Below are 55,741 nucleotides of genomic sequence, written 5' to 3' on the forward strand. Positions count from 1 at the left end.
GCAATTATTTGCTTTTTCCCAAAGAAAAGTAATAATTCTTATATATTGAACACTACATTCACGAAAAATATTGAAAAAGAATACAAAAAAATAAAACCCTTGACCGGTATCGCAGTTTTAAAAATTAATCTTCTGCCAGTATCGATCCCCAGACCCTATGCTTACTACCCCGTCGCGCTTCCAACCACGCTATGCCTAACAAACTGCTGCCGCGAATATCAAGCTTAAAGAACTTTAAATCGGGTACCTAATGGAACATATTATGGGCCATTGTATGCCCCCTGATATGTCTGTAAAAATTCTCTTTAGTACGATTGTTTAGTATATTAAACTCCAAACTCTTGCCGAGTTTGAGAATTATAAGTTAATATTAAAGGAAGATACTGGGCGATTCGTATGCGTGTCTGCGGAGCCGAAATTTACCCGTTTTTTAGCAATTATTTGCTTTTTCCCAAAGAAAAATAATAATTCTTATATATTGAACACTTCATTCACATAAAAATATTGAAAAAGATATCAAAAAAATAATATGGAATAAATAAATAAAATTTAACCCTTGACCGGTATCGCAGTTTTAGAAATTAATCTTCAGCCAGTATCGATCCCCAGACCCTTTGCTTACTACCCCGTCGCGCTTCCAACCACGCTATGCCTCACTCTCTGCTGCCGCGAATATCAAGCTTAAAGCCATTTGGCATCATTGTGTTTTGAGATTTTTGCAAACAATGCAATTTTTGCAAACTTATTACTTATGTTTACAATGCTAACAATACTTGTGTTTACAATACTAAAAGTGTTAACACTAACGTAAGATGGTGCACAGCTTGCAACAGGAACAAACAGTAATAAACAAATGGAAAGATGTCAAATCAAGACTGCCAAAAAAGCGAGTTATTCAAAATCTAGCAACCATGTCACCTTTTTTAATAATANCTCGTAAAAATATGGAAAAAGATATCTAAAAAATATTATAGAATAAATAAATAAAAATTAACCCTTGACCGGTATTGTAATATCTTATGAAAGATGGCAGATTTGAGCTCAGAAATTATCTAATCTATTTCTTTTATTGAAAACAAAATTATCCGTTTGAAAACATCGCCAATCAGAATAACATGTAGTAAGAAGCTGCAAACTTTTTAACCGGAACTAGAGTAGGTCCCGAGCTCGAGATTGTTATTGTTTACATTTCTATTGAAATCACCATCCATTGTAACATTTGGAAAAAATTGCATAAAAATTATTTTGCATTACAATCCTAAAAAGGACGGCTGTAAAATTAAGATTATAAAGTAAAATTACAGGACCACACAGCTAATTTCGTGAAACTAAATATGATTAAACATTTTGTATGAGGGCATTTAAAGAGGATTTAAAAAGCTGTTGAGATAGTTGTTGTTGTAGTTCATTTGCGACGCACTAGAGCTGCACAATGGGCTATTGGCGACGGTCTGGGAAACATCCTTAAAGATGATCCGAAGACATGCCATCACAATTTTTGATCCTCTGCCGAGGGGATGGAGCTTCGGTAGTTCGGCGACCAGCGCGCGAAGTCGAGCACTTTACGGTAGAACAGTTTAACGAGGATCAATACCACACACCGTTGGTCCCTACACAAACTGATCCAAGTGGGCTCCCACCAGCACACTGACCGCAGCCAGTAATGCTTGACTTCAGTGAGCTGCTGGGACCCATCGTAAATCACATTCAGTGAGTATTTTTTTTAATGACGCATTTTCACTGCATGTGGTTTGCGTTCTTTCGATCACCGTCAAAAGAAGATTGGTCAAAATTACTTTCCCTCGAAAAACTCGCAATTAGGGCCTCCATTTTTCTCGATGTTGATCGGAAATAAATCGTTAATTGTATTCCCTGCTCGCGCTTACGTAATTGCTTCGTTAATTGAACTGCTCGTTCGAACATGATGTGCATTTAAGTTCGATTGCACATGCAAATTATATGCAGTGAGAATGCTCCATAAAGTGGCTCTTGAAGTTAAACGTTGACAACAATTTTGTATAATTTTATGGACCTTGATCTGAACTGAAATAGGTATTTTTTTAATGTGTTTTTCGATAATTTAAGAGGTTCTATATAGAAAAAAAAATTTCCTTCGAGAAATAGCGAATAATGGGTGAAAAACGGAAAAATAAGGGATATTTTATTTAGTTTATTTTATGTTAGGAAATGATCTGTCGACAAAATGACCTAGTCTATGAAACGACGGTCTGTAGATGAAGTGATTGCCGATGAAATGAACCTTACCCCCAAACTCCAATCCCTCTGACCATTTACTGTATTTTTCTGCTAGCTACCAGATCGTCGGGTTACCAAAGCATGGGAGCCATCCCCTTTGCAGAGGATCAAACTTGCGATGGCAAATCTTCGGATCATCCTTAGGGATGTTTGACAGGCTGTCGCCAATAGCTCATTGTGCAGCTCTAGTACGACGTAAATAAAGTACCTACCTATCTGCTAGCTATCAAGCCTTAATCATAAGTTTCATTAATAGAAGCACAAAGCTATAAGCTAACGCAACGAGTTCGTTGCACTTTTCTATAATCCACATTCTAACCAACAGAAGAAAAAAATCTCTTCTAAGAAAAACCTGCGATTTTTTTTCTTCTATATTTGCGAAACAGTTGTGTAATAAGATGGATCAGAAACATCAGTTCATCGGTATTTGTCAATCCCCATCCTAAATTTCCTTTCATATTAATTTATTGTAATTTTTTTTTTGTATTTTATTTTGCCTGATCTAGAATTGTCAACTCAAATTTTATTCATTCATTGAAATGAATTATGTCAGTCCTTCGATTGGTTCTTCTGTTATGCATTGGCTTTTCAAAGAAGATGTCTTTTTAGCATAAAGTTATGTTTTGAAAAATGTTAAAAATAGACTTATAAATGCTGACGCATAACTTATGTCATATTCTGAGTTCAATTTATTGCTGCTAACCAAATAGATAATCGGATAAATTTCCGTATTGAGGGCCAACTGCAATCGCTAATTGAATTTTTTGAAAAAATTGTAGAGGTTTCTCTTTGGATGTGTACGAGTTATATCCTTCTGTTATTTGTAATTAGGATAAAACTGTAATAAGAGTTATTAAGTTTTATTAAAAGAGATAATAAAATAAAGTGTTTACTAACTCTAATTAATCCCTCTTCCTCTTTGAATTATTTCAGTTATCAGCTGTTTTTAATGTTCTGTTATTATCATGCTTTTGATATCAATCATTCAAAATTAAATGCTTAAAACTGAAAGTGTTGTTCCTTCATTATTCTCCATAAGTGTTTTTAGAGGGGTGGTCAGTTTGCTTGCTGTTTTACAGAGGTAAATGCACCCTCCTTGCCCTTTTTGTAAAAATGTTGTTCTCGTTTTATTTATTTTTATTTTTTTTAGAAATTCTTTTAAAATTTATTTTCTTTTTATTTTAAAGAAAGAGAGTGTAGTAGCAGGAACCAGAAGCTTCAAATTATCATAACTACTGAAAATTGTTTTTCTTCTAAATTAATGTGTATAAAATATTATTTGAATTCCGTTTTTAAGACCTCTTAAATTACCTAAATATAGTTGATATAATTTGGAAGATTAGTACCCTTCAAAACGGAAGATGCCTTTGTTTTTTGAAAAAGCACCCTGCCTTTTTTTATTTTTGGGAAATTTCTGGTTATTCTATTATGTCATGAACTAATAAAATAAAAAACAGCTTTAAAAATAAATTATGAGATGTTAAATGCAAGTTGTCTCATTACCTTTTTATTATATTCTGAACTTTTAAATCCCTAATTTGTTCTTAATACTGGGCTTTCTATTCTAAAAATATGTAGAGTATTTTTATTTTTTTGAAAAGCACATGTTATAGATGATATTATAGGTCTTGGGCATGATGGAATTATTTCCAAATCCCTGTTATGGTCAGTTGAAACTGTCAAAAATTCTTAGTTTGTGAGGTTAAATTTTATGTTTATTGAGAACATTAAAAACAAGTGCATTTGAATTTTAAATCGATTCTAAAAAAATTATTTTTTGAAAATTCTAACTAGATTTACTGTTTTTAGAGCACAAGATCAAAACTCTAAATTTAGCCTCTTCTGCTGCAAGTTCTATGGCCTATGACAGTATTGGTAAGTGTAGTATGTCTGTTATATGTAATATTTAAAAATATGTAATATGTTACTGTAATATGTAAAAAATTATGTCTGTTGTTATTTTATAATAAAATGATTCATTTTAACTTAATTAAATGACTTGTCACCATTAAAAATTTTAACATCAAATTAAATATGATCAACATTTTATTTGCTGAAAAGTCAAAAATGAAAATTCAATTTTATTTCTAGCAAAGAGGGAAATATTCAGCATTAATGAATTAAAGGTGGTTAATGGCTGTTTGCAAAAAAAGACCAACTATTGCACGTTAGACAATTTAATGCTAAAAGATATTTTAGCGTTAAGTATTGGATCTACAGTTGCATTTATTGTATTTGCAAGTTTTAGTAGCATTTCTTTGCAACCAAGATTAGTAGTTAATTACAATTTAGAGAGACAGCAAGGTTCGTGAACTTTTTGATTTTTTTTAAAAAATAAAAAAAAATCAGATTTTTTTGATTTAAATCAGATTTTGATTTTTATTCAAATACACTATAAGAAATTTTATTTATGACTAAAAAAACTTTATAAATGTTCCATCAAAATTAAATTAATATTAAAACTATATTATAAGAATATTTTAGAAGCTCTAACTACCTAAAGCAATTTTTTCATTATAATACTTAGCTTTGAATGCATAGCTACCATTTTGAAGCAAATGCATGATTGAAATTTAAAGACTAGATGAAATAGAGAATTTAAAGAATACTTTAACTATTAGAACAAAGTTTCAATTACCAAACCATAATTTTAATTTAAAATTGTGATTTCTTTTTTCTTCTCTTGGTTTTTAAAATGACAAAATAAATGTAACAGATTGTGTTTATAAATGTAGTCATTCATCAAAAAATAAATCAATGTTTAATCTATATATTTTTATATTAAAATATTCATTTTTAATCCTATATCAAAATAGATAAGTTAAGCTAAGAAAAAATATTTAAGAAAAATCTATGTATGAAATTTTTTTTCTCACAAAATTTCTTTTTGGAAAATCGGATATTGTCAAAGGTACTGTAAACATAATATGAGAAAAAATACTTAAATGTTTACTTTAATCTGTGCTTTCAATCTCAAGAATCAAAAGATTTTTGAAAATGTAATTTCAAATGTGTTGGAATTTAACACATACCGAGAAAATTGTAGAAAGTAGTAAAAAGAGAAAGTAATTTCATTAGCTGAAATTAATTAATGCAACAATAATAAATTTTAAAATTAATGCAGAAATTTATTTAAAATAAATTTTAAAACTAAGAAAAGAAATAAAAGTATCAATAATTTAAAACACTGTTTTTTAACTTTTTAAATCAATGGGGTGACACGGGGTAATTCACAATCACTCTGTTTCTGGGGTAAATAATGATCACTTAAGTTTTATTTAATTTTTTTTTTTTAAATTTGAGACATTGACAAGAATGCTTATACATTTTACTAAAGTATAACTACATTTACTTAATAATAGTTTTTTGTTTAATCTAGCAAAATAAGTATCTTTTAACCCCTTAACTGCCGAGTAAAATTAACGTGATTCACTCCCCAGTGCCACCGTTTTTCGCTCAAGTGCACTTTCTTACACGGTGTTTTGGTGGGGAAAAATGATGCACTCTGCAATTTAAAAACAGTTTAATTTAACAAGACAAGAAAAAGGAACAAAATTTAAATTAAATAATGAAAATACAATATAAAAGTTGTTAAAACTTAGCTGTTGTATGATAATTCCTGAAACATGATTGGACACATAAACCATCATCACATTCATCGCACTGATAGCGGGATTCACGCCTAATTTTTTTTCTTGAACAAACAGCACATTTTTGCGATGCATTTTTCTTTGAAAACGTTAATGGAAAGAATAAAAAGCACCAAATACATTCGGGAAACAAAAGCGAAAAAAGAATAAACCCGACCTTACTCAAATAAATACACACAAGCGATTAATACGATATCACTTTTCCATAACATCCTTTTCCCATTCCCCCTCCTCCGAAATTAGTAATACATTCGCAAAGCAAACACTTTCAAGGCCATTTTACTGCATTCTGAAGTAGGGGGTGTAGTTCTATTTATAGCAGCGCAATGCAAAGCATCGTACTTCGGGAAAGCGTATATATGCGCCTGCGGCAGTTAACGCATCGTCTGGCTGAGACGTATATATACGCCCGCGGCAGTTAAGGGGTTAAACTGCTTTCTGTATTTTCCATATCAAAGATGGGTTTTAAAATGTTAGATCCTCCTCCTTCTCTTAATAATAAATATTTTGAGTTACGTTCTTTTTCTTTGATATAAAAATAGTGTAAGCATTGTTTAACTGTTTCACATCTACTGTAAACTTTATGATTAATTATAGGAAACTATATCAAATGTTGCCCCCTACACATGGGGTAATTATTGATCACTGGGGTAATTCCTGATCATTGTAATTTTTTCCTATAAATAGTATAAAAAGTAGCTAATTGTCTTTTCTTAATTAACAGTTCATATTCATTAAGTGGAACAACTATAAAATATATTTTAACTGTAATCACAAAATTTGTTTTTAACTGTATACAAGACAAATGTGTTCTGATTTGCACCATTTCTGGTTTGTCTTACCTTGCTTCTATCTTAATTTTATGTGTGTACATTGTTAGAATAATTTTTAAGTTTATAAATTAGCCTAATATAAATATGGTGAGAAATTATAATCCTAAAAAGGATACTAAGTTTCCAGAAAGCAAAATTAGTGAATTTCTTTTAATGATTGAAAATGAAAATTTCAGTGTGAGAACTGCTGTCAGAGCTGTTGACATACCTTACTTAACTTACTTACCACTCTCACTTAATGAAGTTAAAAAATCCAGCAAAAGTAACCTATGTGGGAACTCTTTCTTATATTTCAGCAGAACATGAGAATGAGTTGGTTGCTTGCCTAAAACGTATGGCACTGTGCAAAGATTTTTGGAAAATTTAAAGTGTTAATCTTTATTCTTGCTCTTAAATAAGTCGTTTTATTAGCTGCTTAAACATATCTCTTTGGTTTATTTGTTTGATCTTGATGTCTTATTTGTTAATTAACTTTGTATAATTATTTTTAAACAGTCCCTTTACTATAAAAACTGGTGATCAGGAATTACCCCAGAAATGATCAGGAGAAGGGCAATTCCTGATCACTAAAAATTTAAAATCTTTTAAATTCTAATTAGATTTTCAAACAAAAGAAGGTAGCATAAGACTCATCTCATATAGCCTCAAACTTCCAGTAAATATTAAAATTCTATCTTGAATAGTTTTTTCACGAAATAGATATTTACATTTTTTGATCAGGAATTACCCCAGGTCTCCCTATATATATATTTAAAAAAATCATTTGATTTAAATCAATGATTTTTTTTAAAAAAATCATTTGATTTAAATCAATGATTTTTTTTAAAAAAATCATTTGATTTAAATCATGATTTAAATCAAGCTGATTTAAATCAACAAATAATAAAATTTACTCTTATTTAGGAAATACTATATATATAAGTTCAAAACGTAGAGAAAACATGGAAAAATTACAGAACAATGAAAAAAAGGAAAAGGAAAAATAATAATAAAAAAAATCTAAAAAAGAAAGAAAAGAAAAGAAAAATCAAGAAAATAAAAGATATAATCTTTTTATCAGCTCACACGATTATATGCGGAAAAATATTTATTTCTTTTTTCGCATCTTTTATTTTCTGGATTTTTATTAATTTACTTCCTTTTTTCTGGATTTTTTTTATTATTTTTCTTTTTCTCTTTTTTCATTGTTCTGTAATTTTTCCATGTTTTCTCTACATTTTGAACTTATTTTATGAGTTCTATTTACTTCCAGCTTGTGCGCAGTGAATAAAACTGATTGTTTTTCTTAATTTTCTCCATTTTTTTATCTTTTTGTATTTATCTATTATGCTATACATATATATATTATCGAACATAACATAACATATTGAAAAGATAATTTAGCGAATATTATATATAAGGATAGTTATATTAAATACAATATTACTCTGAGTGTTAATAATTTTATGTAGTTAACAAAAATATTGACCACTTTGAAAATGCTATAAATGAACTGAATTTAGAAGCATCACAGTGTATCGATATTTTTGACAATACAGAGTGATATTAAAATTCGTTCTTATTGATTATAGAGATCAATGTTTGTGCTGGCAATAACTAAGAAAAGCAATTGCCAGCTCATGCAATTGCTCTATTAGCAATTACTGTTCTAAAGATCAAATAGTACTTGAAAATAAATATTGAAAAAGAAATGCAAGTAAATATTTACGAGCTTTATTTTTTGATTTGAAAAGTTATGTATAATGAGAAACAAGCTTACCCATCCTACTAAATGAATTCGATATTCCCTCTTTCTCTTTACTTATATTATCTTCATATCTTCTTTTTGATAATAATTACAATGTATATGAGTAGGTTTTTAGTTTGAGTTTTAAAACCTGCGTTTAAATTCTCACCACTTATTTTTATACCTCTAGTTTCATGGTCTTAAATTAATGAAACATAAATTATGTGTAAATATTATATGATAACAGTGTTGTGAGACAATTTTAAATTTCATAAGAGTATTTATTGTGACTTGGAAAAGTGCTTTTCCTTGTAAGGTTATTACCAGAGATGATTGTGCTCCGGAAAACACCAGGATTTTTGGATTTTCAGCTAATTACGATCCAGAAATCCAAGGTCCAGAAATTTCAAGAAATCATTGATTGCATCAGTATAAAAATTCTTGTCTATTTTATTTGAAAATATTAGAACAAGAATTTATACTTGGCATCTCTTTCATTTGTGAATATTTTTTCTGATAGAATGATAAATGTAATTAAACATAAAACTAAACTTATACATAATTATCCATTTCAATTACGCTGCATGTAATATATTTGGAATTTAATTTTTTGAAAATATCAATGATTTCAATTTTAAAAAAACGTTAATTTTTTTAAATGCATCATTAATGATTTTTCTTAAGAAATTTTCTGGATTTTTGAGTTGGTCTCACAATCACCCTTGTTATTACTAACATAAAATATTTTCCCTTAATTTAATATTTATATATTTCTGCTTTTTTTTTTAGTTTCAGTTAGTAATTCAGCAGAGTATTATTACTCACTGCTTAGTTCTGCTCCAAGAGACAAAGAAGTTCAAAAACAATTGCAGCAGCAAAGATTGGTAACTATTATCTACCATATTTTCTACATCTGTTATCCACAAATATTTCATATTAGTTTTTTCGGAAATTAAATTTGCATTTTGATACGCACCGTTACAATAAACCTTTTTTCCTTCTTATTTTGAAGGAAGTTAACTCTTCACTCTATTTTATGCTAATGAGTTTTCTAAATATGCTCACAAATTAAATTTCTATCTCAATTTGTCTAGTGCAGTAGTGACTGCTAAATAGTGATTTAAAAATAAGTAGTTTGATCAATTATAATTTCAAATTCATTGGATAAAAATTATTTTTGTGCAATAAATATTTTCCCCTTCTTATCCTAAAGGGATCTTTGCTACATTTTATATTAATGAGTTTTATACCAATGAGTTTTTTAAAATATGCTCACAAATTAAACTATTGTCTCAATTGTATTTTAATTAATATAATTTAAAGTTATTATAATGTTTAGTCATCTAAATCTACCATCCGGCCTGTGTAGAGATCAGGGAACTGGCCTCACATCAGAAAGGTTCTGGGTTTGAATCCTGGGCAAGGCGGGGATGTTCTTTCATTCTCTGTACTATCTGTTTTTAATGGGGGAGCAACATTGGCCCACCTAATATGGTGCCCCTAAAAAAGTGGCTAACAAATATGCCCTTCAGATGCCTGTATAACAACAGGTCATCTCCCAGACGGGCATTGGGGAAAAAAAATCATTTAAATTGACTTCATAATTTGAAGGGCGAGACAGGATGCATAGCGTTTTTAAAAGTGCTTAAAGGTGCTTATTTTTGATTTCCGTTTTTTAAAAGCCCTTAAATGTGCTTTTTTTATTTGGGTTTGCCAAGAGTGTTTATTTTTATATCTTTTAAAAAGATTTTTTTTTTTTTGCTGTGTCAATTGTCGTTCTAAATTACAAAAAATTCATGATTTTCACAATTTTCTGTGCAATATTTATCATAAACTAGTTACTTTATTATGATTATGTAAAGTTTTTGAAAATGTTTTGAATTCTATTGTTTTTATGCTTTATAAGTTAAGAACTTTGAACTATAGAAAAAATTTTTTATTGGTGCACAGTTCTCAATTATGATTTTTTTTCGAAAGTGATTTCAAATATTTTTTTGAGTGCTTAAAAGGTGGATATTTTTTGTTGAAAAATCTGACTATGTGCCCTGAGATAATTTTTACTTAATTTTTTTTTTCAGTCGTTATAAAAAATAATTTTAAAATTGTGAACCATTGATGATCATATATTTTTGAAAAGTAAAGTTTTATTTTATTTTAGAAATTTGTACTGGATGAATTACAAAGAGAAAGAGAAGATTCTTCATTTTCCAGAAACTGCTTATTTTGCTCTAAACATTTTACAGGAAACAAGTTAGTTCTTTTAAAAATTTATTATGCATTTTTTTTCTCTCATAACTTGAAATTAACTAATAAAATAAATAAATAAGGAAGTAAACAGTGAAAAATATTGTGGGGGTTAGAGTAGTTATCAACAATGTCAACCTTCATCTATGTAAAGGTACCCCGCTATAGAATCGAGTTAACATGTGCTAGTGGACATGTACATGTATACTAGTGATTTGGTATTTTGTAAAGGGGTAGATACACTACAAATATGTCAACCAAAGCTGACGTCGTCACGGGTTACCAGCCCTGGAAGTCAAATGCAAAACCTTTTCTATTGAGAGAGCACCACAAATGTCTAAATTGCTCTCTCTGTACCCCAAAGGTTTTGCCAAATGTCCAGGTAGAGAGAAGATAATATACAAATTACAGAAACCAATTGCATAAGTATAATACTTAAACTAATGCAAAAGAAAACAATGTTCAAAAACTTACTTCAAAATAATAAATCCTAAAACCAAAGAACACAACTCACTACACATTTTCAAATAAAATTAAGTTAATGAAAAAACAATGCCCACTAATTTAATGCGCAGAAGGAAGAAAAGAAAAAGAGCATTTTTAAAAAGTGCTTAAAAGTGCCTGTTTTCGATTTTCATTTTTTAAAATCCTTTAAAGGAGCTTTTTTTCATTGGGTGTTTTTAAAAAGTGCTTAATTTTCCCTTTTCGAAAATGATATTTTTTTTCTTTGCCATGTCAATTTTCCCCTCGTATTATGAGCTGGATGCGATTATTAAGTTTGGTGAGATTATTGCACTCTCATGTGTAACTCTACTGCATTCTGCAAGTAGATATTCTCAATGTCAGGCTTCATTTTCCACCCTCTGATATCGAACTGAGAAATCTCTTGATCATTTTATAATGGCTAATTTAATCAAGAAAAGAGTTCTTTGTCAGAAACTAGTTATTTTATCATGATCATGTAAAGTGTTTGAAAATTATTTTGCATTTTGTTAATGTATATAGTGCTTGAAAATGTTTTTTTAGTGCTTAAAAAGTACTTAAAATGTGCTTATTTTTTGTTGAGAGATTTGGCTATGCACCCTGTATAACTTACTAGTACTCTACATATAAAGTAAAAATTCCATACTCCACATGTAAAATAAAATTTGAGGAACAATGTCAAAATAATTGGCAAAAGTCTTTCAAAAAAATATCAATCAGAGATTTATTGAACTAATTTTATAATTTTGTAGAGAATATAATGTGCTGTAATATAAATTTGTGTTACATTATATTTGCGAAATTTTCTATGCGTGTTCCTTTTTTTTTTCTTTTTTTGACACATACTAGCATTTTTCTCTTACAGGACTGTTATTCTTGACCATCTCAGGGATCAGCATAATTTTGTTATTGGAGCTCCAGATAATATTGGTTTGTGAATTCATTTACCTTCCTTTAAATTAAATTAATCACATTTTGTTTAGACAAACAGTTTCTCTCTCTTTTATAATGCTAAAAACAGAGAAAAACTTATTTGTCGTGAAGAAAAACAACCAGATTTTTTATTTTGAACAAGGTTTGAGATTAAAGAGTGAATAGTTTTTTTTATTTAGAGTATCTGCCCACCTGGAAAGTCATGAGAAATCATGGAAAGTCATGGATTTTGATATTGAACAAAATTTGTCATGAAATGTCATGATTTTAACAATTTTTTAAAAAACAATTTGTAAAAAAATCATGGAAAGTCATGTATTTAGGTCGCCCGAAAATCTAATTTTTAAAATGAAATTTACCCCTCCCACCCACCCAATTTCATGGTGTTTCGAATATCTGAATTTGTAACAAAATCCCCACTCACGGTCATATTTTATTAAAATGTAAAATCTTTTNCCCTGGTCATGTATTTAGGTCGCCCAAAAATCTAATTTTTAAAATGGAATTTACCCCTCCCACCCACCCAATTTCATGGTGTTTCGAATATCTGAATTTGTAACGAAATCCCCACTCACGGTCATATTTTATTAAAATGTAAAATCTTTTTATCTTGTTCTTTAAAATATATGGTGTTCTTTCAAAAAAATGAAAGAAAAAGCATTATTTCTAGAGCAAATTATCTTTTAAACTTCTGTGATTTCAGAATTTTCTTATTATTTATTTTTGTATTTTATAAATTTAAAATTCCAACTGAAGCAAGCCAGTCATTCGCGTATTCGAAATGAGAAACAGAAAAATCAGTTGTATTTCTTTCCTTTCCGATGAACAAGAAAAGTATCTTTAGAATATAATTTTGCAGGAAAATTTTTTTTCTGCTTTTGTATTTTTTTAATTTTAAAATCTATAAATATGAAGATACAGAGTATAAGTTTTGGTTATACCTTTGGTTATATACATTTCAATGAATACCTATCATTTCAATGTTATTGTTCTTTTTTTGTTGGAGAAAATAGTAAGTCGTGAAAAATTCTTGGGATTAGTCATGGAAAGTCATGGATTTTAAAATCTAAAATGTAGCTGATATCCTGTTTATTACTTTCATTTAAAATGTCTTCAATAAAATTTACCTTGTTTTTCTTTTCTTCTTTTAGTGTTCATAAAAGAGTACTTGGACCACTTAGAGACATTATTAAAAAGGTTTATATCTATTTTCTTATTAAAATGAACTTTTTTGTTACTGTCCTGCTTATTATATATTTTATATGATTGTATATCATTACATTATATATTTCATAATCATTTATTCATGTAATTATTTCATTATTATATTATTCATATGATATTATATATTTCATGTGATTGTATAAGATTTAAGAACTATATATTCTTATTATACTCTCGCACTAGTAGAAAAACATTGAATTTGCAACTGTATGATCAAAACAAAATCAATGTAGTTGCCCTCCTTTAAAAAAAATGGTTTTTAGAATTGTAGCCACATTTTTGGCAAAGCTATTACAAGATTAGGCTTAAAATATATAGAAGAGTGTAAAAAAGAATTTTCTGATAGGTTTTATTATTTTTGAACATTTCTATTAATACGTTTCTGTTTGTGCGTATCAGTCAAATTTCAAACACTTCAATTTCCAATTTACAACTCAAATCTCTACTGAACCAAATGCCTGATGATAATGCAAGTTTTAATTATTTCCTGTCTATTTAAGCAAGCAAAATTTATCACAAAATTATTGCAAAAGGAAATTTATTGTTGATAAAAACTTGTATGACTTCCTTGTGGGCTAGAGCACCCAAAGTTTAGTTGGAGTTCTTGACCAAATAGCAATAGAAGTTTTTTTTTATTTTCTTATTATTTCCATTACAAATGGAATTTATTATGATATTATACCCTAAGGGAATTTATCATCAATTAAAGTTCTGGCCACTTTCTGATAATCTAAGGGGCTCAAATCTGAAATGAAACTCAATATTTGATCACAATACAAATTTCAATTGATCCCTGACTAATTACTGACAGAAAATTATTGCCAAATTTATCATCACTCAAAATTTTAAACACTTTCCAGCCAGCTAGAGTGCATAAATTTCTGCTAGTGTTCTATGTCTGTTGGTAATAGAAGTTTTGATCTTTTTTCTTAATCTAATCTATCAAAATTTATTTCAATTTTATTCTTCATCAAAATTTTTACCTCATTTCTGTTAATAACTTATTCAGCAAGAAAATTCAATTCTTTCTTCAGACCATGTACAATTATTTTTATATTGATAGGAATCTCTGAGACAGAATTTGTTTCATAATTGAATCTGATTCATTTATTATAAAGGTTATAATAAATTTTTATTGTGTTAAAGCTTATATAAACACACAATATACCTATAAAATACCTTTTAATCATTTACAGTATTATTATAGAATATTTAAAACACACTGTAAAATACCTTTTAACCTTTTGCAATTATTGCTTGCAAAACATTTAAAATTATCTGTAAAATTTGGTTAAAAAAATTCAGATTTTAATGATTAGAATTGTTTAACTTAAGACAGAAGAATTGTTTAACGTAAAATCATGAAATTTACATTCTAGCAATGTTCAAAATTTTGCACCCTACAGATCAGCAATGTCTAAATTTTACAACCTACTGATCTGAGGAATTAATTACTTAATTAATAATCTTTAAAACTGTTTGATGTCTTTTAATCTATATGTAGTAAAAAAAAATTGTTTTAAATTTGAAATTGTTTAAATTTATCTGTAGTTTATATTATTATTAACACTTTTTGTGAAGTGCCTTAGCATAATTTTAATTAAGATTTCTGTTCTAAGTGTTATTTTAATTTTTGTAGTTTGCAATGCTTTTACTGTGAAAAAGTCTTTAAGGATCTTATGACCTTGAAGGAGCATATGAGAAAGAAACAACACAAGAGAGTCAATCCCCAAAATCAGTTTTATGACAAATTTTATGTTATTAACTATTTGGTAATTTGTTATTCTTTTTTTTTCTTGACCTATAATAACTGTTCATTATCATAATTAATTCTAGCTTTGATTTTTAAAGGAACTGGGAAAAACGTGGGTTGACATACAAGAAGAAGACGATAGATTTTATCAAGATGGAAATGAAAAGTAGGCTTGATAATTTTTGATGTTTTTATTATTTGTTAAATTTTTATACTTCTTAGAATTTGCAGGCTCAACATACCAAATGAATTTTATGTTATAACTACTGAATTAATTGAAATCAAGTTTGTGGTGATTTAGTCATATTGAAATAAGTCTTTTTAGTTTCACTAAAGAAATTTTTAAACATGTTTATTTTTTCCCATAACTGTTTTATTTTTTCCCTTTCATGTGAATAGTACAGTACTTTTTTTTTTGGATTTTAAAATGTGTACTTCTAAAATTTCTGTTATTAAGAATTAATTTTTTTTCAGGATAAGTGTATCTTTCATTTTATGTTATGATGAAACAAATAGAAATAGAATTACACTAAATATGTAAATTAGACATTGTGATGATGACATGTCAGTTTTATTGCAGTTGTGGTTTATAATTACCTAGAATCATGATAACTTGCAAAAATGATTATTTAAAATTGTAGATTATAAGTTTGTAAGCAATATTTCATGGTATCATGATTACAGCCATAATTACAGCTGTATAATTAGTAGTATTCATAATTAAAGTTGTATGATTACTAGTAATCCTAATTGCAGTTGTATAAGTACTTTTTCGTGATTATAGTTGTTTAACTACTTTTGTCAATAATTACAGTTGTATAATAATTTGTAATTATGATTAGCTTTATTCATAAATTTTGTTTACTTATAACTTTTGATAACTTATACCTATATATTGATTACTTATTTTTATTGTAATTGCATATTATTTTTACTTTACAATTGCATTCTAACACTTTGTATTGTCTTGAAGTTTAGGCACAAAAGAAATTTTTTGTTTGGTTTTAAACTAATGTAATTTTTTCAATTTTTCAAAAAAAGTGTATGCTTTCGTTTTTCATTTACTTAATACATTGCATATAGGTCATGTACTTAAATATAATTTCTGATCTGAGACTTCAGTGCTGGTCATCTAAAATAGTAGGGGTTTTTTTTGGTGATAAATTTGAATTGATAAATAAGCATAGATGATTGTAATTGAATATCTCTCAATTATACCCGTTGGAATTTTTACTTCACACTTGTATATCAAAAATCAGCTTTCAAATATACTTTCTGTTGGGAGAATTCTGACCTCTAGTCATTGTAGCGAATTCTGATTCTTTAAATAATCATCTGTATAAAAATTGATGTATCTCGTATTGATGTATCTAGTCATCTGTATAAAATAGCTAAAAATGCTCTGTTCATGAAAATGATAGTGTATAAAATGGTAGTTTTAAAATCTCTTCACTATGATAAAATTGATAAGAAAAAGGTAGTAACCTTTTACCCTTACCTTTTTAAGGCGATGAGCTCGATGGCTGAAAATGAATTCTTTGATATTGATTAATCTGTGAATGAGTTAAACTAGCATCATTAACAAAACATCCTTTTAAGAAATGCAGAAATTTAATGATGCATATTGACAGAACATTTTTACAAGCTGTGAGGAAGGATAAAACTTCTTCCTCAGTTGAAGATATGCAAAGTGTAATCTTAAAAACGTAGTGTAATAAAACATAAAGTATAACTTTAATATTCAATTAATGTTTACACCTTGAAAAGATAGTCTTATGACATGAGAGTTTCAGCTCTCATAAACTTCTTGGTTATAAAAAGAAATATCAGAGATCATTTTATCCTACAAATATTGGATCCCTATCAAGAAAAAATTGCTGAAGTTTCAGATTTCTATTCTATTAATTATCATTTTTAAACAAATGAAGAAAAAAAGCATTTGCATTTAAACTCCAAAAAAAGGCATTTCTGTTAATTTTATGAAAATGTTTGAAAACTAAAAAATTATTATCATTGAAAAGCAAAAGAACTTGGATTCATATTTTAAACTCAAAGCATTTATACTCTACTTAATACAAAAACATGCACTCAGATATATACATTACTTTTGCCCATGTAGAGATAAGAGTAATTCAAAAGCTTTTATCAGGAAATAATTTTGTATAATTATTATTAAATATTATCTATAGATCACTTACTATTCTGTTTGTTTTAGTTTCACTGTTGAATATCACATTGAATCAAATGAATGCATCTAGTAATTTTGTTACAATTGATTAATATATTAAATTTAAAGTTATATACAAAGATAAATTTAGTTTATAACAAAAATAGTTTTTTATTTACAAAAAAATTTTTTTTATATAAATTTTTTTTATTTTATATATACACAAGTAATTTTTTTTATAACGAAAAAAGTTTTTTATAACAAAAATGATTTTTTATATACAAAAATATTTTTTTTATAACAAAAATAATTTTTTATGTAAAAAAATAATTTTTATATACAAAAATTTTTTTTTTGTAACAAAAATAAAAAAATTTATGTATAAAAATTTTTTTTAAAATTTATTTTAATTTCTAATCAGCAGATTTGTTATTTTCAGAGAGATTATGGATTGGGAAGATGACAGAAATTTAATTACTTGCCTTTTCTGTGAGAATAAGTTGGAAGATTTTGATGAAACTCTGCAACACATGAAAGTAATAAATGGGTTTGATTAAATTTTGTATCAGGGTTACCAAATGATATTATAGTTTTTTTTTCATGGTTTAATTACATTTTCTTTTATTTAACACTCTATTCAGGGATATACAACTCATGACCTTGTGGTCAAAAGCGCTTTTCAAAGTCTTTTGATTTGACTCCTGAATAGATTGAAATAGAAATTTTATAAAAAGTATTCGATAATTGTTTTTTAATCTAAAAATAATGTTTATAAGGCAGCTTAAAATTTTATATTCTGCTTTTGAAAAAATAAATGCATAAATAAAATACCACTAATTTTTTGGAATTGTATTATTTTTTAATGGTCATCTTGCTTTTTGTCTGGTTGCAAGCATGAACATGATTGTAGCTGTACTCTGTTATAGTAAATGATTTATCTAGTTCATCCTTTTTCAGAATATTCGATTGTAACCCTGTTGTCGATAACAATAAATTTAGTGTTTCCCATAAAATGTAATTCTTCAGAAATTATTGTAAATAATATAGAAATAAGGAAACAAATTTCACAAGTTTAATCACATTAATCTGATATTGTCTTAGTAACAAATTTTGTGTTCTGAACAATTACAGAAGTTTACTTTATATCCTAATAAACTGCTTTAACATTGTAAACTATGTTTCTTTAGATTTATATGAACTGTTTTGTTGTGTATATAAAAAAAAAAATTACGTACCACTTTTGGCACATTTTCATTGGTGCAACTTTCATCACATGTCAAAAACTCAAATATTCAAAGATTATTGTGCTCCGGAAAAAATCCGGATTTTTCTTTAACACCGCGATCCGGAGTTCCAAGGTTCTGAAGTTTCAAGCTATGTTTCATTGCAAGTTATATTAAGAAATTATATTGGCTAACAATATTTTTTATTTAAATTTAATTCCATTTTTTTTATTATTTATTTTTGATATTTTTTCCGAAAGACTTTCTCATTCTTTGTTGGCAGGCTGCCAGCTGTATCGACAGATCCGTCTTCAATTATTTTTTTTTAGTCGATAGAATATCGCTTAGCATTAACTTTCTCGTTTTCATTAGAATTTGCTTCCGCAGTCGATTTTTTTTATTAATTTGTTTATTTATACTATTACTAGTGGGTGCAAAGTTATGACTGCACCTCATAAATATTGAATCAAACATGGAATTTATTTGTTGATTAAGCTTACTTTATTCAGTTAAATAATAATTTTTTATTATTATTATTGAATTATTATTATTCTAGTTATGTGTTAAATAATAATAAGTGAAATTAGTGATAAAAGTAAACTTATACATAATTATTCATTCGTTTTATGTTTTGAAAATAGCAATGATTTAAATTTTTGCAAAGACATTAACTTTTTGTAATGCGCAATTAATGATTTTACTCAAGAAATTTTCAGGATTTTTTAGTTGGGCTCACAATCACCTCTGAATATTACAAAATAAATGTAAATCTGTAAATATAAAACAATTTATACCAACCTGTTATTTTACAAAGCTAAACACGACTTGTTATTTCTCTACTGCAAGTTTCATAAAAATATGGAATATATGAACAATTATTAACTACGGTAAACAGTTTTATGAAAAAATGCTATGTACATGGAATTTACTTTCTTATGATGCCTGTATCTTTTTTTTTTTTTTCAAAATACTTTGAAATTATATTCTTTAATCGTCGTTTTAGCAAATGAACTATAACAAAAAATTAACCCAAAATTAATTTAATTAATTATATTAAACCTTTTCTCATACAAGAAATTTACTTTATTAAATGCTCCAACAAAATACCTTTAAATGAAGTAAAACGCTTGATTCAAAACAAAACGCCTTTCATTAAAATTAAATTTTCACACTCAGACATGTTGTAAAAATTTCACATTTTGGTCAAACTTGCAAGTTTTTATCCTTATTCAATGATATTTTTTTTTTGCTCGGAAAATCTAGTATTTGACACTACAAATAAAATAAAAAATTTCTGAGGAAAAATTGCATGGTATCGATAAAAAATGGTCTGATTTTTCACTAAAATTTTCCTGACATACCTGGAAAAGTCAGGGATTTTTTTTCTGAAAATGCGTGCAAACCCTAATGTTTCCAAAAAAAAATTATTGTGTATTCCTATCTAATAATTAATAATTAGACTTTGAATTCAATTTTTTTTAACACTAATTCTCTGAATAACTACTTCCTTTTAACTAATCTTTCAATATTATTTTTTTAAAACCGAACAGCATGGAAAATCTCTTTATCAAATTTTATCACAAGTAGTGAGGGTTTAGTGTATTTAAATGTAAAATTTAGCTTATTTATCCTTAACATATTCTGCTGGTGTAAAGAACAAAAAAATAAATTTTTAGTTTATTTACAAAATTTTTCAGTTTCCATAAGTTCCGCTAGTTTATTTACAAAATTCTTCAGAGTTCCATAATTATTCATTAAATTCAAATTGTTGAATAATCATTACATCATTTCGAATTTTAAATCATTTTTATTGTTTTCAGTGAGTAGAATATAATCATGTTGATCAAAAGAATAGTGCAATGCGCGGATGATTAAAAAATGTATGTAAAAATTCTATGAAGAAAGAATATTTCTTGATATCATAAAACAAAGTTTCAAACGATTAAAACAATTTACAGACAAAATGAAAATATATTACTTGATACAGATAAAAACTTTCCCTAAAGAGTGCAAGAATGTTCCTCAAAACTTTCATTAAAATATATATGGGAATACCGCTTGCATTACTTAGTTTTACATTTAGGAAATTGTCTTTTAAGTTTTTTAAACACACTAACTAAACAAAAGGTTACCATTAAATATTGTACAATGCAGTATTGTACAGCATTTTACAATGCCATTGATCTGGTGGAAAATTAGATACTATGTAAGGAGCTAAAAGTGGAAAAAGTTAAGAATTTGCTTATTTTTACCAGGATTAAATTCAGGTGTATGTAATTAAATAAATAATCCCAAAAAACTGGAGAGGAAAGATATTACTTGTTTAAAAATTTCATTCACTTCGAAAATATAACCTGAATAATAGTCAAAATGTTTCAAGAGCTCAAGCATGAGCTCCATTATAAAGACTTAATTTTGTTTCTGCTCATTTATGTCTGGCAAGTCATGAACATGGGTGCCCGTTTTTCAGCCCTTGAAACATGTCGATTGTTAATTTCCGGTTTGTATGTTAATGAAGCGAAGAAGTTTTTAAGCAAGGTGTATGTAATATTTGAAATGTTCAAAAGAGAACATTGTTCATTAGAATTTTGAAGTTATCTTAGTGATTTGTTTTTTTAAAAAAAGGAATAAAATAGCAAATTATTTTGTTTTATTTTAGGATGAACACAGATTTGATTTTAGATTTCTCAAGCAAGCCTATCAATTAGATTTCTATAAACAAATTAAATTAATCAACTACATTCGCAAAAAGGTAAGCTCAACTTTTTTTTTTAATTTTCTTGAATTTAAAACTTAATTAAATTATTAAATGCATCCAAAATATTTCAGAATTTTCTTAAATCAATAAACTTTTTTTTAATGTTAAACTTAACTTTTTTTTTTAAAAACTAATTAATTTTTTTTAAAATTTCTATATATACGTAAAAATATTCATTATAATTATTATTTTTTATTATAATAAAATACTTTTGCAACTACATTCACATTTTTGTGTTAGTGTTTCCCATGTTAGCTAAGCTTCAAATTCGATAGTAGTATTTTATCATGTTCTCTTGTCTTCTGGATAAGGTTCAAAATTACAAGGCCACAGAGTTGAACATTGGTAGCTGTAAACTTAAAATTGGTTCGGCTGTTAATAAGTAAATTAATTGAGAAAATAAATAATGTAATTGAGGGCAAGGATAGCCTCATTGGTCTTGTGGTTGGGAAAACTGACTTTGAATCCAGCCGGCTGAAGAATCTATTATTAAATGATAACTGGTGCATGTTAAATCTGTCAGGGTCACAAAGTCCTTTAAGTTCCCATAAGAAATGAATATCTTTGGAGGCACAGATCCAGGAGTTTCCTTGTCTTCTGGATTGTGTTTAAAGTTACAAGGCTATGAAGTTGAACATTGATAGTCGTAAACTTGAATTTGGGTGGGCTGTTCAACAACAGTTATAAATAAAAAATGTAATTGAATAAAAGTAATTTAATATGAGCTTCTTGGCTAAAAAGGGGGTGTAATGGAATATTGCTTTTTTTTGTTTTAATTTTGAATTTGAGTGAGAATTTTCTCTTAAATCTATCAAACTATCTATACACATTTTTTTAGCTACTGATGGTAAGTGTATGGTGAAGAAATTTGAGAATTAATAGCAGAAGCTTTTTTTCATGTGTTATTTAGAGTAGGCCTTAGTATTTTATAGTAGTCATATTTTTGTTTATAATTCTAAATACTAAAATAGGATATGCAGATGACATAATTTTTTTTAACACAGGGATCACTATAGTAGGGTTCATTATATACCCCATGTAAAAATGATACTCTAAATATTTATAAACTGATAAAATACACACAGTCATGGAAAGAATTTTTAGAAAATTCATTATAGAAAATTTAAATTTGATCCATAATGGATCTTACAAAATTAAGTATTAAATAACAGTGAAAAATGTTTGAATAATATCATTGAAATAATTGTTCATTACATTTCTGATTTTATTGAGAAAATACAAGAATTAGAATAATGCAAGTCCTTCTCGCTCCCGTGAAAATGACGGGGTGAGGTTTCGCAATCTATTTCTCTCTCCCGTGATATTTCCAGACTGGAGTGTTCAGCAGTAACGCGCCAATAAGAATAAAACTAATTCATTTCTTTAGCCCAGAAAGCATTTTATTTTTCATTTTGCACACCAGATGACAGTACCAGGATATTTTTAAGATAATTGTTGACAACCATTAAGGGAATGCAAAGTTTGTTGTTCCAGAAGAGACGAACACAATAAGAGATGTAGGAAGGAAACTCCGTACTTCTGTCCAGATTGTGTTGTTGGCCTCTGAAAAATAGGGGCCAGCTTACTAAGTATAAGATATTGAAGACATCTATTACTAATCAAGAATTCACTTCATGGAAAACTGTGCAACTATATTTATTGAATATAAATCTTTAAATATAAAGTAAGAAAAACTACATTCAATTAAACTAAACATAACTCTTTAACATCACATAGCTCTCTCTAAACATAACAGAAGAGAAGAAACATCTTCTATCCAAAGCAAAGATATAACTGACTAAAAACAGAAACACCCACTTCCTTCTAGCTGAGATAACAGGAAGTGACCCAACTTCCCCTACGAAGTGACCCAACTTCCCACAGGAAGTGACACAGCCAAGAGGAAAATACTGCCCATCTATTTGTTTACATTTTCCAACATGTAACACAAGGGCGCCGGCAGCGGGGAGCAAGAGGGTGCACTTGTACTCCCTGGCTTTTTTTTTAAAACAATTAAATAGATACAGAAAAACGAATTCTCAACTCCGAAAACTCAATTTCCACAGAAGTAAGGAAGAGAGTAACTGCAGCCAACAAGTGATTTTATGGCATAAGAAAATTCCTTAAATCTGACAACACGAGACACCAAGTTGCTAATATATAAAAGCCTAATAAGATCAGTTCTCACTTACGCATCTGAAGCCTGGACCTTGTCCCAAGCTGATGAGAGGACCATCGCTGCTTTCGAGAGGAAGATACTCCGATCCATTTTTGGTGGTGTGTGTGACAAGGGAGTGTGGAGAGGGAGAACTAACTCTGAACTTTACAGGATATTCAGAGAACCGGACATTCTGAAGTACCATAAGGTCCAGCGCATGAAATGGGCCGGACACATTGTAAGAATGAACGATGACAGAACAACTAAAAGAATCTTTTTGGCAAGGCCAACTGGAGTTAGAAAGAGAGGCAGACCCCGACTGAGATGGGCGGATTGCCTCCAAAGGGACTTTACCATAATCAAGGTCAGAGACTGGAAAGCCGTGGCACACAGAAGAAAGGACTGGTGCAGTCTTCTTGAGAAAGCCAGGGTCCACCCAGGACTGTCGAGCTACTGATGATGATGAAAAACAAATTTGTTATGAAATTTTTTCATTAAAAACATTTTCATTCAAAAACAAAGAATTAAGTAATTATTGATACATAACAATTAAAAAATTGTTTAATCAAACAAGAATTGTAATCGTCTTGTTTTCTGTCCAAGTCTGTTTATAACTTTTTCAATGAATTCTGAGTCATCTTTGATTCTTTTCTTATGCACACTGAGCGCGCACAAACTTGGCAGATATCTAAGCTATATTTTTAATTTTCATTTAATAAAATATAAATAATATTATATTTTCTATTAGTTATTTAGTTTAACAAAGGTGTATGACACAAACTGACTTCTCACAACTGTAAAACTTCATCAGCACAATAAATACAAATGTTAAGCATGCACAAACACGCTAGTATACGAAACTACTGTTTGTAGTTATTTGTGTTTCAAAGTCAGTAGCTATGCCAGCGCCATCAATACAGTTTCTCGTGGCAAAATTTGCTAGTACAAGAAATTCATACTTTTTTTTTAAATATCTTGTTAACAATGAAGAAGTGTATCTTGAAAAAAATTAACAGATGAAAGTATATGTAATAACAGAATATTTAAAAAAAAAATTTTAGGGGTGGGGGGAGTTTGTTAGAGGGTTACACCCCCTTTTATATTATTCTGCCAGCTCCCTTGGTATCTCATGCTTTGAAATTTATCACTCGAGAAAAAATCACTAATCTTTATATTATATGTAAGTTTAATAAAATTCTCTTTTAATGTTTAAAACACATATTTTTTAAATTTTCCTTGCTTGCTGGAAAAATGTAATTTTTTTAAAATTTTTAGCTAAAAACAAATTAAAAAGGAATATATATATTGTTCATACACATATTTTTATGTATTTTTCAAGGATAAAAAAAAATAGGCACTTTTATGACCGTTTTCTTGAAAATTAACCAATTGTTAAAGGGTTAAGCTTCTAAACAGGGTTAAACATCTCTAACTGTAAGTCACGAATTATTTTGTTTACTTATTTAGATATAGATAATTGTTCTTTTGTTTTATTGCATAAATTTGACCTATTTTACGTCACATTTTTTTTCCAAATAAAAATGTGAGGAATTTCGAAAATAGCAGATAAATTAAAACTGCAAGTATAGTTTAATAGAAAGTGATATTAGTTGCCAAAATTTGATTTCATAATATGCAAATATAACTCAACAGTTATATTTGTATTTAACGTAATCAATTGATATAGTATATTAAGTTTTTTTATTATATGTACAAAAATGCTATCTTTCTACATTTAGTAGTATACATGTGTTAATTCATTTTATAATATGCATTTTTCTTATTGCATAATAATAATTTTCCCTCTTAGGTGTATGAAAAGGAATGTACATTTTGTGATTCAAAGTTTATTGTGCCTGAAGATTTGTTAGAGCACATGATGGAAACAGGACACATAGCGAATTTTCCTAATCCATCAAATTGGGATCAGCCAATGTAAGTGCAGCTAAATAGCTCATTTTCATAATTTTTTGAACTGTCAAATAAAATAGTTGAATATTTTAACACAGCATCTGTCAGCTGTTGTAAAATGTGTTGTTCCTTTTTCAGAAATCTATATTAAACGGAGATTTTTAAACAAAGCCCTTCCTAAAACTCTAAGAACAATTACATTATACTTTGGGACAATTGCCTTCTGGGTTTTTTCATATCCGATTGTGAAATTATATTATAAAAAGTAACAAGTATCATTCCAAGCTACTTTTCCTAAATTAAAAAAATACAAGACCAGCAGATTGATTTTTTTTTTGGCAATCATTAATCATTCAAAACTTTCGTAATAATTTTATTTAAAATTTCTGGTGCTATTTTTTATTTTTGTGCTCATATTCAAGATGGCTGCAGACTGATTAATCCTATTATTTTAATTCATCCAATTAATCAGTGTTTTGATCCATTTTCATTATATTAGATTTATCTTGAAATTTTAGTTATACTAACTAATACGAAATCAAATGAATAAATATACAACATCGAGAGAGGAAAGAGACCTGACTTTTCTGCAACCTTCGATTTTCGCCTGCCTATACTTTCTTATAAGTTGTGGAGTTGTATAGACAATGTCAACCTTCATCTATGAAGGAGTGCCCCACCATAGAATCGAGTTAACATGTCTTATACACTAGTGAATTGGAATTGTATTTTTGTAGCAGTAGACGCACGTCAGTACTCCCCCACCAGAATTTTATCTGTGATAGAATTCGATAAACGGGATACAACTAGTTGATTCATTGCTGTTTTGTGAGAAGCTGGGAGAGCTGTATTAAGATCAACATACTTTTGAGTCCTGATTGTGAGACCTGTATTAAGTTTACGGTCATGGTCACTCCTATGTTGCTATTAGCAGACATTGTGTGTGATAGTGTATACAAGCCAACATTGTATGTGAAGAGTAGCAACAGCATAAGGATGTGAATAATGTCACAGTCACAAATAGCAAGTGAACTGTTCAATGTGGTCCACCCATCTTAAGCGCGCTCAAATCAAAGTGAGAGTTTTTGTCAATGTAGGCATTTTCCCATCGCGTCCTGGTCACCAATTATGTTTGGCAAGTTGGGTTGGGTTGCGTGCATTAAATCCTGCATTTTAGATAAGTCAATCGTCAAAGATAGAAATGGAGAAATGCGAAATTTAAACATAACTTTAATAACATCTTAACAATTGAATTAAAAACATCCAGGATGATAATCAAACACTTAGGACAAAATAATAGACGTAAAAGCAAAGTGCAAAAAGAGTGAAAGAACAAAATTTTACGATGGTATCTATACATTTCATTCACTTGGAATTCAGTTCATTATACTTCGGGAATAAGATTACAAAGAATACATTGAAGATACATAGTAGTTTACTGGTTCCTCAGGTCAATAACTTTCGTACTTGAACCTAGTATGTTGATTGCACCACAAAGTGATCAGAAAACTAGTTAGGCCATTGGAGGCATCAAATATACTAAGTGAGGCCATTACTTTCCAGGACAGATACAATGAATTCTGAAAGTATTGTATAAATTGTTTGATGTTTTTAAAGTAATGTACTTCTGTTATCAATCATAAACATTCTAAAGCAGCAGTTAAATTCTTTTTTGTATTGTTCTTTAATTCTGACATTGGGTTTATTCTTCGTGACTTCAACATCCTTTAACCATATCCCTATAGCAATATTGTTAAGTTATAAAAAGTCTGCAAGAGATTTGGTCTAAGATTACGGTGACTGTTTGTTTTCCACGACCTCTGAAACCAAAAAACTTGCTAAAGTAAAGAAATGAAATTTAAGGATGTCAAAGTCATTAAGAAAAGCCCTAGGCCAGAATTGAAGAGAATTATGAAAGAGTGCTTCGGCAAAATTTTTTGAATCTTTTACATGGTGCGTAGCATTTTTAAAAAGTGCTTAAAGGTGCTTATTTATGATTTGCGTTTTTTAACAGGCTTTAAAGGTGCTATTTTTATTCGGGGTTGGTAAAAAGTGCTTAATTTTATATCTTTTAATATGAGATTTTTTCTTTACCGTATCGATTGTTGTTCTAAATTACAAATAAATGCATGATTTTCACAATTTTCTTTGCAATATTTAGCAAAAACTTGTTATTTTATCATGATTATGTGAAGTTTTTGAAAATGTTTCTAAATTTTATCAATTTTATGTTTATAAATTAAGAACTTCAAACGATAGGAAAAAAAAATTATTACTGCACAGATCCTAATTATGATTTTTTTTTTGGGTTTTTGGAAAGTGATTAAAAAAATCTTTTGAGGGCTTAAAAAGTATGTATTTTTTGTTGAAAAATCTGGCTACGCACCCTGTTTTACAGATAAATAAAACTCTAAAAGTTGCTCTAGAAACTTTTGCAGAATTGCATTACATACGGTGCAGGCCATTTTGAAACTTATTAAATGTTTATGAAATTAACATTTTCTCATTTATTAAATCAGTACAAGAAATTAATTACTGCCCCTTTTCAAACTTAAACTGACAACACTGAACATAGAATATGTAATATTAGTTATAAGTCAATGATTATCTTATGAGCTTTTTACCTCACCTGCTCCTTCAGTAAATAAAGAGTTGCCATATAACTTTTTTAATGAATTAAATTGAACTAACTTAATTCTAGTTCAATTAAAGATCATCAAAAATGTTAACGAGTCTATTAACCTATAAGAACTATTTTCCTTTCAGGTACTTTTTCCCAACTTTTGAAAATGATAATTTGCTCTGTGCTCTCGATGCTGACGATGTAGATAGTCCAGATTGTATTGTAGTCCCTGAAGATACAACTGTTCCAAACAATAATGTACTTGCCGAATGAAAGAACTATAAGAAATTGAAGAACTTTATTTGAATGGATGAAAGAACATTGAAGGTGTCCTTCGTCAAGTTCTTTCACTGAGGAAAATAAAAAAATTCTCAGCTTGAAGTAACTTAAATCTATGCAAGGTTTTAATTTCATGCTCTAACTTCTTTAAAATAACTATTTTCTGTACTTTAAAAAAAGACCTAATTGCTCAAATATTTGAAAAAATATTAAACTTTTTAAAAAATTTCCAATTTAATAAGATTGAAGAAAATTGTTAAAATCAATGAAAAATAGAGTTGGCATGGTTTAGGACAGAATGTATTACCATGGTTTAAACCGTCCTGTTCCCTTTGTCCAAAACTGTCTTAAACTGTCCAAGACCTATTCACTCAAATTATGTTACAGTAAAAAAAATTGACGGGAAAAAATTTAATTTTTGAACAAGAAACAAAATGAAGACAAGTTTTCGTTTTATTTAAAAAAACTTAATTATTTTTTTAACATTGCATTATTAATCCTTATGCAAAAACATAATTTATAAGTATTAAAAGCATATTTAAGGGATAAGGTATTCACTTTTGTTGTTCAATGAATTGTGGAGCTTCAAAAGTTACAAGTCTTTTCCTATTATATATTATTTTCCTTTAATAAGTTAAAACAAATTGTATAAAAAGTATCAAATATTTATTAATATATGTAATTATTGTGTGTACAATGGTTACACATATAGAATTTTTACCTTTTACCAATGTTTAATGTTTTGGACACTTTAAGACAGTATATGACAGTTTTAGTCAGTTTAGGACAGAGGAGAGTTTAAGATAGTAAAACCCAAATACCCTGTCCAAAACCAGTTTAGGACGTCAAAAACCTCAACCCTGATGAAAATGTTTTAATTTTCGCACATACTTATGATCTGAAACAATGCTGTGTTAGTTCTTTTTCTTTTTATAAAGCTCTGACATTTTCTTCATGTTATTATTTTGCACCATTTTCATGATTAGCATTGAGACCTTTCGCTGAACATGATCGAAATTTTGCCTAACAGCCAAGAATAACTCTTTCAAACTCACCACTTATAAAAAATAGCATATTATTTGCTAAAATGTTTTACATCATATGATGACGGAGTCTTCAAAGAACAGCCATAAATGATAGAATTTGATTTTTGGAAATTGTTATAAATTAATAATTATTTTGGAAATTGTTATAATTGGCAATTATTATAAAATCCTGTATAATTTTAAACCAAAACGTGTTAATTGAATGCGATATATTTTTATACAATGTAAAAAGTTTCTTTTAATTAGGTATTCAATTAGACTCTTTTCTTTGTTTTGTCCAGAGTATTTTTGCTTCTATTACTTATATTATTTGCTCCTATATGTTCTTAATTTATTTGTGAAGCTTCTATTAAATTATGTTGAATAAACTGTTGATGTTATCAGCAATTGTTATTATTGATTACAATAATTAATAAATTTATTTTAAAATTATTTAAACTTGCTATCATAATTTTTTTAGTAAGAAACGTCTTTTATTACCTAATACAACTTTGAATGAATGATCAATATACTAGCATTAGAACTAATAACTTTAGATGATCATTGATTTCCAGCAGACAAGAAAGCATTCAGAAACTGCTTTGCCGTTTTGATTTTGTACTCATAGATTATGACTCTTTGTAAGTTGTGCAATTCAATGCAACTCAAGGTTGTGCAATTTCCCCTCTCTGTTACCATGGTTTCAGAAAGTCTTGCTTTTTCCCCATACAAGTATATTCCAACTCTTTACTGAAATGTACTGCCGTGATTGATGGTATTTGAACTGCAGGGAAATGGGCGAGTATTTCTTCTTTTTTTTTTAAATCCTCTTTTTGTTCCAACTTTTTTCACATCCTAAGAAATGCAATTTAAAAATATTTCAATAAAAATAATAAAAAAATTATAAAGTTTTTATGCTTGGTCGAGAATGGGTTAATTTTGGTGTTCTACCGGAAACTCTGTCTTAATGATCTGTGGGATATAATTATTTTATTAATAGGAAATAGGAGAAAATCCACTGAAATAGTTACAATTGCTAAATAGGGTAAATTATTTTATACTAGTCAGGCTTTGGCAAAAATAAAATAAATAGGACATTACACTAAAGAATAAAAAAACTTTTTGACATGGTTCATGGTTTACTTTGTTCAGATTTGTCATTTCGAATCGCTTAGTTAGTCTCTTTATCATGTGATTTTTAAACAAATGTAGTCAACAATTTAATAATTATAAAATTGTTAAAGATTATGAATTTAAGGACCATTATAGAAAGCAACTTCTCATAATTTACTTCTCATTGTAGTTTAATTTATAAATCATTGAAACTTTTATTAGAAACTTTTTATTAGTTATCTATTATTGGCATATATCTGACATTATTAATTAATTTTTTTAAAAAGAATATTGGATCTTACTTTCCTATTCTAAAATATTTTCTATTAAATATATATATATATATTAAATTTTCCATTTTTGGGTCTTAATGACTATAACCGTTGAAAGATACGGTTACATACAATGCAGTTTTAGAGGCCATTCACTAATATACACAGCATATCTATGCACCTGAAAAGTCATTAGAAATCATGGAAAGTCATAGATTTCGGTATTGAACAAAATTTGAATGTCAAGATTTTAACTATTTTTAAAAAAAAAATCATGGAAAGTCATGGATTTAGGTTGCATAAAAATCTAATTTTTAAAATGGAATTATTATTTAATGGTGTTCGGAATATCTGAATTTGTAACAAAATCCACGGTCATATTTTATTAAAATATAAAATGTTTTATCATGTTCTTTAAAAATTATGGTTTTGTTACAAAAAATGAAAGAAGAAATATCATTTCTGGAGCGAATTATCTTTTAAACAATTGTTATTTCAGAATTTTTGTTATTATTTATTTTTTTATCAATTACAAATTCTAGCTGAAGCAAGCCAGTCATTGCCGAATTTTTTTTATTCCACAATGAGAACAGAAAAATCACGAGTATTTCTTTCCTTTCCGGCGAATGAAAAAAATATCTTTAAGATATAATTCTGCAGAAAAAAAGAAAATTATTTTTATTTGCTTTTTTATTTTTTTCAGCTATTTTATTGCTTCTACTCTTTCTTTACTCTGTTTTTTAAATTTGAAATCTATAAATATGAAGATGCAAGTATATAACAGTTTTGGTTATACCTATCATTTCAATTAAATGTTGTTATAATGCTTTTTTAAATTTATTGTTGTGTTTTTCTCGGAGAAAATAGTAACTTCGTTAAGTCATGAGAAATTCTTGGAATCGGTCATGAATTTGAAAATCTAAAATGTAACAGATGCCCTGTATACATTTATAATCTCATTTAGGTTTCTTTTATTTAGTTATCAACAGTTCTTTTATTTAGTTATCAACAGTTCTTTTATTTAGTTATCAACAGTTCTTTCATTTCTTCTATTTAGTTATCAGTGTCAACAATAATCTTTATCTTATAAATGTTTTTAAGCATAAATTTTAAGTATAACACATCCAATAACTTTTTGTTTTTAAATATTATACATTATTTTTTTTTTAAAAAAATCTTATTGTTATTAACTATAAATAATCTCTATGCCATTTACATAATTTTTATTTTTGTAATAGATTCGTGTGATAACTAATAAGTTTCAGTTTTTTCTTGACTTAGTTGGCTGTAAAGCTGAGATATTCTTCATTAAAGGGTGATTTAAAATTTAAATCTTAATTCAAAAAATTATGTTGAACATGTAATTTGTTTAACTATTTGTGTAATATTTTTGTATCTAAATTAATATCTTGATGTTGAGTTTTTGTATAGAAAATTTTCAAGGATTTTCACTTGGTGTTTTAGTTCACAAAATTGATGAGGAGGCATTTCTGATGCTTGATAGAGAAATTTTAATGGAGAAGAATTACTGCTTTAGTGCCCAAAATCAGACCCAGTCTTAAATTAGAAAAAAAAATCTGGCTAACCGTCAGGCTAATGGTGGGTGGTTTTCCTCTCCATGTAACGCAAAAGCGGGTTAGTTCCATCAAAAAGTCAATTTCTCCCAATACTTGATCCAGAAGTTTCTGTGTCTTCCGGATTGGGTCCAAAATTAAAAGGCTACATCAACCATCAATAAACAACACCAGGCCAGGTTTTTTGGAAGAGCTCAGCTGTGCCGTAAATGTCAGCTTGTTGAGGATTGGGAACATATATTAATCCATTGTAAAAATTATAAGCACATTAGAGAGAATTTTTTTCATTCAAAAACAACCTATGAGTTTATACTGCAGCATTGGTCAAACCCTAAAATAAAAAAGGGAATTGAGGAAACAATAACAAAATTGTTTAGTAACAAGGCACCTCCCTGAATCCTGATGGTCTCTTGCTGCCTATTGTTAAGAAAGATAAAACACGGCTTATTGATTTACCTGTTATGGTTTGATTTTTACTTGAATTTTCTCTTAAAATGTTTCTTGCGCTTTAATTTCATGATTTTGTCAATCTCTGCCCCTATGTGATTCCTCATTTTGAAAATTTTAATCACTTGTGTTCCTAGAGTATGTATATATGTCTTTTTGTTTAAAAAAAAATCCTGGAATTTGATACCTTTAGTACTGTTGTACCAGCTGTAATTATATTCTGGGTTACAAACATCCCATATTTTACCATGTGAATTTGTTTCCTTTTATTAACTTTGCACCCCTACTGAAGATGCGACATCAATATCTCTTCTTATTGTTACTGTTTATTTTCTTTGTAATGTTTGTTTTCATTTAGTTTATTTCTAAGTAGCACTGTTTTCTGGTTTTCATTTTTAATATTCTACCTATTTGTTAAAACTCTAATTTAAAAATTTTGAATATGTTTGCTTATGTAATTGAAATGTTGCGCTCACCTCAAACTTTCGGAGTGTCCCCAGATGACCCCTCATGGGGGCGGGACGGGGATAAACTTGTTATTAATAGGCGTAAACCCAAAATTGGGTCTTCTGTTCAACTACCGTTATGTAGACAGGAATATGCATCGACTGGATTACAGACATTAATGCAGTGTCTGAAGAAATTCAAGACTTATATGAAAAAGTGTCATCTAGCTCAAAGCCGTCTGATCATTTTATGCTTGCAGTAACAAAATTTGATGTAGCTACAGTTGTGTTGGACAAATGTCCAGAAATTGGGAACATTTTAAAGTCTGGCAAATCAATTTATTATTTAGATAAGCTTAAATTAAGCTGACTTTTAGTTAAGAATTGCTTGTCTTATTTTATAACCATCGTTAAACAACTGACTCATTTTTTTGATTTACGTCTACTAATGTTCAACTCCGTGAACTTGTAATTTTGAACCATATCCAGAAGACAAGGGAACTCCTGGATCAAGTATTGGGAGAAATTTGCCTTCTATTTTTTCTATACGATTTCGCGCGTGTGCGAGATGTCTACTTCACAGTGCTCCGCGAGCCTCTATATTCTTTGCCGCGAAAACGCGCCTTATAATCTAAAGTACTCATCGCCCTTTCTAGTAATACAATTGGAAGTGACAATGTGGTTAGGGTTGCACCCCGGCCGCCTTTACTTCTTTAAGTTGGTACTCATCTATCTGAGACTGTTTAGGCTTAGAGCTACCACTGGGAATCACACAACGACATACCGAGCATGGTGCGTAGCGTTTTTAGTAAGTACTTAAAGGTGCTTGTTTCCGATTTTCGTTTTTTAAAAGCCCTTAAAGGTGCTTTTTTCATTAGGTGTTTTTAAAAAGTGCTTAATTTTCGTTTTTCGAAAATGAGATTTTTTCTTTACCATGTCGATTTTCGATTTTATTATGCAAAAGCGCGCTTTTCACATTCAACGTTTTCACAATTCATTTCGGCCTACCGTCGGTCCATAGCGCCCAATCATTTTACATGTTTGATGAAATACTTTCGAGTCCGCATGTGCGTCTACTGAGTTCGGTGAGATTCTAGCACTCTCTCATGTGCAACTCTGGTGCATTTTGCAAGTTATTCTCAATTTCAGGCTTCATTTTTCCACCCGCTGAAATCGAATCGAAAAATCTCTCAGAATCGTCAGAAACAAGTTGTTTTATCATGATCACGTGAAGTCTTTGAAAAATTAGTTTGCATTTTATTAATGTATATAGTGCTTGAAAAGTAATTATGAGGTGCTTATTTTTTGTTGAAAGATTTGGCTACGCACCCTACCCAGAGCCGGATTATACCTTTCGTAGGCCCTAGGCGCAGAGCCGGATTATACCTTTCGTGGGCCCTAGGCATAGCTGTTTTTGGGCCCTCCCCTCCTTCCCCCACTCCTCCCCTCTTTTCAAAATATATGCTAAAATTTTCTTGCATATTTTTTTTTACATTTTTATTAATATGGATTTTAATTTACAAATTTGTTTATCGAACTTTATCTGCAATACCGACATACTACCGATATTGCAGTTGATATCGATAATACCATTGTGATTAGTTCGATCGACAACAATGTTAAAGATAAACTTGTGAATACTTTTCCTATCGTTCACATTGCATTAAGTATATATTTGTCGATTCTTGGATCAAATGCAGAAGGAGAAAGATCTTTCTCCAGATTAAAATTGATAAAAAATTATTTGCGTTCAACAATGATCGTTTGGCATCGCTCGCACTTATGTCTATTGAATACGACATTTTGCGTAGTTTTGGAATTCGACAGCTAATACAAGATTTCGTTGAATCCAAAAATCGCGAAAAAGTAATATATTAGATCATAAGATTCTGCAAAATAATTTATTACCGAAAAATATTATATTTTTATTTGTATCTTCATAATTTTGTGCAAAATACACTTGTTGTTTTTAAAGCTAAATTATTTTTGTCAACAAATTTTTTTCTCCCAAGTTTTTTGTAGGCCCCTGAATTTCGTAGGCCCTAGTTTGTCTATTGTACCTATAGGCACACTAGGCACGTGCCTAGTGTGCCTATAGGTTAATCCGGCTCTGAAGTAATATAGTTCCTTATTTAACTCTGGGTGTTATTCAAATGTTTTGAAGACCGTATTAATAATAATTGAAAACAGAATAAGTTTGGACAATGGAGGGTCAGCGAACGAAAGTCAACGGAGATTTAAGATACGAGATTAAACAGAACGTAACAGAGTACACAAGACTGCTAAATTTAAGACTGTACATCCCAAATGTATATTAAATTCAATTATTATAGTACTTAATCAGGGTTGCACATGTGCTCTTCCTTACCTTAACCGACATTATGTGTTATAATAATAAATAATTAAGTTTTTACCACTTCAATAAGCAATAGTTAGGGCCATATTTCTAATATATCAGTAATTTAAGTCGTAAGAAAATGCTCTCGTCTCTTCTTTCACTCACATATTTTTAAGACACGGTTCCCAGCAGGCCACCGTAGTCAAGCATCACGGGCTGCGCTCAGTGTGCGGGTATGTGACCACTGAGATTAGTTTGCGGTATTGGTCCTTGTTAAACTGTTCCACTGTAAAGTGCTTGACTTCGCGTGCAGGTCGTCGGGCTACCGAAGCGGGGATGCCACCCCCTCTTCAGAGGATCAAAATTGTGATGGCATGGATCAAAATTGTGGATCCTCAGGGATGTTTCTCAGACCGTCGCCAGTAGCCCATTGTGCAGTGCTAGTGCGACGTACCTACCTACCTAAGGCATGGAGGTAGCGGGTTCGAATACCTCTATGGATTTCTTTCGTGCTATCTGTTCTTCTATGCATTTGTCTCGGGTTTATAAGTCGTTTTTTGCACAAAACATACAAACCTGTCTGTGTATGTTTATAAATAAACTAAAATATTATGCAGCTCGTGCGATTCTGAATCGTTTTGTCTATTATTTGTTCTGCTTAAAATTCAAATAATGGATAGTGGCTTGTTTAAGAACCAAGTTAGTCCGATTTTTTTTAATGCTTTTTTTAGGCAAAGGTAGCTGCTTCGCTAAACTTTTTATTTTTAAATTTCCACGAGCAATTTGTAAATCTGGACTTCTCAGATCCAGCTATTTTCCGAGTCATCAAAACTTAATTTATTTGATTACAAAATCAACAGAACTTATCAAGTCTTGTTCTTCCTTCGCTTCTACCTACCAAAGATTTATGAATTTCCAAATATTGGGTCAATGTCTTTACTGGAAAAAAAATCAACTGTTGAAAATCTAACTTTTTTGTAAGTGATGCTCTTGAAGACTTGAATTGCTGACTTATATTAAATACTAAAAAGTTTGGGTAAGTGAATTTAATACATTTTGAATCTTGCACTAACTTAAATTTGTGTTCTTTAGAATATAGAAAAAAAAATTTGACTTATCAGAATTCTACAAATCCTTGACGTCCTAAGAATTTTTTTTAAAAAGGAAATAATCTTTAATTACTCATGTCTATCGATTGTATTACATGTATAATATCTCTAACAAAACATTCATTACCATTTTGCGGCAAAAGTCGATATATTTTATTTTTATATTTAATAAAATCCAATTTATTTCATTTAAATCAGATTTTTTGTTTTATTAAAATATTTTTTAAAGATACCTTGAGACATTTTATATTACAATAAGTATAAATTTATAATTATAGTTAAAATATTACATTACTGTTTTAAAAATTGTTTCAGTTACATATAATATCTGCAAAAAACCAAGATGTTGAAATGACAAATTAGTGATGCCTTTCATATCTTAACGACAGGTTGGCAAAATAAGTAGAATTATTTAACTCGCCAATTTAGATTTTTTTTATGTCATACAGAGTAATTTTTTTAAGAGTCAGAAATACATTTTATATATTAAAATATGGTTTTGAAGAAACTGCAATTAACTTTCACTTTGTTCATTATTATCCTTATTAAGAATCCAAAATAATAATACTTATTTTTGAAGTGTCAGTGGTGTAATTGTAGTACACACTGCAAATACTAATGTATTTTTGCTAATTGAAACTTATTTACATAACAATATATTTATAACCAAATTTAAAAATGTTTAAATCAATAAAAAATAAATATTAAAATGCTTTGTAAACTTTTTCCTTGATTTCTCTTTAGAAAAAATTTATTATTTTTTTTAAAATCAGTTGATTTAAATCAAAGAACACTGATTTGAGGTAGAGCAAATAGATCAAGTTTCTGTTTTGTTGATTTAATTGTATTCTTTGTGTGTAAAATAAAATTCTATAAACCAGAAGCATTTCTAAATCGAAAGAAAAGTCTTAAGTTAATCATTGATCGAAAAATAAGTTATTTAATTCAGATCAGAATTACTGATTCGAATCAGTTGTGAAATAATGATATCGCTACATCTGAAAAATGAAACAACCCATTTACGATTATTAAATTTATAGTACACTGATGTAAGAATTTAAGAGAATTTGCAGACTTGGTCGATTATCTCTAGAACAACTGGACCGATTTTAATGGAATTTGATATGTACATACATTGGTACAATACAAAACAGGTAACCCTTCTACAATTGTAATACAAATGCATGATAGTGCATAACACTCGTTGGAGTAGGAAGGTATAAAACAGCGATTGCAGAATAAAAAAGGGTTAATACATGGTCCCCGCTTACAGATATACAGGCCTTAAAGCGTGATATAATACTGAAATAAAGACAATTTATCATTTCCTGTGGTAATTACATACTTTCCTACTCCAAGGAGTGTTATCAGGGGGTCTGTTCAGACATTTTGTGAAAGGCCCTTTTTTTTTGTAAAATTGTGAAAAAATTACTCGTAATGTGTGAAGATAAAATAAACTCTTAAGTCGCCTTCTTTCAACCAGTGTCCGCTTTTGTAAATTCGTGCAAATAGGGTTCGTTATTGCAACAAAAAAAAATTTCAAGGAGTTTTTAAATTGTAAAGACATACAAGATTATGCTCAACACTATAAAATTATAATTAAAAAAATTAAATTTTAAAAAATAAACAGCAATTTCAGCTACTAAATTAGCGATGCAACATATAAATATTTGGTATTTAGCCTATACTGCTGAACGCAGAATATTCATTTCGGACGAATAATGGAAGAATCGTCTGCCGAAGACAAAACTTAATTCGTTTACATCCATCTTTCTTGTTTTCTGCCCTGGAAAGGGTTTATTCGATTAACAAAATAATAATGAAGATAAACAAATTTGTGAAGGGTCCGATTAAAAGAAAAATAATTTTGTGAAGGGTCCGTTTTTAAGTAAAAATATTTTGTGAAGGGTCCGTTTTTATGAAGATATTTTGTGAACGGAACCAAATTTCTTCTAAACAGACCCCTGGTTATGCACGATCAGGCGAGTGTATTACGATTGTTGAATGATTATTTGCTTTGCATTGTATCAATGTATGTACAAATCAAATTTTTCATTAAAATCGGCCGATGTAGTTCTAGAGATAATCGGCCAAGTCTGCAAATCCTCTTAATTTCTAACACCAGTGAATTATCATAAAAAATTTTATTTGTTAAAAGCACATTAAAAAATAATAAACACCAAGACGTCAGTTAAGACATATACTTTATTTTTTTTTTTAAATGAACAGTTACTTTGAGTGGATAAGCGTGTGTTTCTAAAACATGAATTGATTTGACATTCTATTCTGACACTATAACAGAAATTTTTTCATGAAGCGTAAGGAACTCTTATACATAGAATAAATCTGCAAGAAAAGAACTGGACAGTGAATTACGAAGAAGTGCCGACAAATACAAGTGATAAAACAGACGAGGTTAAATGCTAACAACCACACTTCCCGTCAGTACACTTGCAATCTTCGCCGCTTTTGCAACCGCAGGGTTTTGTTTGCTTGCAGCAATCACCTGATGCCTTGTCGTCGTGGCATGGACCCTTGCCATTCTGACAACAACCTTCGTCTTTGCAACACTCCTTGGGCTCAGCTAGAAGGAAAGAAAAATAAAAATTAATTTACCTGAAACATGATTGAAAAAAACAAGAAAGATTTAACAGCTTCGTGTACTATTTTGTACGTTCACGTACGTATTGTACAAACTAAACTGCTGTTTGTAGAAAATGCAACACCATGAAGGAATCATCAGAATNCTACAAACAGCAGTTTAATAGCGCATGACTGCTACGCAGATTCTCCACTTCATTAGATTCGAACCCGGTACACCTCATTGGAAGGCGAACGTTCTATTCCCTGAGCCACATAGATAAATATCGTATGATATTAAAATGGATACCAATTCCAATTTTGTTCGACATCCCAAAAAGGTATTGTACGATGTTTTCAAATACTGTGTAATGCCGATCGATATCTCCCAGCATTTACAAACGCTGTAGGATTTCGATAAAAATCGTCAACACGATATTCACAAAGCGCATTATGATCATTGCGTATTTTTAGAAAAAAAAGAAAATTAGAGTTAGTAAAAAAATTTTGCAGTTATTTTAGTATCGGGTCATAGGCGTGTATTTCTACATGCGCTACAATAATTGTATAATAATTTTCATTATCACCATTAATTCGATTTTAATATGCAGTTTTTTTTTTGTTTTTTTTACTATTACAATTCCGATGTAAGAATCTTATTTTTTAGGTACTAATAGAAATTCTTTTTTAAATGTTTTGTTGCACGACGGTAATAGACACAATTGTCAGAAAATAAAATAATGGCGAGAATTAATCTTATAGTGAGTTATACCACAAGTAAACTCATTACGCACTACTGTTTTTCATTACGTAGAACATGAGAACTTTTTTTGGGGGAAATTCAATGAGTAACTTTTAATGTTTTCCGAGAATTTTACACATTTCATGGGAGCCGCATTCAACAACAATATTTCTCTTTATCGGTGGCAATCATTTCCCTGAATCGGCAACTTTTTTCTTCCAAAAACCGCAAAAAAAATTTGGTCCGGAGGTATAAAGATTGTGGGTCATTAATATGAAATCTCATTGACTGTGACCACAGAAACTGATGTCCTGATTGCCACGCAATAAATTATTTTTTTTTTTTTAATTGTCTAACGTATGATTCTTACATTAAAATTTAAATAGTTAATAAATTGAAAATATGCAGAAAAATATTTTCTTATCGTAGCGTAAAGGACAGTTCAAGTATCGTAGATTTTCTTCCTTCACGATTCGCAGTTATATTTTATGAGTATAGATTTTTAATGATTGTAATAATAAATAGTGTTTCTTAATTTATGCGAAGGTCAGCTTGGGCGAAATTAGTGTAGAGTTTAGTATTTTAATTAGTGTAAAATTTTAAGTATCTTAAAAGATATTTAAAATTCAAAATGATATTTTACAAATTATGTTTAAGCGTTTTATGTATAATGTTTTTCTTTCTTAAAAAATAACAATTGTTTCTTCATCTGCATGCCAGGTTCGCTAAAAAAAATTATAATTCCGACCAGTATAACAACTATGTATAAATTTACAACACAAAGGATTCAAAAATAAATCTGATACATACAACGACAATTAATTGAATTTTCAAAATTTATGAACTGACATACTTTACATACAGGGGAAATCGGGTCTATAGATAAATCAGTAGATAAAAATTATGCAGGAGATACATATGTATCAGTAGATAAAAATTATGCAGGAGATCTATATGTATCAGTAGATAAAAATTATACAGGAGATCTACATGTATCGATCAGTAGATAAAAATTATACAGGAGATCTACATGTATCAGTAGATAAAAATTATACAGGAGATCTACATGTATCAGTAGATAAAAATTATACAGGAGATCTACATGTATCAGTAGATAAAAAATATACAGGAGATCTACATGTATCAGTAGATAAAAATTATACAGGAGATCTGTATGTATCAGTAGATAAAAATTATACAAGAGATCTGTATGTATCAGTAGATAAAAATTATACAAGAGATCTGTATGTATTAGTAGATAAAAATTATCGTAACAAATAAACTAAAGATTTTTAAGTTTAATAAATTTTGATACGAAATTAAAGAATTAAAATGAGGGATCGCTAATACAATGTGAAGTTGGTTGCCAAGGTAACAAGCCCGGTTTTCCACAACAAAGTTATAATTTAGTAAATCGATTCATATCAAATCGCATTTAAACAAAAAAAAAATGCTAATATTTCAAGTTAAAACCTTCGCTTTTTCCATTAGTAATTAATTAATCTTCTCGAAAACATTGTCTTAATACGTCACAAATGAAGATAGCCCAGGGTCAGTCTACTCGTGCTTGCCTTCTTTTTTCCTTTAAAATTTCTTAGGCGCCAAGAAGTTTAATTTGAGGCGCCCTTACTAAACTAAGGTCACTCATGTGATGGTCTAGCTTTACTACTGCGTAAGACTACGCGAACGCGGAAATGAAATCCTTTCTTTCAGGGATCATTCGTTCACAAGGGCAAATATACATGTGAATGCTTTTAATATTTAGAGAAAGAACAGACAAGTGGCCCACTTTAATATTTAGATATATTTTTTTTTTGTCATCATTAAAAGATTACGGCGACTGTTATTTACTTTTTATTTCAATTCTTACTATTAGTTCACACTCTTCCTATATCTTGTTAAAATTTTCAATCTTTAATAAAATACTTTTTATTCATCTACTAAAGTGTTCAAATACATTTTTTTAAACTTGGTAGTGAATGACACTTGATGTTAACACAGTTTTTTCAAATATTAATTCGTTAATTAAATGAATCAATTTTAGTTTTATGTGGGAGAAAATTTTTTAATTATTTAATAAAAAGTATCTAAAATAAAATTTTTCTTTGTTAACCTAAGTAGCAATTGACTTTTAATTTTTTTTTAAATATTACTTGTTTATCTTTAACTAAAAATAAATAAAAGAAGCCTAATTACCGATTTTGCGGCAAAAACATGAAGACATAGGAATCAATTTCGCGTTCTTGATGAGCAAATATCAAATATGTAGATTAAAAAATTTAGCAAGTAATATAGGCTGATTTGGCTTCCATTTTATATTTTAATGGTTAAAAAATACAATTCAATAGTTAGAAACAAGTAAAATACGCTGAAAGCTAATGAAAGTTTAGGTATTTAAATCGATTTCGCAAGCTAATTTAATTAGATATTTAAAATATGTACGTAAGGTTTTATTTTTTTTAACGTTGTTTGATTGAATAATTTTTTTAAATAATTTTATTTCTAAATCGAAAATGTGCACACATAAAAACTATATTTTCATGTAATTTATAAAACCTATATTCTTTTCATACTTATTGCTTACAAAAGTAATATTTTTCATATCATTTATTAAAACTATCTTTTTAATATCATTTCAAAAACATCTGCTAGAGTCTTTTTTAATTTCTTCCTCTTAGTTTAGTTAAAACTTCAAAATTACGTAAATTATGGAGGTTATTATTTTAGTGGAATGTAAACTTTTTTTAAATTTTTTTTTACCATATGTTCGGAATATTAAACAATTAATGTTACAAAACTGTTAACTCACTGGAGAAAAAAAAATTATAACAGTAGGGAAGTACACGCTACGTTTTTTTAAATAATCGTATACAAATTGAAGATGCTTTTAATTATATATGTATATAATGGCTATAAAATTACGTATACAGTAATATTTTTCTCACTTAAATGAGTCTGAACTTAAGAGCAGCTCTTTATATTTACTTGACTAAAAACACAGTTATAATAGTTTCTAATTTTAGAGCAATTAACATAAATTTACATAATTACTTTCATTAATATTTCAGATAGAAAGAAAAGATTCTACTTCCTTCATATTAATAAAAAAAGAATTATAGGAACACAATTGCATTTAATAAGTAATATTTTTGACTACTTTTTATTTCATTTTATAAATTGAAATAAGTTCCATTGAACCTAATTTTAGAATTTTAAACTTCAAGTTTGCAAGTGCTTCAAAAACCTTAAAAAAATTTTAAGTATTAAGAATACATACAGCCTTAAAAATTTAAAACGTTTTAACTAGTTTTAACAGAACTCATTTAAATAATTAAAACGAAACAAAAAGTATTCAAAACCATTACTAAGTATCTTAATAAGGAAGTCGCGTTCGTTTAATTGGCTAACATAGAAGTATAATTCTTTTTCTGTGTGATGCGGACTATTTATTATTGGTACTATATTATGATCATAAATAACACACTGGTTCATTAGTAATTCTTTAATTGCTACAGAATTTCATTCGAAAGTTCATTGCAAGATTCATTTAATTTAGAACTCATTTTATGGTAGTTCCCTCAAGTAAATATATCAAAATGGCTCAAGGTAAACGCTTCCTCAACTTTTAACTAATCAAGATTCAGTGACAATGCCAGTGGCGTAATTAATATCATCGCAGTCTCTGTGGCGCGCGGGAAAAAAATATATTACTACAAGCCTGTCGAGCATTTATAAACCTTGAGAAGGCCGCCACTGGATAATATCTTGAAATGAGAAAATTCATTAATAAACTTTTGTTGTTGTTCTTTAGACATTCCACGAATCCTTCACCTTTAACCTGAGTCACGCGGGATGTTTTCGAATATTTTTTCTGGTTGTTTAAACCACACGTCAATTTCGTACCACAAACGCAATCAGACACACAATAACAAAAATATTTTGATATATATGTTAAGCAATTAATATTTAAAGTAAGGTGATTGAGGGTGTATTTTTTTTTTATCAAATGAAAAGCTTAACATTTTTAAATTACGTGATTGAATAATAAATACATTTATTTTCTGCAAACTAAAAAGAACAGAAATATTTTTGTTGCGAAATGGTTGCTTTATCAACCACAGAAAGAAAATATCAAAATAATGACTGCTTGTATTTCTTGCACCTAAGCAATACGCACAAAAATAATCATTTTACTAAATAAATAAGTCATAAACTATTATGACTAATTATTAGTCATAAACTAATATTTAGAACAGCGGTTCCAGAAAGGGTGTTACGCAGAACCCTAAGTCTTCGGGGCAGAATTACAAGGGTTCCGAGAGTTTGCATTATTTCCAAACCAGTAATTGTTTATATTCAATTAATAATCCGTAATTTATTTATTATTTCGACTGTTTTTTTATGAAATTATTGCAGCTCAAATGAATAATAATGAACAATAAAAATAACATGCAAATATACAAATTACAATATATCTTCAATTAACATGCAAATTCAGCTGTAATAATAATGCAGCTGAATTTTTTTTTCTTTTTAATCAATATTTTTTTCAACAATGTATTAAAGAAAAGTATATACGTAGAAAAAATTTTCCATTTGTATTTCTCATCGAACTTTTCAATTCAAAATAAAGTAACTAAATGCAAAAGTTAAGATTTACTTTTCTTTAAGAAATTATTCTCAATGTTTATAAAAGTTCTTTTTTGAAAAACTATAACTAAATCAGCTTTTTTTTTTGTATTCAATTTTAGTATAGCAGACCTATACCAAGAAAAAATTCATAGTTTTAAAATATTTCGTTCTTCACTGTTAATATTTTTATAATAATAAGTAGCCTTTTTTTTAGTAAATTAACAGTTGCTAATGATTTTTTTTAAAAATATTATATACTGGGTTTTGTTAAAAGAAATTCGATTTTTTAGGGTTCCATAGTCGAAAACAGTTGGAAACCGCTAGCTTAGAATCACCCAAACTAATTAATCCTAATAAGTAAATTTTTTTTATTATGTTATGCATAGTAATCGTGGGAATATACGAAATTATAATCCCCGCATTTAATTACAATACGCATCTGGTAAAACCTAATCAGCAAATTAACATAATTTTAATTCTTGATTTCCGCGAGCCTCATGAGGGTGAATAAACAATTTCGAGGCAATAAATGTAACACGCCGAGTGCATCGAGTTCTGCCGGTGCTTTAATTATTTCTCTGCCTTCTAGTCTTGGATTCTATATCCCTCGAAACTCACGAACGTGAATAAACAATTTAAAGGCACCCTCCAACTGCAACGGAATCTCCGTAGTTTTAGAAAATAATTTTTCTTGAGGTAAAAAAATGTGATGTATTAATATTTTGTCGCTTACTACAAGCAAATAAAAACACACATATTAAGGTCAGATAGAGAATTTGTTAAGCTCGAAATAATAAAATATGATATGAATTTTACTTTCTCTTAATGGCATTTATTCCATAAATAGATTTATTAAGTTTAATGATGTAATTTTTGTTCCATATCTGCTTCAAAATCAGTCATTTTTGTCNTAATTTTTATTTGTTTAAACAAAATTACTTTGTTACAATATAATATTTTAATACCAAAAAAAGTACTTGCGTGGCGTGAAAATATCTTTTGTGTGATGTAACTCTTTCAAAAGTACATAAAAATGGTTGCCATCAGAAGTGTACAAGTAGATTTATTAAATACACCTTGTACCAAATCTAGAACCCGACACTCGAAATTTTTGCTCTGTTACAATCGTACCCTGTTACAATTGACCCCACTCTCCCCTATATATTTTGTTAGAAATGATGATATTTTGTATAAGAAGTTAACAATTAGTAATTGCAATTATGAGTAATTATTCATATATTTATGCTGCGTTAAAGTTAATTTCTAATTGTAGAAGTAGTTTAAAATGATAGTTCTTAATGCTTTCAAGGTTGAAGCTGATGCTTCAAACTGTCACGGAAGTGCAAAGTTGCAGCTCCAAATTGTTTTTAACACACAATCACATCAATGTCGTGTTAAATAACAATTTTATATCCCTTTTATATTAATATTAGTTTTTGAGAAATATTGGTTCCAATAGAAGCCGGTACTTTAATTTTAGCCAGACTTTATTATGTGGTTTAAACCAAAAATCCGGCAATAGTGCTCATAAGTCTAGATAGAGGCTTATAAGAATTATATTAGGTTAAAAAATTTCTGCTTTAATTCGCTACCACTGATGAATAATATTGCGCACGAAACTCAAACGTTGGAGGGTATGAATAACTGCAACAAGTAGCAGACGATTTTATTAAAATTTGTTTAGAACACTTCTTGAAGATATTAATCTGATATTTCATTAGAAAAGCAAGTTGAGTTAAAATAAATTTAAGTAAGGAATCGAGTTCAAGTGAATGATCCCTTCTAGTAAAAGCGGACTTGAGGGGACTTTTTAATGAATAATTTCTACGAAAACATTCTTTCAAGAACACAAAGATAACTGAACAAGAACACACCCAGTTTAGAAGGAAAATGAAACAGGCGAGACTTATAGAAGACAGGGCGTCTCAATTTATAACAAGTTGGCTGTTTTTCTTCAGGCGTGTAAATATTTGAAAGAGATGAAATCAGTTTCATCAACACTTGCGAACAATAGATGAAGCCAACCAATTCTAGAGTGTTTTCTCACTGAACCGAATCATCCGACAGAAGTTTAAGAATGTTCACATAACAATGGAACATAAAACAAGCAATCGGCTCTTTAAATGGTATGATGTGCCGTAAATGTAAAAGCATGTTTTAGAAGAGAGAAAAGAAGGGGAAAAAATATTCACAATAAAAAAAATTTCATTCATAGGAAAACGAAGTGGTGGATTCAACTACTAAGGAAATGGATGTGGTATACACAATGACCAGGCACAATATAAGCAGCCAATTGAAAAAAAAAAGAACAATAATAATAATGGGATCGTTGAACTTTGTCCCACTCTTACTGAAAATACTGGAAAAAAAAAGAGAGTCAGAAAAAATTGAACTTTTTTTTCTTCTTCCTGTTCACGAACCAAAATGCTTGGAATTCTTCAATTAACGGTATGTTGCCATTCAAATTGAAAGTAGTAGAGTTTAATGACACCGTAACCAAAATCGGTTAGACCACGCCAAACAGTATTATACTATCTGCATGAGTACATCAAACAGTACTATGTTTGAAGAAAATAAAGTAAAATAGAGAGAACTCTGAGGCACCTAGAGTCTGTGTTTAACTAATAAAAACGAACTTCCGGAAGCTGCAGTACAAACAATAATAAGGAAGTTTTTTAAAGTTCTGTCTACCGCTTCTTAACATTTGCCGGAACTAGTATTTACACAATTTAAAAACTCGAAATCGCGTGCAGTTCATATGCAAATTTTAATTTAAAAATAAGTTTTATTTTGCGACGAGAAATCCGTGATCAAAGGTTTAATAAATTATTATTTTTTATATCCATTTAACATATGCCGATAAATTTGCAGTGAGTACCAGTTCTTCGAACGAATCGAAAGGTCAATGGCTATTATTTCGAACCCAATCCAGAAGACAAGGTAACTCGGAGAAATTTTGCCTTCGTGGAAAACATTTTGATGGAATTAACCCGCATTTGCGTTACATGGACAGAAAAAAAAAATTCGAAACCGTAAGCCGGATGCGGAATTCGTATTGATCAGCCATCGCTGGGATTCGAACTAAAATTATGATTTTGGACAAAATTTTCGAAACTGAGTTTATTATGAATTTGGAATCCCTGTACTCTAAGGTTTCTAAAAATACTTTTTTTTTTGTACTCTAATTATTTACTAAGTTCTAGCAGTTTTTGTATAAGGTGATAACAGAATGTCTACAATTTTTCATGAGTGTTTATGATAATAGCAGACATCTTTTGAACTGAAGACTAAGAGAAAAAAAGCAGAATTTTATTTCTTATGCATGTTTTTTCACAAAGACGAGCGAAAATTTTAAGAAAATTGCTTTTTTAACTACTACATTGATCCCTAACTCAGTAGTCTACGCACGTGCTTTTAAGATAATAATTCAAAACGTAGTTGATAGCCTTATAAACAAAATCCTCAAAGGATTGTTTGTTTCGAGTTATAGAAATTTTTTACAGTGCTGAGGGTATAGGTAAAAAATTGCCTTATTTCCATCTAAAAATTGCTTTTTAAAGGAAAAAAAAACTTTCAGTTTCTATAAATGGACAGTAAGTTAGAGTAACTAGATTAATTTAAAGGAGACTGCATAAACACCTGTCTTGTTCCATTTTTCATTATCATAAATGCCGGCTTTCGGAATGTTTCTGGCACAAATATCCGAGTTTTATGAATCACATTTGAAGTAGTTAGTTTAGTTTTATATGCAACTATATATATGTTTAATTTTATATTGCACTAATTTATTTTCATTAAAAGATTACTTAATAATTAAATGATTAAATTCATTAAAAGATTAAAATCATTAAAAGATTACTTAAAAGAGTTCGAACCTAAAAAAAGTGAAACATTGAATCTTAAATCAGTTTTAAAATTCTGTTTTAAGGTTCAGAAACATTAGCAATAAATGTTAGAAAAACGCTTCGTCGAAATAGTTGAATCCACACATTTTCAGCAGTTACAAATAACAAATAAAAACGAATTAACATTTTTGTATAAATTATTAAAATAGAAAAACATTAACGCTTCTGAATATTCCTGTTATTTTGACAAGAGGTTAAGGAACAAAAATAAAAATTTTCTCATAAATAGATTAAAAAATTTTCAAAGACGCTTAATTAATATTTTCACACATACGATAAAGAAAATAACAGTTATTTTTTCTAAAACAATTGAAAGAGATATGATAAAAATTTGAAACTGACGGTTCTCTTTATTTATTTTGTTTTCATATTTACTACTGGAACGCTGTTGTAATAAAAAGAGAGATTTTGATCTAAAGATTAAATAACGAAAATGAATTAATAGATTATGAAATGATAAGATTATTAAATTAGATTACGAAAATCTCGCAACTCTAGAAATTAAATGTTTAGAACAATATGAATTTAGTTAAGATATTTATAGACGAATTACTACTCAGCATTTCTTCGACTACGATTCATATAATTCTTAATTGAATTTATGCAGAAAGGGTTTAAAAAAGGAATCAATTTTGTCCATTCTTCTACAAGAGATAAAATCATTAATTTTATGAATTAAAACTAATTATGTACAAAAATGTTTCTTAAAATCCAATACATTAAAGATTAAATGACTCTCAGAACATTTAGGTAAAAAAAAAAGAATTTTAGAGCAGGACACTTGTTAAAACTAATACAAAAATAGAATATCTATAGGTTTAAAATATTTTCCAGGAGTTAAAAAGCAAGAGGGAGGCCGGGAAACCTCATAAACAACCACTCTAGATTTCAATATAAAATCATAAAATAAAACCACTTTAAAAGCCACGTATATGTAAGTGATTCTTATTTGAAAACAAAAATAGTATTAATATTAAAATTTTATTAACTTTGTAAATATGATTTTGAGATAAATATGAAATCATAAAATAAAAATCCTTAACAAAAGCCACGTATATGTGATACGACGATTCTGAAAATTAATACATTCTTTGTTTTTTTATTTTTAATTTTTTAAATATAATGAGATGAATATGAAATCAAATATTAAAACCCCGTAACAAAAGCCACGTAAAGCGAATATTATGAAAATCAATATTTTATTAATTTTATATAAAATATTAAGATGAATATGAAATCATAAAATATATCTATTAAAAAGCCACGTAGTGATACAACCATTTTGAAAATTAATATATTAATTCTTTTTTTATTTTTTAAACATTGGAGATGAATATGAAATCAAATAATAAATCTCCGTAACAAAAGCCATGTATATGTAAAGCGAATATTACGAAAATGAATATATTTTATTAATTATTCTTTTTAATAAAATATTGAGATGAATCTGAAATCATAAAATATATCTACTTAACAAAAGCCATGTATATGTGATGCGACAATTATGAAAATAAATTTTTTAATTCTTTATTTATTTTTTAAACATGATGATGAGATGAATATGAAATCAAATAATAAAACTCCGTAACAAAAGCCATGTATATGTAAAGCGAATATTATGAATATGAATATATTTTATTAATTATTCTTTTTAATAAAATATTGAGATGAATATGAAATCATAAAATATATCCACGATAAGAAAAGTCACGTAGTATACGTGATACGACGATTATTAAAATTAATATATTAATTCTTTGTTGTTTTCTTCTTATTTTTTAAATATTAGAGATGAATATGAAATCAAATAATAAAACTCCGTAACTAAAGCCATGCATATGAGAAGCGACTATTATGAAAATCAATATTTTATAAATTTTTTTAAATACATATTGAGATGAATATTTTATTAAAAAGAATAATTAATAAAATTTTGATATTTATTTTCAGTTCATATATTTGAAGATGTAGATTAGAATTAAGAAGATATATTTTACGATTAAATAATCGTAAAATATATCTACTAGAAAAAAAGCTACTTATATATGAAACGAATATTATGAAAATTATTATTTTATTAATTTGTCGTTTCTTTAAAAAAATATTATAGGAATATAAAATATGCTTACCACAGCAAGATTTTTCTACGTCAGCCATTGTATATTTTAGAAGTTCAGAAGATCTCAGGGAAGACTTTGGAAGAGCTAAGATGATAGTAGAATGAAGAATTCCGCGTGCGCTTCCTGCTTATATGAATGGAGAATAAAACCGTGTGCAAAATGTACGGAGAGACGACTGAATGACCTCACAATCGCTGTTTATTTTATTCTTTTTTTTATTTTTCTTTATCTACGGCGTGTCTCGGTTGGTTAATGATGACGATTGGAATTTTGATATGAATCATCCCTGTTGATTAGTTCTTTCTTTCTTTTCTTCTTTTTAATCTTTTTCCCGCCATTTTTTTTCTTCTAGAGCGGCCTCCTTTAGGTTTAGGTTTCCCGCTCTGATATATTTATTTTCTACGAATCAGTTATTGTTGGATAAAAGTATACAGATAAATTAATAATTGCTATTTCTTTTTAGGGATGCGTTATATAATTAATTCTTGACTTCTTTTAAATTAAAAATTTTAATGGCACAGTGAGAAACAACAATAAAATAATGCATAATTTTAAATAATTTCGATTAGAATGATGGGATTTTTCATTTACTAAGATACAATCGTGATGTTTCAAAGGGCACTGTACCGTAATAAATAATAAATGAAAAGAATTATGGATTAAATGATATTAAATAAACAAGAACTCGATAGATTCCAGAATATCAGACGATATTAACTCACAAAACTATTGGCAGGCAGGCATTCTTTTGTTGGCGATTCATGTTCAAGCTTATTTCTTTCAAAAGCTCCGTATATTAACTGTACCTTTGTCGCAGTATCTACCTCTTCGAATTTTAAAAACTTTTCGGTAACGGAATGTCTGCAATAAATTTATTCACTCAACTTTTTGGAGAGTTTCAAAAAATTAGTCTGCTTTTCGTGCTATCTTGCTGCACTGCACTCTGTTATTGCTTAGATTAGCCTTTGTTTTCGATAATTGAGTACTTCAAGAAGAAGATCAAAAATACCCGCACATTTGCCCTATGACATCAGTTCCAGCTGATCGTTTTTTATTTTATTTTATAACTGTCGTTGAACAGCCGACCCAATTTTTGGGTTTACGACTGCCAATTTTCAACTTCGTAGCCTTGTAATTTTGAACCCAACCCAGAAGACAAGGGAATTCCTGGATCAAGTATTGGGAGAAACTTTGCCTTTGTGGAGGATTTCTTTGATGGAACTAACCTGCATTTGCGTTTCATGGAGAGGAAGACAACGAGAACCTTCCACGGTTAGCCTGACGGCAAAGGGACTCTAACCCATGGACAGTCTACCACTTCGTCTTGTGTACAAGTGTTCGTTTTGTGAACACTTCCCAATTCTCAGATAATTTTTCCAGAATTTTTGCTACTCCGCTTTTTAAACCTATCTAACCTGATATTCGAGCACATAAAAGTATTCTCATAAAGTCGCTTAGCAAATTCATCGACATTTGTAAAGATTCTGGGAGATTGCGGCTTCTTCGAATGGTGAACCACTTCAGTAATGATTCTTCAGCATTCTTGTGATCTGCTTTTCTCAACTTTTTTCTGCCATCTAAATTTTTTTTCATGAGCAGAAATTATTAATTGCCTCTTTTTCCATATGTTACAAACTGCAGATTTGGATAGTTTATATTCCCTGCAAATATCAGCTTGATTGCATCCATTTTCAATTTTTCTGATTTTGCCTAATGGAGAACGTTTTACGTTTTCTGATCGCCATATTTAAATTTAAGACACTTGTTTACAGGATTTTTTTAACTGAACTGAGAGCAAGAAGAAGTTGAAATGAGGGCCTTATCAACACATATTAGTGTCCAACTCTTTGATCAATAATGAATAATTACTCATTCCCTCTGACAGAAAATGCATATTGATCCCACTGACACCTTACAGGTGCATCATCTGCCTGGTTTGGAAACATATCCTTGGTTTGTTTAGGGATAGGAAAATGAGATAAAAGAAGCAAACAAGAAAAAATGCTATACATTCCCCTCTATAGATGGTTTTAAAAATCGGTATATGTATTTATTTTGAAGAAGAAATTTCAAAATTATTACAAAAAAAAAAAAATGGGACAAAATTTCGACGAAAATAGAAAAAAATTCATTATATCCAACTTCCTCACTTTTTTGGTTCACTATATCCATAAAAAATACCATTATACGTGTATAGCAAGGCACGGGATTTCGTTCACTATATCCGGGAGTTCACTATAAACCGTGTTCACTATAGCGGGGTTTGACTGTTTATGTTCTACATGGTTTTGTGCCGGTCTCAAGTTAGAAATATAACTTGAAAGAACTGAAATCTTTGTTTAGGAATCTTTGTGGAAGAATAAAGTCTGTGTTGCTTAAATGAATGGATACTTGACAGGCTTGGCTTACTCGAAATGGAATGAAAAGAACAGTTGCTAACGTAATCAAATGACACGTTTCAACAACCAATCAGGATCGAGATACCTACACTATGTCACTTGTAGGAATCCCATTAATGCATTTCCTCCTTTTTTTTAAAAAAAAATAAATAATTAAGTTTAAATTGTATATTGATCAGGAAAAAAAAAAGATATAACCTAAATAAATTTTGATCTAATAATTAGATTTTCATTTATTAAAATGCAATTTTGCAATGCAATCTCATCTCTTGTTTCATAAGGCAATGCACCGAATGGGCGATGGAATAAAAAAAATATAAATTTATTGAATAAATGATGTGAAATAACCAAGAACTCAATAGATCTCAGCATATTAAACGATGCGAACTAACACAACTCTTTGCAGGTAGGTAATTATTTTTTCTTTTCTCTGTCTAACTAATTTATTTCTTTCAAAGGCTTTGAATTATTCTCTCCGTAATGGATAATCTATTGTAGTGTTTACCTTCTACGAATTAGAAGTACTTTTCCGTAATGTGTTATCAACAATAAATTCTTTCACTTAATTTTTTGAAGAAACAAGTAACTATTTAACTGTGAATTATCCCGGTTCACATTAAAAAGAAAAATACAACATTTAAGCAAACCAAATTACTTATCTGTTCTTGGTTATTCATATTTTAAGGGTCAAAAGTTTTGTTGATTTGAGATTCGCTTTATTTTACACACAAAAATACATTTTTATGTAGAATTCGGTGAAAGGACATGTTCTCACTGGAAATTATTATTTATTAATTGCGCAAGAACGGGTTTTCATTGAAAAATTACTATCAAGAAATGATAGTAATCTTTCCTAACTTCTATTGTAAAAAAGCAAATTACAAATGCCTGTATTAATTTTAAACTTTTTCTAGGAAATTCGCGTCAATTTGGATTTCACCCAGTTTGCCGATAATGTTATCTGCAAAGTGGATATCGTACACAAAGCCTAAGGCAATGTGTGAAACATTTAACGGTTTGTGGGTCGGTTTTTTGGCAATGTAGACAATGCCGAGGTATTGTCTGCAATGCAGATTTCCCATTTCACAGGAAACGTGTATATATTTATTAAAAAAAAAATATTGAAATGTTTGTTTTAGAGATAAGGGTTTAAAGGTTGTCATGCTATTGTGTATAATATATATGTATATCACAAGTGTTATCATAAGGTAAATATGTTTTGCAACGGAAAAAAAGGGTTATGTCCTAAATCTTTTTATTCTTGACGAATGGTTCGTTTAAGCTTCTCGAAAAATTGAAGTGTTCACCTCAATATTTTTTTTAAAATTCAATTCCTACTATTTACTGTTCACTTGTTACTTGTTCATGTTAAAAAAAAATAACGAACCATTGCTATATTTGGAAGAAATTTCAACAGCTGCTAATATTTTAACTAAGGGAATTTTATAATGGTAACTCTTATTCTTTTGTTCCACTTTAAAAGAAGCATTTTGTAAGTGTTATTTATTAATGATAGATATAATAGAAAAATTTAAGAAATATATATTTGCGTTGTTTATTACTTCTAATTAGGGGGGGGAAAGGTTAAGAACTTTTATTTGATAGAAATATTTCTACATTGTTAAATAATGTAATTAACACCCTAAAAATTCGAAAATTAACTCCGGAAATAAAGTAGCTAAATACTGATATTTTAAATTAATTTTTCGATTCCTCTCTTGATACTTAGAAATCGAGCGTTTTTTGCTCAATATAAGGAGAGAAAAATCTAAAAAAATATATTTAAAAAATACTTCATGTTTTATTAAAAAATATAGTTTCAATTGCGGATAAACAATATTATAAATTCAACTTCATGATTTTAATTACTACTTTTTTTTTTTAATCTAAGTTAAACGATGTTTTCTCGAAATTTTATTTGTAAAGGCCTAATGAGCATTTCGAATTTGGGTAAGTTTTCAATGAAATTTCTTATTTATACACATCATATTTTATTTTATTTTTAATAACCGTCATTGAACTTCCAACTCATTGATCTTTTGGGAACCAACTCATTGAACTTCATTGAACTTTTGGGTTTACGACTACTAATGTTCAACTCAGAAGTCTTGTAATTTGGAACCCAATCCAGAAGACAAAGAAACTCCTTTATCAGTACCTCCAGAGGTATGGTTCGTTAGAAGACTTCGTGACTCGACAGATTTAACGTGCCTCAATCACCATTTACTATACCGTCTTCGGCCGGAGGAGATCGAACCCACAACTTCTTGGACATCACATCAAAGAAAAAACGAGGGAAAACTATATATTCTTAAGGCCTGCTTACACGGTCCAATTTCTTGAATCCGAGAAATTGGACGGATTTCTCTGTCCAAGAAATTGGATGATTCGTTGACACTATCCAAGTTCTTGAATGTCGCTGATTCGTTGAAAGAAAAACTTGCGCATGCGCATTGTTCATATTCAACATTATAAAATAATACTTACATAAGTTTAAAATTACTAAATAAATTCAAATAAAATCATAATAACACAAATAAACCTCAACAGATCAATTTATTTGGACTAAAATACATGAAAACCCACAACAAAATGACATAATTTGCTGCCAGCTTGTTGACGTCACGAAACCTAAGACGCTGATTGGTTAAGGGAGAAAAAACTTGGATGGAAAGTAGAACATGCTCTACTATCGTCCAAGAAGTTGGACCAAGTTCTTGGATGTTTGTTTACACGATCCAAGCTCAAAGCAAAACAAGTTTCCATCAATATCAATCAATCTCTGTCCAAGAAATTGGATCGTCTAAACAGGCCTTTA

The 55,741-nt window shown here is 28.9% G+C and overlaps 1 protein-coding gene and 1 long non-coding RNA gene across 6 annotated transcripts; one reads left to right on the forward strand and one right to left on the reverse strand.

Moving 5' to 3' along the window:
- Positions 1-2,067: 2,067 nt before the first annotated feature.
- On the forward strand, positions 2,068-29,699 carry LOC107454544 (zinc finger protein 277). Of its 5 annotated transcripts, XM_071180474.1 has the most exons (13): positions 2,113-2,679; positions 4,066-4,131; positions 9,255-9,349; positions 10,624-10,715; positions 12,058-12,122; positions 13,277-13,322; positions 14,989-15,121; positions 15,201-15,268; positions 15,577-15,639; positions 17,709-17,805; positions 21,152-21,244; positions 25,219-25,343; positions 28,086-29,699. In XM_071180474.1, exons 1-13 carry the CDS (start codon positions 2,655-2,657, stop codon positions 28,213-28,215), a joined length of 1,098 nt encoding a protein of 365 aa, XP_071036575.1. In that variant the 5' UTR covers positions 2,113-2,654; the 3' UTR covers positions 28,216-29,699. The 5 variants fall into 5 exon arrangements, with proteins under 5 accessions (XP_071036577.1, XP_071036575.1, XP_071036578.1 ...); XM_071180476.1 differs by lacking the exon at positions 15,577-15,639 and having other exon boundaries at positions 2,068-2,679; XM_071180477.1 differs by lacking the exons at positions 2,113-2,679; positions 15,577-15,639 and adding an exon at positions 3,195-3,337.
- Positions 29,700-34,985: 5,286 nt separating this feature from the next.
- LOC139425484 (uncharacterized) lies at positions 34,986-35,318 on the reverse strand. The gene is made up of 2 exons (XR_011636683.1): positions 35,171-35,318; positions 34,986-35,124 (listed from the first exon to the last, which is right to left on the reverse strand). It is a non-coding gene; the product is annotated as an uncharacterized lncRNA (long non-coding RNA).
- Between the last annotated feature and the right edge of the window lie 20,423 nt (positions 35,319-55,741).

The sequence above is a fragment of the Parasteatoda tepidariorum genome, chromosome 4 (genome assembly GCF_043381705.1).
Source record: "Parasteatoda tepidariorum isolate YZ-2023 chromosome 4, CAS_Ptep_4.0, whole genome shotgun sequence".
Lineage (NCBI taxonomy): Eukaryota > Metazoa > Arthropoda > Arachnida > Araneae > Theridiidae > Parasteatoda > Parasteatoda tepidariorum.

Coding starts and splice junctions, on each gene's coding strand:
- LOC107454544 (XM_071180473.1), top strand. CDS start 4,437: ATGCTAAAAGATATTTTAGCGTTAAGTATTGGATCTACAGTTGCATTT. Junction 4,561..9,254: donor CAATTTAGAGAGACAGCAAG/GTTCGTGAACTT, acceptor TTTTTTTTTTAG/TTTCAGTTAGTAATTCAGCA. Junction 15,640..17,708: donor AATAGAATTACACTAAATAT/GTAAATTAGACA, acceptor TGTTATTTTCAG/AGAGATTATGGATTGGGAAG.